The sequence below is a fragment of the Oncorhynchus mykiss genome, chromosome 8, assembly GCF_013265735.2.
Source record: "Oncorhynchus mykiss isolate Arlee chromosome 8, USDA_OmykA_1.1, whole genome shotgun sequence".
NCBI classification, from domain to species: Eukaryota; Metazoa; Chordata; class Actinopteri; order Salmoniformes; family Salmonidae; genus Oncorhynchus; species Oncorhynchus mykiss.
In genome coordinates this window covers 75,475,064-75,547,152 of record NC_048572.1, presented here as the reverse complement: position 1 = coordinate 75,547,152, position 72,089 = coordinate 75,475,064, and the positions used below count along the sequence as shown (strand labels likewise).

General features: G+C 42.7%; 3 protein-coding genes and 1 long non-coding RNA gene across 7 annotated transcripts in view; 2 read left to right on the top strand and 2 right to left on the bottom strand.

Annotated features, from left to right (window-relative positions):
• tgm1l1 (transglutaminase 1 like 1) overlaps positions 1 to 2,229 on the bottom strand; it is a 21,109-nt gene extending 18,880 nt beyond the window's left edge. The window contains exon 1 of one of the 2 annotated variants that reach the window (XM_021613837.2): positions 2,101 to 2,229. The gene's annotated coding sequence lies outside the window, so the exon portion shown is untranslated. Of the gene's footprint in view, positions 1 to 1,992 lie in introns of both variants that reach the window. The other variant, XM_021613836.2, reaches the window with a different exon arrangement.
• A 9,539-nt stretch (positions 2,230 to 11,768) lies between these two features.
• On the top strand, positions 11,769 to 14,391 carry LOC118965558 (nucleolar protein 9-like). 3 transcript variants are annotated; one of them, XM_036986263.1, is made up of 5 exons: positions 11,769 to 11,904; positions 12,031 to 12,267; positions 12,390 to 12,491; positions 12,668 to 12,755; positions 12,900 to 14,391. In XM_036986263.1, the coding sequence occupies exons 1-5, from the start codon at positions 11,832 to 11,834 to the stop codon at positions 13,039 to 13,041; spliced, it is 642 nt and encodes a 213-aa protein (XP_036842158.1). In that variant the 5' UTR covers positions 11,769 to 11,831; the 3' UTR covers positions 13,042 to 14,391. The 3 variants fall into 3 exon arrangements, with proteins under 3 accessions (XP_036842158.1, XP_036842160.1, XP_036842159.1); XM_036986265.1 differs by having other exon boundaries at positions 12,031 to 12,146; positions 12,385 to 12,491; positions 12,668 to 14,391; XM_036986264.1 differs by having other exon boundaries at positions 12,385 to 12,491; positions 12,668 to 14,391.
• Positions 14,392 to 24,500: 10,109 nt separating this feature from the next.
• On the bottom strand, positions 24,501 to 56,318 carry LOC110530623 (GTP-binding protein REM 2). The gene is made up of 5 exons (XM_021613835.2): positions 56,008 to 56,318; positions 54,163 to 54,478; positions 53,341 to 53,414; positions 43,742 to 43,919; positions 24,501 to 27,031 (listed from the first exon to the last, which is right to left on the bottom strand). The coding sequence occupies exons 1-5, from the start codon at positions 56,017 to 56,019 to the stop codon at positions 26,706 to 26,708; spliced, it is 906 nt and encodes a 301-aa protein (XP_021469510.2). The 5' UTR covers positions 56,020 to 56,318; the 3' UTR covers positions 24,501 to 26,705.
• On the top strand, positions 43,194 to 47,565 carry LOC118965557. Its single transcript, XR_005052956.1, has 3 exons — positions 43,194 to 43,533; positions 43,719 to 44,599; positions 47,515 to 47,565. It is a non-coding gene; the product is annotated as an uncharacterized LOC118965557 (long non-coding RNA).
• Positions 56,319 to 72,089: the final 15,771 nt, after the last annotated feature.

The following is a 72,089-nucleotide window of genomic DNA, read 5'->3' as shown; positions in this document are numbered from 1 at the left end:
CTTGCTAGCATGATTGGAATGCACACGGCCCACTGAGATAAGAGCTTCTAATTCAATGCACTTTTCCAACAATAACACCCAAATACAATGAGTTGAAGCCTGCTTCCCCAACACACAAAACATCCCTCAAAGTGATGCCTGATGTAGATAACACCCACGATCAGCATTAGTTTAAAAAATGAAATGGCATGCAACATATATTCTATCGCCACTTGTTTGAGAACAAAGGTCAATAGACCACATGAGAGGTGAAATGATGGCAGAGGTCATAGGATAAAGTGTAAAAATGGCACATGATATTTCATTAGTTATCGAAGCACACCAGCTAGCACATAATGTTCTGAGAACCATATGTTTCTTAGCGCTTGGTCAGAGTGTGGTTGTCCTATGGTTATTTTGAATACAACCTTCCCACAACTTTCTGGAAATGATGCAGGATAGTTGCTTGGCTTTGGAACATTCTCAGCACATTTAAGGAACTTTCTTTTCTTGGTACTTCATTACTTTAACAGCAGGTTAAAAATTCAAACATTTACATTTTGGTAATGTTCTAGGAACGTTCTCCAACTGGTTTGACATTGGGAATGTTCTCAAATTGTTCAGAGAATGTTAAGAAACAACGTTTTTCTGTGGGAATTTCAGTACTTTAGCATAACGTTTCCTATACATTTTCCCATGGTTCTATTGAAAGTAAAGTTCTCAAATTGTTCAGAGAATCTTAAGAGAAACTTTTTTTTTTTAAACACAAGAAAACTTTAGTAACGTTCAGAGAATGTTTTAATAATGTTATTTAAAAACATATACAATCCGTTCTCAGCATCAACAAAACTATCTTCTATCTTGTTAAGTGTGTTCAGGTGTGTTGGCCGCACCCACAAATTGGCCACACTTGAGTGCTTGTTTCCTTTGAAATGAGGTCTACTTGAATAGATAAAATGAACAGCTGTGTACGTGTAAAAAACATGGCATGCTAGCTCCATCCTGGTGGCACAGTGGAATAATTACATGGATAGAGAAGAGAAGATTATGTTTGAATCTGATGCCGTGTCACAATAAAAAAAATAACTGCGTTTGCATGATTAATGCCTAAGGAAGTGAATTTCCATGTATCCAATCTGCGCTTGGAGTTCTAAAAAGTTAACCCAAAATAATCTAGCAGTGTTATTAAAAGTCTTATTGAAACATTCAGTGAAAGTTTTAAGGAGTCATTGTTATAAGTATTTATTTTTCTTAATTGACTTGCTTAAATAAAATAAAATAAGAAACTCAAAATAATGTTTATATTCTCAGAGCGTTAATAAAACCTCCCAGGAAAACTTTCAGGGAACCATATTAAAATGTTCTCAGAACCTCCCTGCAACCTAAAAATTAACATTCCCAAAACAGCCAAATGTTCACTTCAGTTCTCAGAACGTTATAGCTTGGTTCCCAGGAAACCTAGAGCTTGGTTCCCAGAACCAATGGGAAATGAGAAACGTAGGTTCCCACAACTTCCAAGGAACCACATGCTAGCTAGGCAACATGATGTGAGGGAACAAGAAAAATGTGTTTTAATATCAGCATGGTATCTGAAATATTTCTGTGGACTTAAGTTTGCAATTGGGAATACTTCATCATTTTATGAGCAGAAGAGCCTTGTGACACTGGAGCCAATAGGCAGAACACCCATCAACCCATGTCAAGTGAAACGTAATATTTCTCAACTGAGCTAATAACTCTGTCTCTATCTACCATTTAATTACTTGGTATTTTGCTTAGGCTACATGATCAATAGGCTACATGAGCACTTTCCTCTGCCTGCCTTTTATGAGATTATCACTCACTGCAGTGAGTGTCTAACGGTTCGCAAATCAGCAAAACGCATCCCGACTGATAAAGTTGTGGAAAACCTCATCACATGAGTATCCTACCACAGTGTAACTATTTGTCAAGAGTTGTAAGCGCATTTTATAAATAGGTCATTTAAATACGAATTAATGAAAAAATCCTTACTTTGTCTTGGGTGATTGCTTCTTGATTCACCAAAAAAAGTTTGAGTGCGTTTGAAAGTTTTCAATGGCTCTCCGTTCTTGTATGATCAGGTTTAAAAGTTTTTCTTACCAGTTCCTATGTCTCTTACATACGCGTCTTAGATACTGGTTTATACACTCCTAAGGAATGCAAACGGCATTTGATTTGACACACCCTCTGCTTCAAACCTCCCCTCCCCCGCCCCTCCAGTCACCGTTAGCACAGTAGTAGACTATATCAAATGAACCAGTGTAGCCCAGGATGTCCCGTGTGGAGCATCGAGGCACAGCATAGCAAACCCGCAGGTTACGCAATAGCAGGCCGTTTGTTTCCAATGCAGAAAGGGAGGGGAAATACAGGGAAAGGCAGTGGAGGGAATAAAAGAAAGGCATGTGGTAAGAAAAAAACGCGACATAGGGAAGGAAGTGAGTAACAAAGGCTGGTCATCACCCTACCCTACCCTCATCTACAGTGGGTGGACTGTCATCATATCCATCACCTTTGGATACAGTGGCAGCTGAATATAAACTGTCCATTCTAAACTAAGTCAAAGGACATTTTAGCATCTCCAATGTACGAATTTACCTCTACCTGAGTGGCTGCTTGACATAATAGTAGTAGTAGCCCTTCTCATTCCCTCTCTAAATTTGGATACAACTCATCACTATATCCTAATGCATGTAAAGACAGTGAGTGAGCTAAACAGTAGGCCTACGCGCAACACACACACACATCCCTGAAAAGGTTAGTATAGTCTCATTCCTTGTCAACTTCCCTTAATGACTTTCGGTTCTGTTTTACTTTACACCCCCGCCTCACTTTTTCATAACTCATGACCTGCTAGAATCCTGGCTGCTAGAATCCTGACTAGAACCAAAAAATTTGATCATATTACTCCAGTGCTAGCCTCTCTACACTGGCTTCCTGTCAAAGCAAGGGCTGATTTCAAGGTTTTACTGCTAACCTACAAAGCATTACATGGGCTTGCTCCTACCTATCTCTCTGATTTGGTCCTGCCGTACATACCTACACGTACGCTAAGGTCACAAGACGCAGGCCTCCTAATTGTCCCTAGAATTTCTAAGCAAACAGCTGGAGGCAGGGCTTTCTCCTATAGAGCTCCATTTTTATGGAACGGTCTGCCTACCCATGTCAGAGACGCAAACTCGGTATCAACCTTTAAGTCTCTACTGAAGACTTATCTCTTCAGTGGGTCATATGATTGAGTGTAGTCTGGCCCAGGAGTGGGAGGGTGAACGGAAAGGCTCTGGAGCAACGAACCGCCCTTGCTGTCTCTGCCTGGCCGGTTCCCCTCTTTCCACTGGGATTCTCTGCCTCTAACCCTATTACAGGGGCTGAGTCACTGGCTTACTGGGGCTCTCTCATGCCGTCCCTGGAGGGGGTGTGTCACCTGAGTGGGTTGATTCACTGATGTGGTCATCCTGTCTGGGTTGGCGCCCCCCCCCCCCCCCCCCCCCCGGGTTGTGCCGTGGCGGAGGTCTTTGTGGGCTATACTCAGCCTTGTCTCAGGATGGTAAGTTGGTGGTTGAAGATATCCCTCTAGTGGTGTGGGGGCTGTGCTTTGGCAAAGTGGGTGGGGTTATATCCTGCCTGTTTGGCCCTGCCCGGGGGTGTCCTCGGATGGGGTCACAGTGTCTCCTGACCCCTCCTGTCTCAGCCTCCAGTATTTATGCTGCAGTAGTTTATGTGTCGGGGGGCTAAGGTCAGTTTGTTATATCTGGAGTACTTCTCCTGTCCTATTCGGTGTCCTGTGTGAATCTAAGTGTGCGTTCTCTAATTCTCTCCTTCTCTCTTTCTCTCTCTCGGAGGACCTGAGCCCTAGGACCATGCCCCAGGACTACCTGACATGATGACTCCTTGCTGTCCCCAGTCCACCTGGCCGTGCTGCTGCTCCAGTTTCAACTGTTCTGCCTTATTATTATTCGACCATGCTGGTCATTTATGAACATTTGAACATCTTGGCCATGTTCTGTTATAATCTCCACCCGGCACAGCCAGAAGAGGACTGGCCATCCCACATATGCTCTCTCTAATTCTCTCTTTCTTTCTCTCTCTCGGAGGACCTGAGCCCTAGGACCATGCCCCAGGAATACCTGACATGATGACTCCTTGCTGTCTCCAGTCCACCTGACTGTGCTGCTGCTCCAGTTTCAACTGCTCTGCCTTATTATTATTCGACCATGCTGGTCATTTATGAACATTTGAACATCTTGACCATGTTCTGTTATAATCTCCACCCGGCACAGCCAGAAGAGGACTGGCCACCCCACATAGCCTGGTTCCTCTCTAGGTTTCTTCCTAGGTTTTGGCCTTTCTAGGGAGTTTTTCCTAGCCATCGTGCTTCTACACCTGCATTGCTTGCTGTTTGGGGTTTTAGGCTGGGTTTCTGTACAGCACTTTGAGATATCAGCTGATGTACGAAGGGCTATATAAATACATTTGATTTGATTTGATTTTGATGACCTCACAAGCTGGACCCCATCTGTGGCAAGAGTTCCTCTGAGTTCCTATCGTAATCTTCTCAGAAAGTCATATCCTGGATCAATATCCTTTTTGGTCATGGGGCTGAAATGTCAAGCTGAGGCAGATCGAGAGTTTGAGCAGAATAAAAATAAAAATAAAAATGAATGTTGATCTTTCAGAATTACATTCAGTCAGAAACAATGACACATGATGACATGAGAACATCTAATTTATTAGTCTATACTGTAGGTTTTTGTCAAGACCTGTGTCCAATGTGTGCTCTCAGAAAACTCTTCCCACATTCAACTCATCAGGTAAATGAAAACACCTGTCACCAACACCTGAGTTCCAAGTCTCCCGGTGATGTTCCCACCCACTAGGCATACACTGGTTGAATCAACATAGCTTCCATGTCATTTAAATTAAATGAAGTTTAACCAACGTGGAATAGACGTTGAATTGACATTTGTGCCCAGTGTGTCCTCACAGAGACCTGTCATGTAGCAGTGGAGGGGAAAGTATGACTTCTCTGTGGTTTACTATATCATCACAAACTGCCCTGCCCTGTCCTGTCTAAACTTGCCCTTGCAGAGTGATAAATAATACCTTTAACATCATGTTGACGTGATTGAATGTGATGAAGAAGGTAATAATCAGGATGCACTGAATAGATTCTCTAACAAAACCTTTGTCCTACAAAATCTCACAAAACCACCCACTCTTTAAATCTCAGGTTTATACGTATATGTAAAAAAAATGTATGCTTGTCTTACTACAGTGCACCAAACACAGTCTAGAATTAGACTTCTTGTGTTTGAGGCTGAGGGTCAGGAGTCACGATTGGTATGTGCCATATTGACACTTTGTTAAATAATAACGGAGTCACCTCTCCCATTACTACTGCAGCGGACGGTGTAAGGAACGTTTTTTTTTAAATTCAGTGGCCAACGGCAGCTCAAACATCTTTGGAATCCGTTTGTGACTAAGACCTGAAAGATGAAAGCTGACTGCTACCTCAAGTCTACTGCATAGAATCTGAATAATCCCTGCAAATGTTGGCAAGTAGTGAAAGGTTTGGAGTGCAAAAAAAATGCACAACTTCCTAAACAACTGCTGGTAGACACATAAGCGGTAAGTGAGAAAACCTCTATTTTGAATCAGCATTTCCTTGACGCAGGTTAATTAATTGAAAGTGTTAAATGTCAAAATGAGCACCCTGTGTAATTACCTGATACCCCTGTCTATTCCTTCTCCAGGTTCTCCTTCTCACCCTTCTCAGTCTCAGAGGTGTCTAGAGACCTGATGGCAAATTGATGTCAAAATCATCCCCTGCCCCTGATGATCTAGACCCCCGCCTTCTACAATTGGCTGCTGACATCATTGCTATGCCTTTAACATGCATCTGCAACCTCACCTTAGAAAGTAATGAAATCCCTAAACTATGGAAATCAGCATATTTGTCCTACCTTTTTTGGAAGGAGGAGATCCCACTCAACTGAACAACTATCGGCCCTTATCTAAATAGTCTGTTTTGGCAAAAGTAGTCCCTAGTCAATATACAGTTTATGGTCTACCGTCAGGAAAACAACATTCTGAGTGGCATGCAATCAGGTTTCAGGTCAAGCCACAGCACTGCGACAGCAACCTTGAATGTTTTGAATGATATCCACTGTGCCCTGGATGACAAGTTGCATTGTGTATCTTGTGTTCATAGACTTTTCGAAAGATTTTGACATTGTCGACCATACTGTCTTTGTGCAGAGTTTAAAGTGTATCGGGATTACTGGTCATGCTATGGAGTGGTTTGTGAACTACCTGTCAAATCGAACCCAGCGTGTTAAGGCAGATGGTTGTACCATAGATCTGTGCTCAGGTGTGCCTGAAGGATGCATTTGAGGCCTCCTATTGTTTATTATCTATCCATTGTTAGTTTTTTTACCAGATAAGTTGAATAAGAACACATTCTCAACAACAACCTAGGGAATAGTTACATGGGAAAGGAATGAGTGAATTGGAAGCTGGGGATGATTGTTTGACCAATGGAAAGAGTGCCTCCTACTGGCCCTCCAGCCCCACTTACAGCAGCATCTGGTCTCCCATCCACAAAACAGCCAGACCAACACTTCTTTGCTTCAGAGGCAAGCCAGCAGTGAAATGCAGAGCGGTATGCTGCTGACATGTTGAGTCAGCTGTTGTACATTTTTAGCTGAAACCGTTATTCTCTACTCTAGTGGCAGCAGTTCGACTTTTGAAAAGGCTCAAACAGCTCCTACTCGTACATATTCTGTTGAATGGTTTTAAAAGATCTTTGAGCTTTTTAAGCAAAAGCTCAAACAGTTTTTAACACCATTTAACAGAATCTGTACGAGTTGGAGCTTGTTCTAAATTCCTCAAAATCAAAATGCATGGTATTTTTCCAATAGTAAACACTGATAACCATGTCATTACTACATTGGAAGGACATTCCATAGAGTTTGGAGAATATGACAAATTGAGCTTCACTAACCATGTAGAACCCTGTCAGGAAACTCAAGTTGCGTATTGAGTTTTATTAACGGCACAAGGCTTTATTTGTCTTTGCCAACAAAGGGGGTTGATTCTTTGTACTTTTCTTTCTGTGTTGGACTATGGTGATAATATTTATGTGCAAGCCTCAAGCTCTACACTGAAGGCTCTTGACTGTCTATCATGCATCCTTCGTTTTGTCACTAACCAGAGATGTCTAACTCACCGTTGTAAACTTTACAATGCCGGGTGGACATCGCAAGCAACACGTAGACTCAAACACGGGTACATTCTTATTTATAATGCCATTTTAGTAAAACTGCCATTTTATCTGTCATCTCTTCTAGCTTGAAACGAAAACACATACATGTACAAGCTCAGATCCTAATCTTGTTTTATGCTGACAGTTCCAAACATGAAAAAAAAAAGGGTCAGGGTCAGTTTGTTATATCTGGAGTACTTCTCCTGTCCTATTCGGTGTCCTGTGTGAATTTAAGTGTGCTCTCTCTAATTCTCTCTTTCTTTCTCTCTCTCGGAGGACCTGGGCCCTAGGACCATGCCTCAGGACTACCTGATATAATGACTCCTTGCTGTCCCCAGTCCACATGGCCGTGCTGCTGCTCCAGTTTCAACTGTTCTGCCTTATTATTATTGGACCATGCTGATCTTTTATGAACATTTGAACATCTTGGCCATGTTCTGTTATAATCTCCACCCGGCACAGCCAGAAGAGGACTGGCCACCCCACATAGCCTGGTTCCTCTCTAGGTTTCTTCCTAGGTTTTGGCCTTTCTAGGGAGTTTTTCCCAGCCACCGTGCTTCTACACCTGCATTGCTTGCTGTTTGGGGTTTTAGGCTGGGTTTCTGTACAGCACTTTGAGATATCAGCTGATGTACGAAGGGCTATATAAATAAATTTGATTTGATTTGGATTTGAAAGCCACAGGACCTGGTGTCCCTAGAGGAGTTCAAAGGTCAAATAGATGAACGGGTTGGTGAGTCATGTAGCTGTTTCTAGTTGTCACCCAATATCACTAGTCAGCATTGCCTTATGTAGACTTGTGTTGTCTACATGTTCTTCACTGGCGTGTTGCTTTTTATACTGATGTATCTTCGTCTGGTTGATGTTATGTGCCTGTTTGTCTGAAACGGTTGTGTTGATGCTGCTGCCTTGGTCCAGGTCTCTATTGAAAAATAGATTTGTATCTCAATGAGACTAACCTGTTTAAATAAAGGTTAAATAAAACAAGCATTGGGGAAAGGCCAAGCCAGGGTCAGAGCAGGTCTTTCAGGTATTGATTCTATATCATCACTGGACTATAATACTATCAATGTTTCTCTAACAGGATACAGGGCTGGTATTTACAGTGCCTTGCAAAAGTTTTTCCTGTTTTGTTGCATTACAACCTGTAATTTAAATTGATTTTTATTTGGATTTCATGCAATGGACATACACAAAATAGTCCAAATTGGTGAAATGACATGAAAAAATTACTTATTTAAAAACATTTTTTTAAATTAATAATTGAAAAGGGGTTGGTGCATACAGTTGAAGTCGGAAGTTTACATACACCTTAGCCAAATACATTTAAACTCAGTGTTTCACAATTCCTGACTTTTAATCCTAATAAAAATTATCTGTCTTAGGTCAGTTATGATCACCACTTTATTTTAAGAATATGAAATGTCATAATAATAGTAGAGAGAATGAATTATTTCAGCTTTTATTTCTTTCATCATATTCCCAGTGGGTCAGCAGTTTACATACACTCAATTAGTATTTGGTAGCATTGCCTTTAAATTGTTTAACTTGGGTCAAACGTTTCGGGTAGCCTTCCACAAGCTTCCCATAATAAGTTGAGTGAATTTTGGCCCATTCCTCCTGACAGAGCTGGTGTAACCGAGTCAGGTTTTGTAGGCCTCCTTGCTCGCACACGCTTTTTCAGTTCTGCCCCAAAATTTTCTAGAGGATTTTCTAGAGGTCAGGGCTTTGTGATGGCCACTCCAATACCTTAATTTTGTTGTCCTTAAGCCATTTTGCCACAACTTTGGAAGTGTGCTTGGGGTCATAGTCCATTTGGAAGACCCATTTGCAACCAAGCTTTAACTTCCTGGCTGATGTGTTGATATGTTGCTTCAATATATCCACGTTTCCTTATGCCATCTATTCTGTGAAGTGCACCAGTCCCTCCTGCAGCAAAGTACCCCCACAACATGATGCTGCCACCCCTCTGCTTCAAGGTTGGGATGGTGTTCTTCGACTTGCAGGCCTCCCCCTTTTTCCTCCAAACATGGATGGTCATTATGGCCAAACAGTTCTATTTTTGTTTCATCAGACCAGAGAACATTTCTCCAAAAAGTATGATCTTTGTCCCCATGTGCAGTTGCAAACCGTAGTCTGGATTTTTCAAGGTGCTTTTGGGGCAGTGGCTTCTTCCTTGCTGAACGGCCTTTCAGGTTACGTCGATTTAGGACTTGTTTTATCATGGATATAGATACTTTTGTACCTGTTTCCTCCAGCATCTTCACAAGGTCCTTTGCTGTTGTTCTGAGATTGATTTGCACTTTTCGCACCAAAGTACGTTCATCTCTAGGAGACTCCTTCCTGAGTGGTATGAGGACTGCGTGGTATAGTTATGCACGCTCAAGTGTTCTATTTTTTTGTCTTATTTCTTTTTTGTTTTACAATAAAATATATTTTGCATCTTCAAAGTGGTAGGCATGTTGTGTAAATCAAATGATTACAACCCCCCCCAAAATCAATTTTAATTCCAGGTTGTAAGGCAACAAAATAGGAAATATGCCAAGTGGGGTGAATACTTTTGCAAGCCACTGTACTGTAAAACATTGGCCATAGCCCATTACAGTCTTTAACGAGCTGAAACATTTGAATAGAGCATATTGAAGAGCATGGGTATTTACCTCGACTAACCTGTACCCCTGCACATTGACCCGGTACCGGTAACCCCTGTATATAGCCTCATGATTGTTATTTTATTGTGTTACCTTTTTAGCATATTTTTTCATGTTTTACTTTAGTTTATTTAGTAAATATGAACTCTACTTTCTTAAAACTGCACTGTTGGTTAAGGGCTTGAAGGGTAAAGCATTTCATGGTAAGGTATACACTTGTTGTATTCTGTACATGTGACCAATCAAATTTGATTGGATTTTGATTTGACTTTGTATCTTTGGAGCCCTGAAATTCATTAAACGGAAATAGGCAAACAATGAATTGTTTAATGTAGTGACTTATGTTTTGTTGGGCTGGGTTTTAAGAAGGCAAACCAACACAATGAAGAACATTCAACAGGTGATGGCTTTGGGGACAATTTTGACAGACAACCAAGAGGAGAGGGCCACATTGGAAATGTATGGAATATAAATATATTGTAGATTAAGGTAAACACATTTTGGACATTTAAATTAGGGAAATGTTTCATACGTTGTAGATTACACAGAGAGAGAGAGAGAACCTATAGATGAAGAGAACTCAGCAACATTATTAAGGTCAGGAAGGGAGTGAGGGAATTATTAAATAAATTAGTAAAACCGATGATCTATGTGCATGTTTTATCGTGCTTTATTGTGTCATGTCTTTGCTGTGTCTAAGGGTTTACGTCAGGGGAGTGGAGGGATTTTGCAATCAAGAGTTCTAGCTACTACCCTGGTGACATCATACGGGTGATGTCCACACTGTGAGTCTTACATTAATGTGATGAAATGTATGCATTTGTGTGTGAGTCAAGGGATGCCGAGACAATGTGATGACGATTATTATTTTTTATTTTTATCAACCCATTCATAAAACACACATACTGTATTTGCCAACCAGCAACCACTATTCATGATTCACTAAATTGCCCTGGGGATAAAACAATGACACAAAGCCAAGAGCACCCTGACAGTTTACTTTTGCAGTCTTTTGCATATTGACGTCATCATCACGCCCCAAAAACACAGCATTGCCAGACAAGTCACAGGAGCTACAATGTTGAAGCATGCGAATTAACGTTTTCTCACCACCAAATATGGTAGCGAGAGGCAGTCGCGGGTAGTGGAAGAGTGTGGAACTAGGGCCGATTTTCTGCAAATTTTCTTATCGACGAAACATATGGTCTCAATAAATGTTTATGTTCCCAAAACTACAATCTGTTATGGACACAGTTCACAAAGTTTTATAGACTTGACGCTTTGCCAAAGTTTAAAAAAATGGCTTTGTTTAGAAACAGAGCAAAGTCGAATTGAATTTGGCCACACGCGAACTTCAGAGGAGGCGTTCCCTACCGGAAATATGCAAATACACGCTACAACGCGCCAATAGGATCTCGCTAGCTCGTGCTTGGCTTTGCCCATCTCCTTGCTTGTTCTGTCCACTATGTTTCATTTGCTCCCACTGTAAACGACACAGATGAACTATCTTGGGTTGGTTATAAAAAGGTAGGTAGAGAGGGGTTGTAGCTGGCTTCCACGACCATGGTTTCTTGTTAGCTACTAAAACGTTAGCTAGCTTCAACAGAAGCAGATTCAGATCATACATATTCTTCATTTGTTGACCGCTCCTTAAACGAAATTGGTCAAAATGAGATGTTTCACTTGACAAAAAATGATCTTGGCTTGTCAGTTAATTCGTAGCTTCCTAGGGAGAGATGAAGGAGGAGGAGCTAAAGAGATGTGGTGGAAGAGGAGGAGCAGAAGGAAGAAGAAGGGATGACGAGAGAAGGATAGGAGAAGGAGAAGCTGGTGAATGAGGAGAAAGAGAGGAGTGGGTGGAATAGGAGGTAGGGGTGGAAGAGGAGGAGTTGAAGAAGGAGGTGTCAGGAAGCGTCTGGATGCCTCTCCCACTCTGGGCTACTTCAGAGTGGGAGAGAGACTCAGTGAAGGCTTCAGAGGATGAGGAGAGAGGTGAAATGAATGACCTTGGGCAGGGGGAGGAGATTGGGTTAGAAATTGTGTGTGTGTGTAAATGGACATTTCTGTGGTCTATACAACATGGCTTCATATCTTAATTTCTTCCTCCTTTCCTTGTAGTTCTCTTTGTGGACGAAGTGCTGACGGAGATCAAAGGGCAGGCCGCCCTGGTTGCCATGGATGTGACTGGAAGTGTCATCCGCCAGCAGCTGCTCCCGTTGACTAGCCCTGGCCTGGTGGGGGAGGTGCTGGCCGAGCTCGGCGGAGAATCCGGGTTGGAGTTCAAGACAATGTCATGTGAAAAATGTGGGGGTCACGTCGTGGAGAGGGCCCTCAGACAGATGCCCAGATGGAGAGGTGAATCTGATGGTTACCAATCTGAAAACAACATCTAGGCCCTGAAATGTCTTGTGTTAGGTAACTTCGTTAAGGTCATAACACATATAATGAATCTTACTTGTTTATTTCTCTTAGAAAAGAGCTCATCGGAGGAGAAGTCAGCCACCACAGAAGGAGATACAGCGACAGAAGGGGAGGATTAGGGAATACTGGAGGCCCAGGTTCTGTCACTGTGTCACGTGGTGAGGGAGCACTGTGCAGAGTTCATCAGACACACACATGGCTCCCACGTAGCTCGCACGCTCATACATGTACTGGCATGCTGCCTCGGTCCAGCCCACCCAGGTACACACACACACAAAATTATCCAAACACACTCATACACACTAACTTATCTTGTCTGTGTATTTTGTTTCAGGTGTAAAGGACAGGAATGTCACCACTCAGCTGACATATGTCATTTTGGTGGGAACTGAAAACCCTGTCTACCTCTTTGATGAACAATGGCAAGTATTCTGTCATCAAGCTACAATATATTGAACTAAGCTCCACATTGCACTTCATAGTACATCTTCATAGTAGATATTCATAGTACATACTATTGGAGACATTTTGTCACAGTGGCATTACATGACCTATCTCTCTGTCAGTGTGTGTGACCGATGCTGTGGCTTGTACAGTGCTCCTGCCCATGTTGACGGTGTGCAACAGAAACCGGCCCAAGCTCTGCAAACCTCTCACCAAAGGCATTGTGAAGTACCTGACATCAATCAGCTTTGCTCCTGGAGTTAGGTGATTAGAGGAAGTCTACATGCTGGACAAAGACCATTTCCCTGTTCGTTCAAAGTCTGGCAAGGACTTCACAAGAAAATATGAGCTTGTTGCACATTAAACAATATACATTGAAGACAGACCGTTTCAGTGCTGTAAATGAGAGAAAACTTTCTGTCGCATCTGACGTGATGACGAGAACTTGCCACGGAGAGAAGCCACACAAATGTACCCTATGTGAGAAGATGTTCAGCTGCCTCAATATTCTGAAAAACCACCACAGAGCTCATATAGGTGAGCAACCTTACCCTTGTGTCCAGTGTGAGAAGAGGTTAAGCTGCTCTGGCGAGCTGTCAAAACACCTCCGTATCCACACCGAGGAGAAGTGTTCCATATACGAGAAGAATTTACGACACTCGACCACTCTGAAAGGCCATCAGAAAACCCACTCCGAGGACAGATCCTTCTCTTGTGTACAGTGTAGAAAGACCTTCAGCAGGTTTGAAAGCCCCAAATGTCATGAGAAAATTCATACTAACGAGAGATTACAGCTTTGGTCACTGTAGGATGGGTGTTAAAACTCCTAGTAATCTGAAATCACATCATTCACCACGAGGGACCATTTCACTGTGGTGAGTGTCGCAAGACCTTCACTAGAAATGACACTTTCAAGAAATACCTCTACTCTGGTGCTGAAGAGTACAAATGCTCATATTGCGTGAAAACACTAAGCTCTTCCAGGAAATTCAAACTCCATGTCCGAAATCACCAGGGGGAAAGAAAGATATACAATTGCCCCGACTGTGAGAAGAGTTTCAGTTCAGTAGCTTATTTAAAGAAGAATCAACAGCTCCACACTGGTGAGAAGCCCTGAAGAGTCCTTCTTCTACCTAGGGCAGCTGGTGAGTCACCAGCTGGGCCACCCTGGAGAAGGGGCACACGTCTGTACCCAGTGTGGGAAGACCTTTGCCCAGCTTATTCACCTCAGAAGGCATGAGAAGATCCACTCTGGGGAGAAGCCACACCAGTGTGGTGTATGTGGTAAGGGTTTAGGCAGGAGAGATCATCTGAAAAGCCATCTGCAAACTCATGTAGAAAAAGAGGGATCGTTTGTCACAAGATGTGATTGAATACTGTTAAGTTTTTGTTTTTGTCAACCAGTGTTTCCCGAAAATATGATTGATTTGACTGCACTTTTGATTTAATCTATGGTAACATTTATTTTAAAGGAACTATTTATTTACAAAGAAATCTTGACTGATTCATGGGAATGCATTATACTTGTCAAATCTGCACTTATTCCAAAAGCCATGTAATGCTTATTTTTGTTTTTCATTGGGAATCAATAAATGTTTTGGTTAATCAATTTAACTTCCTCTATTGTCTCTAGTGATGTTCTATGTGCTCAGTCTTAATGGTATTTCAACTAGAAGCACGTGTCATAATGGTATTTCAGCTAGAAGCACTTGTCATAATGGTATTGCAACTAGAACCCCTTTTATAATGGTATTTCAGCTAGAAGTACTTGTCATAATGGTATTTCAGCTAGAAGCACTTGTCATAATGGTATTGCAACTAGAACCCCTTTTATAATGGTATTTCAGCTAGAAGTACTTGTTATAATGGTATTGCAACTAGAAGTACTTGTCATAATGGTATTTCAGCTAGAAGTACTTGTTATAATGGTATTGCAACTAGAAGTACTTGTTATAATGGTATTGCAACTAGAAGTACTTGTCATAATGGTATTGCAACTAGAAGCACGTGTCATAATGGTATTGCAACTAGAAGCATGTGTCATAATGGTATTGCAACTAGAAGTACGTGTCATAATGGTATTGCAACTAGAAGTACGTGTCATAATGGTATTGCAACTAGAAGCATGTGTCATAATGGTATTGCAACTAGAAGTACGTGTCATAATGGTATTGCAACTAGAAGCACGTGTCATAATGGTATTGCAACTAGAAGCACGTGTCATAATGGAATTGCAACTAGAAGTACTTGTTATAATGGTATTGCAACTAGAAGCACGTGTCATAATGGTATTGCAACTAGAAGCACGTGTCATAATGGTATTGCAACTAGAAGTACTTGTTATAATGGTATTGCAACTAGAAGCACGTGTCATAATGGTATTGCAACTAGAAGCACGTGTCATAATGGTATTGCAACTAGAAGTACTTGTTATAATGGTATTGCAACTAGAAGCACGTGTCATAATGGTATTGCAACTAGAAGCACGTGTCATAATGGTATTGCAACTAGAAGTACTTGTTATAATGGTATTGCAACTAGAAGCACTTATCATAATGGTATTGCAACTGGAAGCACTTATCATAATGGTATTGCAACTAGAAGCACGTGTCATAATGGTATTGCAACTAGAAGCATGTGTCATAATGGTATTGCAACTAGAAGCACGTGTCATAATGGTATTGCAACTAGAAGCACTTGTCATAATGGTATTGCAACTAGAAGCACGTGTCATAATGGTATTGCAACTAGAAGCACGTGTCATAATGGTATTGCAACTAGAAGCACTTGTCATAATGGTATTGCAACTAGAAGCACGTGTCATAATGGTATTGCAACTAGAAGCATGTGTCATAATGGTATTGCAACTAGAAGCACGTGTCATAATGGTATTGCAACTAGAAGCACGTGTCATAATGGTATTGCAACTAGAAGCATGTGTCATAATGGTATTGCAACTAGAAGCACGTGTCATAATGGTATTGCAACTAGAAGTACTTGTCATAATGGTATTGCAACTAGAAGCACGTGTCATAATGGTATTGCAACTAGAAGCATGTGTCATAATGGTATTGCAACTAGAAGCACGTGTCATAATGGTATTGCAACTAGAAGCACTTGTCATAATGGTATTGCAACTAGAAGCACGTGTCATAATGGTATTGCAACTAGAAGCATGTGTCATAATGGTATTGCAACTAGAAGCACGTGTCATAATGGTATTGCAACTAGAAGCACTTGTCATAATGGTATTGCAACTAGAAGCACTTGTCATAATGGTATTGCAACTAGAAGCACGTGTCATAATGGTATTGCAACTAGAAGCACTTGTCATAATGGTATTGCAACTAGAAGCATGTGTCATAATGGTATTGCAACTAGAAGCACGTGTCATAATGGTATTGCAACTAGAAGTACTTGTCATAATGGTATTGCAACTAGAAGCACTTGTCATAATGGTATTGCAACTAGAAGCACGTGTCATAATGGTATTGCAACTAGAAGCACTTGTCATAATGGTATTGCAACTAGAAGCATGTGTCATAATGGTATTGCAACTAGAAGCACGTGTCATAATGGTATTGCAACTAGAAGTACTTGTCATAATGGTATTGCAACTAGAAGCACTTGTCATAATGGTATTGCAACTGGAAGCACTTGTCATAATGGTATTGCAACTAGAAGCACTTGTCATAATGGTATTGCAACTAGAAGCACGTGTCATAATGGTATTGCAACTAGAAGTACTTGTCATAATGGTATTGCAACTAGAAGCACTTGTCATAATGGTATTGCAACTAGAAGCACTTGTCATAATGGTATTGCAACTAGAAGCACGTGTCATAATGGTATTGCAACTAGAAGAACGTGTCATAATGGTATTGCAACTAGAACCCCTTTTATAATGGTATTGCAACTAGAAGTACTTGTCATAATGGTATTGCAACTGGAAGCACTTGTCATAATGGTATTGCAACTAAAAGCACTTGTCATAATGGTATTGCAACTAGAAGTACTTGTTATAATGGTATTGCAACTAGAAGAACGTGTCATAATGGTATTGCAACTAGAACCCCTTTTATAATGGTATTGCAACTAGAAGTACTTGTCATAATGGTATTGCAACTAGAAGCACGTGTCATAATGGTATTGCAACTAGAAGCACGTGTCATAATGGTATTGCAACTAGAAGCACTTGTCATAATGTTATTGCAACTAGAAGCACTTGTCATAATGGTATTGCAACTAGAAGCACTTGTCATAATGGTATTGCAAGTAGAAGCACTTGTCATAATGGTATTGCAACTGGAAGCACTTGTCATAATGGTATTGCAAGTAGAAGCACTTGTCATAATGGTATTGCAAGTAGAAGCACTTGTCATAATGGTATTGCAACTAGAAGCACTTGTCATAATGGTATTGCAACTAGAAGCACTTGTCATAATGGTATTGCAAGTAGAAGCACTTGTCATAATGGTATTGCAACTAGAAGCACTTGTCATAATGGTATTGCAACTAGAAGCACGTGTCATAATGGTATTGCAACTAGAAGCACTTGTCATAATGGTATTGCAACTAGAAGCACGTGTCATAATGGTATTGCAAGTAGAAGCACTTGTCATAATGGTATTGCAAGTAGAAGCACTTGTCATAATGGTATTGCAACTAGAAGCACTTGTCATAATGGTATTGCAACTAGAAGCACGTGTCATAATGGTATTGCAACTAGAAGCACGTGTCATAATGGTATTGCAACTAGAAGCACGTGTCATAATGGTATTGCAACTAGAAGCACGTGTCATAATGGTATTGCAACTAGAAGTACTTGTCATAATGGTATTGCAACTAGAAGCACGTGTCATAATGGTATTGCAACTAGAAGTACTTGTCATAATGGTATTGCAACTAGAAGCACGTGTCATAATGGTATTGCAACTAGAAGCACGTGTCATAATGGTATTGCAACTAGAAGCACGTGTCATAATGGTATTGCAACTAGAAGTACTTGTCATAATGGTATTGCAACTAGAAGCACGTGTCATAATGGTATTGCAACTAGAAGTACTTGTTATAATGGTATTGCAACTAGAAGTACTTGTCATAATGGTATTGCAACTAGAAGCACGTGTCATAATGGTATTGCAACTAGAAGCACGTGTCATAATGGTATTGCAACTGGAACTGAAAGCACTTACCTGATTTGTTTAATGAAGGTCTGGTTAAAAAGGCCTCTTTCCAGCTCAGCATGAAGAATAAACCCATAGGGCCACACAATGCTCTACACTTCCCACTAGATGGCAGTGTGATTGCAAAGAATCACATGCAACTTCACCATTAATCAGCTCTTAAAGCACATGTCTGTATGGATACTACTGTATCTACTGGATACTTCTGTATCCATACAGAGAGAGCTTATAGGCTGATAGCATTGGAGGTAAAATAAATGATATGTTATTGAGTAAGTTCAGTTTATCCTCTTCACGTAATCTATTGTGTATAATTGTTTTCAACAATAGGCCTATGTCCAAACATTAAAATCGATACTAATGTCATAAACCCATTATGTCATCTCTAGCCAAGAAGAGCTTAAGAACCACATGTCATTTTCCTTCCCCACCTTGACTTGCTGTTAATCCACATTAGGGGGGTTTAGTGGGATTTCAGACCATATTGGTGTTGATTTGCCACTTTTCCTCTGACAATGCAATCGCTTAGCATGATGCGTTGTCTCTACTGTATTCTGTGGGGCAACAAAATCTTCATGAATAAGAAGCCACACTGTACTCCATTTAGTGGTGTGTTTCTCTCCTTGGAATCTCTGTGGTTGTTTATTAGTGTGCATGTATAATCTGATGTATATGCACAGGGGAAGCTGGCAGAACACTGACCTTTAGGGTACAATGAGGCAGTGCTCCATGAAAATAAATCAACCATTCCCCTGGGATTCAGAGCAGCTTCCCTCAATGCCATTCAACGTCTTAGTTACTTCAGTACATGGCAGCTATCAGTACATGAGCACAGCTGCCTTCATCTGCATTCTGCTCCATCCCCCTCCTGCTGAATTGCCTCTAACATAACATACCGCCACACGTATGCACTCACACACACATACACAGAAACAAAGATATGTATATTAATATCATTGTGTGTTTAGAGATGTAGTCTATACTCCAATTTACTAAGAAATAGTTTACTTATTTTTAGGTGATATTTTAAAGATTAGTCAGGATATAAATGCTATCTGGCATAGATATTAGTACACCTCTTTCACCTCTTTACCTCTCTCCCCATCCCTCTTCTTCATCTACCCAGCCTGTCTCTGTCTTTGCCCAGAAATTGAGTCAGCATAGGAGTGATAGAAGGCATCTGGCATCTGTCACGATTTGGGAGACTGATCAGGTTCCAGTGAAGAATCATGTCTCATTTTTTATAATTTTACACTTTGCTTTACCTCTGTACTCTCCAATTTGAGCTTCTCATTATGTGGTGCATGTTCAAATGTGATTTCAGTGTGACAGTGAGTCTACAGCTATTCTGAGTGTGTTACTGTGATTTTGATAATATGTTAATGCATATGTGATGTTCCTCAAGTGTACAGTATATTTGTCAGTTTGTGCAGGCCTGTGTTAGAGAGAGGTGTGTATTAAAATGCTCTGACTAGTCCTAGGCTGAATATAATATTATTTTCCTCTACTTTCTCTTCAACACAGACAGCACCTCACTGCTTATTTCTGTCCCTCTCTCTTCTGGGAAAAAAACAAAACAACCTACTCCAAAAGATTGAAAAAAAGAAAGATAAAAAGACAGATGCCAAAGGACTCTGGGACTCTTTGTCTCCTTGACAACAGTCTCCAAGCAACCATCACTCTTCAACCCCCATCTCCCCCTACTCCTCTGTCTGTCCTTTCCCCTATCTTCCCTCTCCATCTCAAGAGTTCACCTGGATTCACTTCAGCTAGCCCCCATGAACATCAGTAGTTCTGAGTCTGTAGCTTTGGCTGTGTATTCCCCTCTGAAGGGGAACAGAGTGTGTGATGTTATTTATGCCCACATACTAGGGGAAAGTAGAAAGAACTGTGCAATACTGGGACACAATACTTGAACGGTGGTAAATGCCAGAAGACTTGTCCTTGATGAAGATTTCTAATGTTTTCTTTCTGGAGGAGTACAATAACATGTTGACTTTGAAGTTATTTTTTTATCCCCCGAAGTGTTGCCGTTGTACTTTTACTTGAAGAACTGACACAGCAGAAAAAAATGTTTATCCCCAGAAGTGTTGAGGTTGTACTTTTACTTGAAGAACTGACACAACAGAAATTTAAACAATAGCACATATACCTGCCCTCAATAGCCTTTGTATAATTTTTTTGTAGTAAACCCTTTAGGATGACTTGTGTCTGTATGTGTCTTGCTCAAGGGCACAACAGGAGGCAATGACATCTAGGATTTGATGCCAGCTACCCTCCGGTTGCCAGCTCACTTCCCGCCAGATTTTTCCCGTCGGTCCCGGGACTCGACCTGCCAAACTTCTGGCTGCTGGCTTGCCTCTCTAACTGCTAGGCTTCCTTACAACGCTACTACGCTATTGTCAAGTTCACACAAATGAGACAAGAGCATAACACTCATCAAGGACGTCAAACAAAATTCATTTATTCTCTTTCGAAAGACAAGAGTGCAAAATAATAGACCGTGACAAATAAGTGAGCATGTGTAGCTAAATGTATATCAATGATGTTGCCACCCGCTGTCAACACATCCCAGCAACGTTTCCAGATCGCGTATTATTGTGTTTGCCTGTGTGGCCAGCCCCCACAGTGCTCTGTTCTATGGTAGTGAATGTTTATGTACATGTTCCGTATGTACTTACTGTATGTACACAATTTCAGCAGGTAAAAAAACGATCTAACATGAAACAACCACAGGTAGGCTAGTTGAGTCTTTCTCGTCATATCTTATACAGTGCCTTCAGAAAGTATTCAAACCCCTTGACTTTTTCCACATTTTGCTACGTTACAGCCTTGTTCTAAAATGGATTAAATAAAAACAATTCCTCAGCAATCTACACACAATGCCCCATAATGAAAAAGTGAAAACACGCTTTTAGAGATTTTTGCAAATGTATTAAAAATAATAAACATAAATACCTTATTCACATAAGTATTCAGACCGTTTGCTATGAGACTCGAAATTGAGCTCAGGTGCATCCTGTTTCCATTGATCCTCCTTGAGATATTAATACAACTTGATTGGAGTCCACCTGTGTTATATTCAATTGATTGGATATGATTTGGAAAGGCACACACCTGTCTATATAACGTCCCACAGTTGACAGTGCATGTCAGAGCAAAAACCAAGCCATGAGGTCAAAGGAATTGTCCGTAGAGCTCTGAGACAAGATTGTGTCGAGGCATAGATCTGGGGAAGGGTACCAAACAATGTCTGCAGCATTGAAGTTTCCAAAGAACACAGTGGCCTCCATCATTCTTAAATGGACTCTTCCTAGAGCTGGCCGCCCGGCCAAACTGAGCAATCAGGGGAGAAGGGCCTTGGTCAGGGAGGTGGCCAAGAACCCGATGGTCATTGACAGAGCTCTAGAGTTCCTCTGTGAAGATGGGAGAAACTTCCAGAAGACAACCATCTCTGCAGCACTCCACCAATCAGGCCTGTATGGTAGAGTGGCCAGACGGAAGCCACTCCTCAGTAAACGGCATATGACAGCCCACTTGTAGTTTGCCAAAAGGCACCTAAAGACACTCAGACCATTGAGAAACAAGATTCTCTGGTCTGATGAAACCAAGATTGAACTCTTTGGCCTGAATGCCAAGCTTCACGTCTGGAGGAAACGTGGCACCATCCCTATGGTGAAGCACGGTGGTGGCAGCATCATGCTTTGGGGATGCTTTTCAGTGGCAGGGACTGGGAGACTAGTCAGGATCGAGGAAAACATGAACGGAGCAAAGTACAGAGAGATCCTTGATGTAAACCTGCTCCAGAGCACTCAGTATCTCAGACTGGGGCGAAGATTCACCTTCCAACAGGACAACGACCCTAAGCACACAGCCAAGACAACGCAGGAGTGGCTTCGGGACAAGTCTCTGTCCTTTAGTGGCCCAGCCAGAGCCCAGACTTAAACCCGATCAAATCAAATCAAATTTGATTGGTTACATACACATGGTTAGCAGATGTTAATGTGAGTGTAGCGAAATGCTTGCGCTTCTAGTTCCGACCATGCAGTAATATCTAACAAGTAATCTAACTATTTCACAACAACTACCTTATGCACACAAGTGTAAAGGAATGAATAAGAATATGTACATATAAATATATGGAGGAGCGATGGCCGAAGGGCATAGGCATGCAGTAGATGGTATAGAGTAGAGTATACATATGAGATGAGTAATGTGGGGTATGAAAGCATTATATAAAGTGGCATTGTTTAAGTGGCATTGTTTAAAGTGGCCAGTGATACATTTATTACATCCAATGTTTTATTATTAAAGTGGCTAGAGATTTGAGTCAGTATGTTGGCAGCAGCCACTCAATGTTAGTGACAGCTGTTTAACAGTCTGATGGCCTTGAGATAAAAGCTGTTTTTCAGTCTCTCTGTCCCAGCTTTGATGCACCTGTACTGACCTCGTCTTCTGGATGGTAGCGGGGTGAACAGGCAGGGGCTCGGGTGGTTGTTGTCCTTGATTATCCTTTTGGCCTTCCTGTTACATTGGGTGGTGTAGGTGTCCTGGAGGGCAGGTAGTTTGCCCCCGGTGATGCGTTGTGCAGACCTCACAACCCTCTGGAGAGCCTTGCGGTTGTGGGCGATGCAGCCGGACAGGATGCTCTCGATTGTGCATCTGTAAAAGTTTGTGAGTGTTTTTGGTGACAAGCCAAATTTCTTCAGGCTCCTGAGGTTGAAGAGACGCTGTTGAGCCTTCTTCACTAAGCTGTCTGTGATGTGTACGCAGAGGAACTTAAAACTTTCCACCTTCTCCACTACTGTCCCGTCGATGTGGAAAGGGGGGTGCTCCCTCTGCTGTTTCCTGAAGTCCACGATCATCTCCTTTGTTTTGTTGACATTGAGAGTGAGGTTATTTTCCTGACACCACACTCCGAGGGCCCTCACCTCCTCCCTGTAGGCTGTCTCGTCATTGTTGGTAATCAAGCCTACCACTGTTGTGTCGTCTGCAAACTTGATGATTGAGTTGGAGGCGTGCATGGCCACGCAGTCATGGGTGAACAGCGAGTACAGGAGAGGGCTGAGAACTCACCCTTGTGGGGCCCCAGTGTTGAGGATAAGCTGGGTGGAGATATTGTTTCCTACCCTCACCACCTGGGTGCGGCCCATCAGAAAGTCCAGGACCCAGTTGCACAGGGCGGGTTCGAGACCCAGGATCTTGAGCTTAAAGAGGAGTTTGGAGGGTTCTATGGTGTTAAATGCTGAGCTGTAGTCGATGAACAGCATTCTTACATAGGTATTCCTCTTGTCCAGTATTCCTCTTATCGATCTAACTTCTCTGGAGAGACCTGAAAATGGCTGTGCAGCAACACTCCCCATCCAACCTGACAAAGCTTGAGAGGATCTACTGAGAAGAATGGGAGAAACTCCCCAAATACAGGTGTGCCAAGCTTGTAGCGTCATACAAAAGACTCAATGCTGTAATCGCTGCCAAAGGTGCTTCAACAAAGTACTGAGTAAATTATCTAAATACTTATGTAAATGTGATATTTCAGTTTTTTATTTTTAACACATTTGTAAAAAAAAATTACAAATGTTTTAGCTTCGTCATTATGGGGTATTGTGTGTAGATTTATGAGGGAAAAAAAACGATTTAATCAATTTTAGAATAAGACTGTAACGTAAGAAAATGTGAAAAATGTCAAGGGTTCTTAATACTTTCCGAAAGTCACTGTATAATCTATATTCCTGTGTTCCTCTAGCAAGCCAATGTGCTCTGACTCAGCCTCAGTCAGCAGTTATTGGAGTGGGTACTACCAGTCTGTGGATTCTGCCAGTCTGGGGTTCTTGCCAGTCTGTGGCTTCTCTCAGTCTGTGGGTTCTGTCAGTCTGTAGGTTCTGCCAGTCTGTGGGTTCTGCCAGTCTGTGGGTTCTGCCAGAGTTTTCCCTGTTAGGTCTGGGCCCTAGTTACAAGTATTCCTTACTTCTATTAATTTAGAGCGATTTACTTATCGCTAGGCTCTGCAGTAGCTGCATATATATAAGTAGAGCCTGTAGATTTCCTGGTGAGGAAAATCTCCTTGCCCAATTAAATAGGATCATGATTGAGTGCAGGGATGTTTAGCATTGAGTCAGTGTAAAGGAGTGTGTAGTGGGATAAGTGGCCAGATTCCATATAACCGCAAGACTTGAGTTTACATTCACTTTCAAAAAAGCTCCTGTAATATATGACCTGCTCCAACCAAGTTCTCTCATCTATGGGATTATTGAGCACTACCTGCTCTACAGAAAAAAATAATCTCCAAAAGCAATACCTGATATAAAGGGATTATGCAGCAGCGACATTAAATCTGATCGGTATAAAAAGTGCAAGATGAGGCTTTTGAAAAGGGCATTGCATTGGAGATCACAGGGGAGGGATAGTATACCATAGCTTCCGGCCAATAAGAAGTAAATCCAGGACGTTGTTATTATAATTACATGAGCCTACTGGGCAAGTCTTATCACTGCAAATCTATTCACTGTGTAACATCATGCTTTTAAACAGGGACTTGGGTCTACATTAGATCTCTATCAGTCTCTACATAATCATTAGATCTACATTAGATCTCTATCAGTCTCTACATAATCATTAGGTCTACATTAGATCTCTATCAGTCTCTACATAATCATTAGGTCTACATTAGATCTCTATCAGTCTCTACATAATCATTAGGTCTACATTAGATCTCTATCAGTCTCTACATAATCATTAGGTCTACATTAGATCTCTATCAGTCTCTACATAATCCTTAGGTCTACATTAGATCTCCATCAGTCTCTACATAATCATTAGGTCTACATTAGATCTTCATCAGTCTCTACATAATAATTAGATCTACATTAGATCTCCATCAGTCTCTACATAATCATTAGGTCTACATTAGATCTCCATCAGTCTCTACATAATCATTAGGTCTACATTAGATCTCCATCAGTCTACATAATCATTAGGTCTACATTAGATCTCCATCAGTCTCTACATAATCATTAGATCTACATTAGATCTCCATCAGTCTCTACATATAGTAATTAGGTCTACATTAGATCATCAGTCTCTACATAATCATTAGGTCTACATTAGATCTCTATCAGTCTCTACATAATCATTAGGTCTACATTAGATCTCTATCAGTCTCTACATAATCATTAGGTCTACATTAGATCTCCATCAGTTTCTACATCATCCTTAGGTCTACATTAGATCTCCAACAGTCTCTACATAATCATTAGGTCTACATTAGATCTCCATCAGTCTCTACATAATCATTAGGTGTACAATAGATCTCTATCAGTCTCTACATAATCATTAGGTCTATATTAGATCTCTATCAGTCTCCACATAATCATTAGGTCTACATTAGATCTCCATCAGTCTCTACATAATAATTAGATCTACATTAGATCTCCATCAGTCTCTACATAATCATTAGGTCTACATTAGATCTCCATCAGTCTCTACATAATCATTAGGTCTACATTAGATCTCCATCAGTCTACATAATCATTAGGTCTACATTAGATCTCCATCAGTCTCTACATAATCATTAGATCTACATTAGATCTCCATCAGTCTCTACATATAGTAATTAGGTCTACATTAGATCATCAGTCTCTACATAATCATTAGGTCTACATTAGATCTCTATCAGTCTCTACATAATCATTAGATCTCTATCAGTCTCTACATAATCATTAGGTCTACATTAGATCTCCATCAGTTTCTACATAATCCTTAGGTCTACATTAGATCTCCAACAGTCTCTACATAATCATTAGGTCTACATTAGATCTCCATCAGTCTCTACATAATCATTAGGTCTACATTAGATCTCCATCAGTCTACATAATCATTAGGTCTACATTAGATCTCCATCAGTCTCTACATAATCATTAGATCTACATTAGATCTCCATCAGTCTCTACATATAGTAATTAGGTCTACATTAGATCATCAGTCTCTACATAATCATTAGGTCTACATTAGATCTCTATCAGTCTCTACATAATCATTAGATCTCTATCAGTCTCTACATAATCATTAGGTCTACATTAGATCTCCATCAGTTTCTACATAATCCTTAGGTCTACATTAGATCTCCAACAGTCTCTACATAATCATTAGGTCTACATTAGATCTCCATCAGTCTCTACATAATCATTAGGTGTACAATAGATCTCTATCAGTCTCTACATAATCATTAGGTCTATATTAGATCTCTATCAGTCTCTACATAATCATTAGGTCTACATTAGATCTCTATCAATCTCTACATAATCATTAGGTCTATATTAGATCTATATCAGTCTCTACATAATCAGACACTACATGCCTCTTGGGTGTATTAATTTGTGAGCAATTCTTTTCCACCTTGCACATTTTCCAATCACCGTTTTTCCTTCTTGATTCATTAATCTTTCTCCAATATCACTCTTCATTGTTTTTTTTCTCTCTCATTGCGTAATGAATCGTCTCGTATCCATCTCATCTCGCAATTCTGATGACTTCACCTCTCTTTCATTCTCCTGCCCTCAGGTACTGCCTCATTTCTAACCAGGTTGGTTGGTTGGTTGTTTGCTCTCTCTCTCTCTCTCTCTCTCTCTCCTCCTATTCATTTTCCCCTTCCATAACTTATCTCCCATCCCCTGTTGTCCTCCTTCATTCTTTACCCGTTTCACACACCTCCCATCCCCTCTCTCTGTCTGTCTGTCTGATGTGTCACATTGCACTGAGGTCATGGCAGGAGCGTGATTTCTGTCGGAGGATCTTGCTCCCCCGGTGCCTGCTCATCTCCCTGTATTGGCCTCGATCTCTGTCTCCTCGGCCATAGGAGCGTGGCACCAGGCCAGTCAGGAAGCGCTTGGCCTTGCTGGTCAGGCTCTCCCTGCGCCCTGCCCCGGGGTCCCCCTCCGTCCAGCCTGGCCCCACGCAGTCACCCCTGGCAGCCTTCACTGCTCCCTCCAGCAACTCGGTGGTGCCGTGGTCCAGGGAGGCAGACAGCTCCAGATATTGGCAGTCATACATCATGGCACTGGAGTGGGCCTCTGGAACACAGAGAGAGGGGCGAGGGATGTAGCAATAGAGAGATACCATGACAGCCATGTTTAGTGGAAAGGTCAGTTGGGCTTATCCTAATATCTACTACATATAACAGCTGATTGAATGGAGTCTTAACCTGTTAAGAGCGGAATGAAAATTAATATTTTTTTTTATGGAGCTGAGCCGTTCTCAGCTGAGCCGAAGTAGGGAGGAGCCACAATAAGATGAGACCACCGTGAGATTATAGTGTTCTGGTGGCAGTGGCTGAGGTGGGAAGAGGATAGAGGAGGGGAGTAGAGAGGAGAGTGAGCGAGAGAGAGAGCAAGAGGGAGAGAGAGAGCAAGGACAAAGAAGGAGAGAGGGAGGAGGGGAGGAGAGAGGGAGGAGGGGGTGTCAGAGGGAGGAGGTGTAGGGAGAAGGCAGACTAAGCATTAGAGAGAGCAGTAGATATTAAACAACAGCATTGTGTTATTAACGATGGTTAGAGCTCAGTGAAAGCTGCTGTGGGGAGGATGGCTCATAATAATGGCTGGAACAAAGCGAAAGGAATGGCATCAAACTAAGTGTTGGATGTATTTGATACCATTCCACCTATTTCGCATTTGCCAAAAGGCACCTAAAGACTCTCAGACCATGAGAAACAAGATTATCTAGGTCTGAGATTGATCCGAGATTGATTAGTTGCTCAGCCCCCACCCTGTTTCTGCGCCCTCAACTTCCGGACCTGTCTCAGTGCTGTTGTGCTGTTTGTTGCTACTTGGCTATTTGTTTTTTGTTTTTTACTTTTAATACATTTACCAACATCTTAGTTTTTTCCTCACTCAAGTTTTTCACTCCGGACGCTTTATCTGCACATGGTTCTAGGACCTCCATCAGCCGAAGCTAAGTGGTAACATGAACACTATGCCATCTAATTGCAGTCGCTGCATTCATAATATACAGGAGAACCATCGCCTTATGGTGAGGATAGCCATGTTGCTAACACAGCTTCAGATGCAATCGTTAGGCAAGGGTAATTTATGTGTAGGAAAGGATGAAATAGCGTCTGTGCCACCAGTAAGTACAGATAGTATATAAATCCCCTAGCACAGTCCCCGCAGCCGGACAATTTTCTCAAAGCTTCTGGAATGAAATGGTGTCGGCATAACCGGTATCGTTCATTCAGCCGACAGAAACTTTCAACCGGTTCTCCCCATTAAGCAACAAGGCGGAGTCAGGAGCCTTCTCAGGTCTCTCAACCACCCGTTACTGAGTCTGAGCTGCCGAAGCCTCCCACCATTAGCTCTGACAAATTGAAAACCCTAGTCATTAGCGACTCTTTTACCCATAATATTAGACTTAAAAAGAATACACTATGTACCAGGGGGCAGGGCTACCGGCGTAAAGGCTAATCTAAAGATGGTGCTGGCTAAGGCTAAAACTGGCTAGTGTAGAAATGTAGGTTTGGCAAAACAAAACATTTTATGTTATTTAACTAGGCAAGTCAGTTAAGAACAAATTCTTATTTTCAATGACAGCCTAGGAACAAATCAAATCAAATTTATTTATATAGCCCTTCGTACATCAGCTGATATCTCAAAGTGCTGTACAGAAACCCAGCCTAAACCCCCAAACAGCAAGCAATGCAGGTGTAGAAGCACGGTGGCTAGGAAAAACTCCCTAGAAAGGCCAAAACCTAGGAAGAAACCTAGAGAGGAACCAGGCTATGTGGGGTGGCCAGTCCTCTTCTGGCTGTGCCGGGTGGAGATTATAACAGAACATGGCCAAGATGTTCAAATGTTCATAAATGACCAGCATGGTCGAATAATAATAAGGCAGAACAGTTGAAACTGGAGCAGCAGCACGGTCAGGTGGACTGGGGACAGCAAGGAGTCATCATGTCAGGTAGTCCTGGGGCATGGTCCTAGGGCTCAGGTCAGTTGAAAACTGGAGCAGCAGCACGGCCAGGTGGACTGGGGACAGCAAGGAGTCATCATGTCAGGTAGTCCTGGGGCATGGTCCTAGGGCTCAGGTCCTCCAAGAGAGAGAAAGAAAGAGAGAAGGAGAGAATTAGAGAACGCACACTTAGATTCACACAGGACACCGAATAGGACAGGAGAAGTACTCCAGATATAACAAACTGACCCTAGCCCCCCGACACATAAACTACTGCAGCATAAATACTGGAGGCTGAGACAGGAGGGGTCAGGAGACACTGTGGCACCATCCGAGGACACCCCCGGACAGGGCCAAACAGGAAGGATATAACCCCACCCACTTTGCCAAGGCACAGCCCCCACACCACTAGAGGGATATCTTCAACCACCAACTTACCATCCTGAGACAAGGCTGAGTATAGCCCACAAAGACCTCCGCCACGGCACAACCCAAGGGGGGGGGGGGGGGGGGGGGGGGGGGGGGGGGAGGGGGGCGCCAACCCAGACAGGATGACCACATCAGTGAATCAACCCACTCAGGTGACGCACCCCCTCCAGGGACGGCATGAGAGAGCCCCAGTAAGCCAGTGACTCAGCCCCTGTAATAGGGTTAGAGGCAGAGAATCCCAGTGGAAAGAGGGGAACCGGTCAGGCAGAGACAGCAAGGGCGGTTCGTTGCTCCAGAGCCTTTCCGTTCACCTTCCCACTCCTGGGCCAGACTACACTCAATCATATGACCCACTGAAGAGATAAGTCTTCAGTAAAGATTTAAAGGTTGAGACCGAGTTTGCGTCTCTGACATGGGTAGGCAGACCGTTCCATAAAAATGGAGCTCTATAGGAGAAAGCCCTGCCTCCAGCTGTTTGCTTAGAAATTCTAGGGACAATTAGGAGGCCTGCGTCTTGTGACAGTAGCGTACGTGTAGGTATGTACGGCAGGACCAAATCAGAGAGATAGGTAGGAGCAAGCCCATGTAATGCTTTGTAGGTTAGCAGTAAAACCTTGAAATGAGCCCTTGCTGAGACAGGAAGCCAGTGTAGAGAGGCTAGCACTGGAGTAATATGATCAAATGGGTTAACTGCCTGTTCAGGGGCAGAACGACAGATTTGGGATTTGAACTTGCAACCTTCCGGTTGCTAGTCCACCGCTCTAATCACTAGGCTACCCTGTCGCCCCACATGGTGGTGTTCGCCTTAGCAATCTCACTGGAATAAAGAATTCCATATTGAAAGAGATTGTGATAGCTCACATCTCAAAATAGGGTTGTTAGATCCCTCACTTCCAAGGCAGTCATAGTCAAAGAACTAATCACTGATCATAATCTTGATGTGATTGGCCTGACTGAAACATGGCTCAAACCTGATGAATTTATTGTGTTAAATGAGGACTCTCCTCTTGGTTACACTAGTGACCACATACCCCACACAGCCCGGTGTTGCTAACATTTATGACAGCAATTTCATTTTACAACCCAATTTACAGCCTACTCTGTCATTTTTATAGCTACTGTTTACAGGCCTCGTGGGCAGTATACAGCGTTCTTCACCGAGTTCCCTTAATTCATATCGGACCTTGTATTCATGACAGATAATATTCACAGTTTCGGTGACTTTAATATTCACATGGCTTTCGGTGCCATTATCGACTCAGTGGGTTTTGCCCAATATGTCTCTGGACCTACTCATTGCCACAGTCATACCCTGGATCTAGTTTTGTCCCGTGGAATACATATTGTGGATCTTAATGTTTTTTCTCATAATCCTGGACTATCGGACCACCATTTGATTATGTTTGCAATCACAACAAATAATCTGCTCAGACCCCAACCAAGGATCATCAAATGACGTGCTATAAATTCTCAAACAACCCAAAGATTCCTAGATGCCCTTCCAGACTCCCTCCACTTACCCATGGACGTTGGAGTACAAAAATGGGTTAACCTAACTGAGGAACTTAACCTTGCGTAATACCCTAGATGCGGTCGTACCCCTAAAAACAAGAAACATTTGTCACAAGAAATTTGCTCCCTGGTATACAGAAAATACCCAAGCCTTAAAACAAGCTGCCAATAAATTGGAACGGAAATGGTGCTCCACCAAACTGGAAGTGTTCCGACTAGCTTGGAAAGACGGTACTGTGCAGTATCGAAGAGCCCTCACTGCTGCTTGATCATCCTATTTTTCCAACCTAATTGAGGAGAATTATGATACTGTCGCAAAGCTAACTAAAAAGCAGCATTAAACAAGAGAGGATAGCTTTCATTTCAGCAGTGATAAATTCATGAACTTCTTTGATGAAAATATCATGATTATTAGAAAGCAAATTACAGACTCCAATTTGAATCTTTGTATTTCTCCAAAGCTCAGTATTCCTGAGTTTGCGCAGAACTGCCAGGACCTAGGATCAATGGAGACACTCAATTTAAAAAAATCCTGTATCTCTTGTCAAATTCATGAAAATAGTAATGGCCTCTAAACCGTCAAGCTGCATACTGGACGCTATTCCAACTAAACTACTGAAAGAGCTACTTCCTGTGCTTGGCCCTCCTATGTTGACCATAATAAATGATTCCCTATCCACTGGATGTGTACCAGTCATAAAGCCTCTCTTGAAAACCTTGACCAGGAAAATGTAAAAAACTATCGGACTATATTGAATCTCCCATTCCTCAATTTTTGTTGTTGTTGAAAAAGCTGTTTCGCAGCAACTCACTGCCTTCCTGGAGACAAATAATGTATACGAAATGCTTCAGTCTGGTTTTAGACCCCATCATAGCACCGAGACTGCACTTGTGAAGGTGGTAAATTACCTTTTAATGGTGTCAAACCAAGGCTCTGCATCTGTCCTTGTGCTCCTAGACCTTAGTGTTGCTTTTGACACCATCCATCACCACATTCTTTTGGAGAGATTAGAAACCCTAATTGGTCTACAAGGACAAGTTCTTGCCTGGTTTAGATCTTATCTGTCAGAAAGATATCAGTCTCTGTGGATGGTTTGTCCTCTGACAAATCAATTGTAAGTTCTCTCAAGGTTCCGTTTTAGGACCACTATTGTTTCCACTATATATATTCTACCTCTTCGTGATGTCGTTCGTATACGCAATGTCAACTTTCACTGCTATGCGGACAACACTTGGCTGTACAATTCGAAGCCCCAAAATTGCCTACCCTGGAAGCCTGTGTTCCAGACATAAGGAAGTGGATGTCGGCAAATGTTTTACTTTTAAACTCGGACAAAACAGAGATGCTAGTTCTAGGTCCCAAGAAACAAAGAGATCTGCTGTTGGATCTGACAATTATTTAGATTTTTTTTAACCTTTATTTAAATAGGCAAGTCATTTAATAACAAATTCTTATTTACAATGACGACCTACACCAGCCAAACCCGGACAATGCTGGGCCAAATGTGCACCGCCCTATGGGACTCCGAATTACGGCCAGTTGTGATACAGCCTGGATTCAAACCAGGGTGTCTGTAGTGACACCTCAAGCACTGAGATGCACTGCCTTAGACCGCCGCGCCACTTGATAGTTGTACAGTCGTCTCAAATAAAACTGAAGGACCTCGGCGTTACTCTGGACACTGATCTCTCTTTTGATGAACATATCAAGAATATCTCTAGGACAGCGTTTTCCATATTCGTAACATTGCAAAAATCTGAAACATTTTGTCCAAAAATTATGCAGAAAAGCTAATACATGCTTTTGTCACTTCTAGATTAGACTACTGCAATGCTCAACTCTCTGGCTACCCAGATAAAGCACTACATAAACGTCTGTTAGTGCTAAACATGGCTGCTAGAATCCTGACTAGAACCCACATTTTTTAAAATCATATTACTCCAATGTTAGCTTTTCTACATTGGCTTCCTGTTAAGGCTAGGGTTAATTTAAAACTTGTTAGGGCTAGGGTCCTTTTTTCTCAATTTCCGACTGACTGACGTGCCCAAAGAAAACTGCCTGTTGCTCAGGCCCTGAAGCCAGGATATGCATATAATTGGTACTATTGGAAAGAAGACACTTTAAGTTTGTAGAAATGTTAAAATAATGTAGGAGATTATAACACAATAGATATGGTAGGAGAAAATCCAAAGAAAAACCAACATATTTTATTTTTTGAGAGCCCATGCTCTTCCAATAGAATGTATAGGTAAAAGATGAAATCTAGCTCCCAGTATGCAATTCCTATGGCTTCCACTGGGTGTCAGTAGTCTTCATTCAAGGTTTCAGACTTGTTTCATTCAAAACGAGGAAGAATTATGAGTTTTACCACAGGGATACAGACTTGGAAACTCATGTATGCGCCGTGACGAGGAGGAGACGCACCTGCTAATATCATTTTTCCTATTAAACATACTTCTTTCCGTATGAAATATTATAGTTTAGTTACATTTTAGGGTATCTGAGGATTGCATAGAAACATATTTTGACTTGTTTTAACAAAGTTTAGCGTTAGATTTTTGGATTCCTTTCTCTGTATGTTGAACGGGTGGATTACTCAAATCGATGGCACCAACTAAACAGACTTTTTGGGATATAAATGATTTTATCTAACAAAACGACACTACATGTTGTAGCTGGGACCCTTTGGATGACAAATCAGAGGAAGATTTTCAAGATATTCAAGTTAATATTTAATTGCTATTTGTGAATTTATGAAACCTGTGCCGGTGGAAAAATATTTTGATGTAGGGCTCCGTCCTCAAACAATCTCATGGCATGCTTTCGCTGTAAAGCCTACTGTAAATCGGACAGTGCAGAATTTACATTTTTAACCGATATAAGACACTTGTATGTACCTAAATGTTTACTATCCATATTTTTTTTCACCGGAAGTTGTCCCGCTGGTGGGACACCTAGCCATATTAATTAAAGGTCTTACTGCTAACCTACAAATCATTACATGGGCCTTGCTACCTATATTTCCGATTTGGTCCTGCCGTACATGCCTAAACGTATGCTACGGTCACAAGATGCAGGCCTCCTTATTGTCCCTAGAATTTCTAAGCAAACGGCTGGAGGCAGGGCTTTCTCCTATAGACCTCAATTTCTATGGAATTATCTGATTATCCATGTGAGAGATGCAGACTCAGTCTTGACCTTTAAGTCTTTACTGAAGACTCTTCTCTTCAGTAGGTCCTATGATTGAGTGTAGTCTGGCCCAGAGGTGCGAAGGTGAACGGCAAGGCACTGGAGCGACGAACTGCCCTTGCTGTCACTGCCTGGTCGGCAGAGACAGCAAGGGCTTTCCACTGGGATTCTTCCATGCGCTCCCTAGGAGGGGTGCGTCACTTGAGTAGGTTGAGTCACAGACGTGATCTTCCTGCCCGGTTTTGCGCCCCCTCGGGCTTGTGCTGTGGGGGAGATCTTCGTGGGCTATACTCAGCCTTGTCTCAGGGATGTAAGTTGGTGATCTGTTGATATCCCTCTAGTGGTGAGGGGGCTGTGCTTTGACAAAGTGGGTGGGGTTATATCCTGCCTGGTTGGCCCTGTCCCAGGGTATCGTCGGACAGGGACACAGTGTCCCCGGACCCACCCGTCTCAGTATCAAGTATCTACAGTGGGGAGAACAAGTATTTGATACACTGCCAATTTTGCAGGTTTCCCTACTTACAAAGCATGTAGAGGTCTGTAATTTTTTATCATAGGTACACTTCAACTGTGAGAGACGGAATCTAAAACAAAAATCCAGAAAATCACATTGTATGATTTTTAAGTAATTCATTTGCATTTTATTGCATGACATAAGTATTTGATACATCAGAAAATCAGAACTTAATATTTGGTACAGAAACGTTTGTTTGCAATTACAGAGATCATACGTTTCCTGTAGTTCTTGACCAGGTTTACACACACTGCAGCAGGGATTTTGGCCCACTCCTCCATACAGACTTTCAACCAGATCCTTCAGGTTTCGGGGCTGTCGCTGGGCAATACGGACTTTCAGCTCCCTCCAAAGATTTTCTATTGGGTTCAGGCCACTCCAGGACCTTGAGATGCTTCTTACGGAGCCACTCCTTAGTTGCCCTGGCTGTGTGTTTCGGGTCATTGTCATGCTGGAAGACCCAGCCACGACCCATCTTCAATGCTCTTATTGTGGGAAGGAGGTTGTTGGGAAAGATCTCGCAATACATGGCCCCATCCATCCTCCCCTCAATACGGTGCAGTCGTCCTGTCCCCTTTGCAGAAAAGCATCCCCAAAGAATGATGTTACCACCTCCATGCTTCATGGTTGGGATGGTGTTCTTGGAGTTGTACTCATCCTTCTTCTTCCTCCAAACACAGCGAGTGGAGTTTAGACCAAAAAGCTCTATTTTTGTCTCATCAGACCACATGACCTTCTCCCATTCCTCCTCTGGATCATCCAGATGGTCATTGGCAAACTTCAGACGGGCCTGGACATGCGCTGGCTTGAGCAGGGGGACCTTACGAGCGCTGCAGGATTTTAATCCATGACGGCGTAGTGTGTTACTAATGGTTTTCTTTGAGACTGTGGTCCCAACTCTCTTCAGGTCATTGACCAGGTTCTGCCGTGTAGTTCTGGGCTGATCCCTCACCTTCTTCATGATCATTGATGCCCCATGAGGTGAGATCTTGCATGGAGCCCTAGACCGAGGGTGATTGACCGTCATCTTGAACTTCTTCCATTTTCTAATAATTGCTCCAACAGTTGTTGCCTTCTCACCAAGCTGCTTGCCTATTGTCATGTAGCCCATCCCAGCCTTGTGCAGGTCTACAATTTTATCCCTGATGTCCTAACACAGCTATATGGTCTTGGCCATTGTGGAGAGGTTGGAGTCTGTTTGATTGAGTGTGTGGACAGGTGTCTTTTATACAGGTAACAAGTTCAAACAGGTGCAGTTAATAGAGGTAATGAGTGGCGAACAGGAGGGCTTCTTAAAAAAAAAAAACAGGTCTGTGAGAACCAGAATTTTTACTGGTTGGTAGGTGATCAAATACTTATGTCATGCAATAAAATGCAAATTAATTACTTAAAAATCATACAATGTGATTTTCTGGATTTTTGTTTTAGATTCCGTCTCTCAAAGTTGAACCTATGATACAAATTACAGACCTCTACATGCTTTGTAAGTAGGAAACACTGCCGATTTTGCAGGTTATCAAATACTTGTTCTCCCCACTGTATGCTGCAATAGTCTATGTTCCGGGGGGCTAGAGTCAGTCTGTTATATCTGGTGAAATTTTCCTGTCTTATCTGGTGTCCTGTGAATTTAAGTATGCTCCCTCTAATTCTCCCTCTCTCCCTCCCGGAGGACTGGAGCTCTTGGATCATGCCTCAGGACTACCTTGCCTGATACAGTGCCTTGCGAAAGTATTCGGCCCCCTTGAACTTTGCGACCTTTTGCCACATTTCAGGCTTCAAACATAAAGATATAAAACTGTATTTTTTTGTGAAGAATCAACAACAAGTGGGACACAATCATGAAGTGGAACGACATTTATTGGATATTTCAAACTATTTTAACAAATCAAAAACTGAAAAATTGGGCGTGCAAAACTATTCAGCCCCTTTACTTTCAGTGCAGCAAACTCTCTCCAGAAGTTCAGTGAGGATCTCTGAATGATCCAATGTTGACCTAAATGACTAATGATGATAAATACAATCCACCTGTGTGTAATCAAGTCTCTGTATAAATGCACCTGCACTGTGATAGTCTCAGAGGTCTGTTAAAAGCGCAGAGAGCATCATGAAGAACAAGGAACACACCAGGCAGTTCCGAGATACTGTTGTGAAGAAGTTTAAAGCTGGATTTGGATACAAAAAGATTTCCCAAGCTTTAAACATCCCAAGGAGCACTGTGCAAGAGATAATATTGAAATGGAAGGAGTATCAGACCACTGCAAATCTACCAAAACCTGGCCGTCCCTCTAAACTTTCAGCTCATACAAGGAGAAGACTGATCAGAGATGCAGCCAAGAGGCAGGCCCATGATCACTCTGGATGAACTGCAGAGATCTACAGCTGAGGTGGGAGACTCTGTCCATAGGACAACAATCAGTCGTATATTGCACAAATCTGGCCTTTATGGAAGAGTGGCAAGAAGTAAGCCATTTCTTAAAGATATCCATAAAAAGTGTTGTTTAAGGTTTGCCACAAGCCACCTGGGAGACACACCAAACATGTGGAAGAAGGTGCTCTGGTCAGATGAAACCAAAATTGAACTTTTTGGCAACAATGCAAAACGTTATGTTTGGCGTAAAAGTAACACAGCTGAACACACCATCCCCACTGTCAAACATGGTGGTGGCAGCATCATGGTTTGGGCCTGCTTTTCTTCAGCAGGGACAGGGAAGATGGTTAAAATTGATGGGAAGATGGATCGAGCCAAATACAGGACCATTCTGGAAGAAAACTTGATGGAGTCTGCAAAAGACCTGAGACTGGGACGGAGATTTGTCTTCCAACAAGACAATGATCCAAAACATAAAGCAAAATCTACAATGGAATGGTTCAAAAATAAACATATCCAGGTGTTAGAATGGCCAAGTCAAAGTCCAGACCTGAATCCAATCGAGAATCTGTGGAAAGAACTGAAAACTGCTGTTCACAAATGCTCTCCATCCAACCTCACTGAGCTCGAGCTGTTTTGCAAGGAGGAATGGGAAAAAATTTCAGTCTCTCGATGTGCAAAACTGATAGAGACATACCCCAAGCGACTTACAGCTGTAATCGCAGCAAAAGGTGGCGCTACAAAGTATTAACTTAAGGGGGCTGAATAATTTTGCACGCCCAATTTTTCAGTTTTTGATTTGTTAAAAAAGTTTGAAATATCCAATAAATGTCGTTCCACTTCATGATTGTGTCCCACTTGTTGTTGATTCTTCACAAAAAAATACAGTTTTATATCTTTATGTTTGAAGCCTGAAATGTGGCAAAAGGTCGCAAAGTTCAAGGGGGCCGAATACTTTCGCAAGGCACTGTAACTCCCCAGTCCACCTGGTCATGCTGCTGCTCCAGTTTCAACTGTTCTGTCTGTGGCTAGGGAACCCTGACCTGTTTACCGGACATGCTACCTTGTCACGGACCTGCTGTTTTCGAATCTCTCTCTCTACCTCACCTGCTGTCTCGACCTCTGAATGCTCGGCTATGAAAAGCCAACTGACATTCACTCCTGAGGTATTGACCTGTTGCACCCTCTACAACCACTGGGATTATTATTTGACACTGCTGGTCATCTATGAACGTTTGAACATCTTTAAGAACAATCTAGCCTTAAATGACCATGTACTCTTATAATCTCCACCCGGCACAGCCAGAAGAAGACTGGCCACCCCTCAGAGCCTGGTTCCTCTCTAGGTTTCTTGCTAGGGTCCTGCCTTTCTATGAAGTTTTTCCTAGCCACCGTGCTTCTACATCTGCATTGCTTGCTGTTTGGAGTTTTAGGCTGGGTTTCTGTATAGACCTTTGTGACATCTATTGATGTAAAAAGGGCTTTACAAATACATTTGATTGATTGAACTCTTTGGCCTGAATGCCAAGGATTGCGTCTGGAGGAAACCTGGCACCATCCTTACAGTGAAACATGGTGGTGGCAGCATCATGCTGAGGGGATGTTTTTCTGCGGCAGGGACTGGCTTCGGAACAAGTCTCTGAATGTCCTTTAGTGGCCCAGCCAGAGCTCGGACTTGAACCCGATCGAACATCTCTGGAAAGATCTGAAAATAGCTGTGCAGTGACGCTTCCCATCCAACCTGACAGAGTTTGAGAGGATCTGCAGAGAAGAATGGGAGAAACTCCCCAAATACAGATGTGCCAAGCTTGTAGCGTCATACCCAAGAAGAATCGAGGCTGTAATCACTGCCGAAGGTGATTCAACAAAGTACTGAATACTTATGTAAATGTGATATTTCCGTTTACTGTTTTTTATACATTTGCAAAAATTTCTAAAAACCTATTTTTGCTTTGACATTATGGGGTATTGTGTGGAGATTGATGAGGGGAAAAAAACTATTTAATCGATTTTAGAATAAGGCTGTAACGTAACAAACTGTGCAAAAAGTCAAGGGGTCTGAATACTTTCCGAATGCACTGTTAATATATACATAGTAAGAGAAAGAGAAGGGTGAGAGAAATAAATGTGCCACAGCAATACCATAAATACATTTTATGACCTAAACCCATATCTCAACCACAGGCACCAAACAATACAGTCAATGTTAAATAGTCCTCCAGCCATGCAAGTTTTCTTCCTTATTCAGGCTCAAATATTGGACAGGGAGTCAGGCCTCAGAATACCATAGATCGATGGATACAAAAGACAGATGTAGCATTTCCAAATCGATGACCACATCATTACTGTGGTTCTCTCTGTCTCTCTCTCTCTCACACACACACACACTTCCATTATCTTCTGGACAACCTATACGAAACAATAAAATGTTTCATCCAAAACAAAAGGTCTCACACCCACACTGTACACAAATACCAACTCACAACTGTCCGATTTAATCACTTTTATTCACACACCCCTGCAGCAGCCCCTTGTAGCATAGACACCCCAGTCATTTCTCCTCTCTCTTCTCTGATGCTCCTTATCACAGCCTTCCACACATGGCACAGGCAGTGTCACCACCCCCCACCCACACTGAGAGGGGAGAGAGAGGTGTGAGAGTGTGTGCATGTGATTGCCGGCTGGTGTTTGTAAGTTTGTGTGGGTGCGTGTGTGTGTGCTTACATGAGTATAAAGATAGTGACACCAGTCCTCTGTGCTAGAGAGATACTCCAAATAACAACAGAATACATGAGGCATACAGCTGAATTCCCCCAGCAGGGGATGAGGAGGGAGGGAGAGCTACGTGTCCATAAACACCTCTACAAGTACGTAGAGGTCACTGCTTTCATTGATAGAACACTAATAGAAGGGTTTTCTGTTGCTTACTGTAGGCTATGTGACTGAGTTTTGCTATGAGTTTTGCATTGTAATCACGGAAATGTATACAGAGACAGTTTCCATAACAGTTGCCATACCAGGCGGTGATGCAACCGGTAAGGATGCTCTCGATGGTGCAGCTGTAGATCTTTTTGAGGATCTAGGGATCCATGACAAATCCTGTGGGGGAAATGGTGTTGCCGTGCCTTGTTCACGACTGTCTTGGTGTGTTTGGACCATGATAGTTTGTTGGTGATGTGGACACCAAGGAACTTGAAACTCTCGACCCACTCCATTACAGCCCCATTGATGTTAATGGGGGCCTGTTCGACACTCCTTTTCTTGTAGTCCACGATCAGCTCCTTTGTCTTGCTCACATTGAGGGAGACATTGTTGTCCTCGCACCACACTGCCAGGTCTCTGACCTCCTCCCTATAGAATGTCTCATTGTCTGTGATGAGGCCTACCACTGTTGTGTTGTCAGTAAATTTAATGATGGTGTTGGAGTCGTTCTTGGCCATGTAGTCATGGGTGAACAGGGAGTACAGGAGGGGACTAAGCACACACCTCTGAGGGACCCCAGTGTTAAGGATCAGCATGGCAGATGTGTTGTTGCTTATCCTTACCACCTGGGGGAAGCTAGTCAGGAAGTCCAGGATCTAGTTGCAGAGGGAAGTGTTTAGTCCCAGGGTCCTTAGCTTAGTGATGAGATTTGTAGGTACTATGGTGTTGAACGCTGAGCTGTAGTCAACGAACAGCATTCTCACATAGGTGTTCCTTTTTCCAGGTGGGAAAGGGCAGTGTGGAGTGCGAATGAGATTGTGTCATCTGTGGATCTTTTGGGGCAGTATGCAAATTGGAGTAGGTGTAGGGTTTCCAGGATGATGGTGTTGATGTGAGTCATGACCAGCCTCGATGTGAGTCATGACCAGCCTCGTAGACTTGTGTCACTGGGCAGCTCGAGGCTCCGTTTCCCTTTGAAGTCTGGAATAGTTTGCAAGCCCTGCCACATCCGACGAGCATCAGAGCCAGTGTAGTAGGATTCAATCTTAGTCCTGTACTGATGGTTTGTCTGAGGGCATTGAGCGAGTCACTGTTACTTTCCTGCTTTAGTTTTTGCTTGTAAGCAGGAATCAGGAAAATAGAATTATGGTCAGATTTGCCAAATGGAGGGCGAGGGAGAGCTTTGTATGCGTCTCCGTGTGTGGAATAAATTTGGTCTAGAGTTTTTTTCCCTCCTGTTGCACTGGTAAAAATGAGGTAAAACGTATGTAAGTTTTACTGCATTAAAGTCCCCGGCCACTAGGAGTGGCTTTTCTGGATGAGCATTTTCTTGTTTGCTTATGGCCTTATACAACTCGCTTAGTGCGGTCTTAGTGCCAGCATCGGTTTGTGGTGATAAATAGATGGCTACGAATAATATAGATGAAAACTCTCTTGGTAGATAGTGTGGTCTACAGCTTACCATGAGGTACTCTTCCTAAGGCGAGCAATACCTTCAGACTTCTTTAATAATAGACATTGCGCACCAGCCGTTATTGACAAATAGACACACACCCCCACCCCTCTTCTAACCAGACATAGCTGTTCTGTCCTTCCGATGCATGGAAAACCCAGCCAGCTCTATATTATCCACCTACGACTCGTGAAACATAAGATATTACAGTTTTGAATGTCCCGTTGGTAGGATAATCTCGAACGGAGTGATTGCATTTTGGCCAACGGATGGTAGAGGCGGGATACCCACTCTCCGACAAATTCTCACAATTCACCCCGATCTCCGTCCCCTGTATTTCCGTCTTTCCTTCACGCGAATGACAGGGATTAGGGCCTGGTCTCGGGGAAGCAGTATATCCTTCGTGTCGGACTCATTAAAGAAAATATCTTCATCCAGTTCGAGGTGAGTAGTCGCTGTTCTGATATCCAGAAGCTCTTTCCAGTCATAAGAGATGACAGCAACAACATTATGTACAAAATAAGTTACAAACAATGAGAAAAAATGAACAAAATAGCACAGTTGGTTAGGAGCCCGTAAAACGGCAGCTATCCCCTTCGGCACCATTATCCAAAGGTAGTCAACATAATTTCCCGGCCCTCGCGAATGTTTGCTCTTAAACCCACTGGAAGACATTTCACAGTAAGGGCTCTTTTCAATCGGTATCTGTTTCAGATTGTGCAATATACATTTAAAGGTCATTTAAGATTGAGCCAACATATTCAGCATTTACCGTGAATGTAGTCTCCACCAACGCAGGAACATTGCCTTTAAATTACTCTGAACTTCCATAATATGGATTGAATAGAGCTTAACATCACCAAGCCAAAATTATATTTATGGGTTCTTGAGGGAACAATAACACAGTTCAATTTTTTCTCCCAAACAGTTTATCTGTGAAATACAGATATGAGAGATAATTGGCGTAATACAGAGGCCCAGAATAGATTAACCACGACGATGGCCAGCATCCCGGAGTCACCTCTTCACTGTTGACGTTGAGACTGCTGTTTTGCTGGTACTATTTAATGAAGCTGCCAGTTGAGGCGTCTGTTTCTCAAACTAGACACTCTAATGTACTTGTTGTCTTTCTCAGTTCTGCACCGGGGCCTCTCACTCCTATTTCTATTCTGGTTAGAACCAGTTTGCGCTGTTCTGTGAAGGGAGTAGTACACAGCGTTGTACAAGATCTTCAGTTTCTTGGCAATTTCTCGCATGGAATATCCTTCATTTCTCAGAACAAGAATAGACTGAAAGTTTCTGTACATTTTGAGCCTGTAATCGAACCCACAAATGCTGATGCTCCAGATACTCAACTAGTCTAAAGAAGGCCAGTTTTATTGCTTCTTTAATCAGTACAACAGATTTCAGCTGTGCTAACATAATTGCAAAGAGCTTTCTAATGATCAATTAGTCTTTTAAAATAATAAACTTGGATTACCTAACACAACGTGCCATTGGAACACAGGAGTGATGGTTGCTGATAATGGGCCTCTGTACGCCAATGTAGATAGTCCATTAAAAATCTGCCGTTTCCAGCTACAATAGTCATTTACAACATTACAATGTCTACACTGTATTTCTGATCAAAGTGATGTTATTTTGAATGGACAATTTTTAAAATTTTCTTTCAAAAACAAGGATATTTCTAAGTGACCCCAAATGTTTGAACGGTAGTGTAGTTTACATAATCAAAAGCTATAAAAAATGTATTGTCATTTCGCTGCAGTTGTAGCCATGGCTACTACTTTACCTCAGATGCCAACGTTTGTCAGTGAATGATGAAGCCTTTAAGAGAGGAATTGAGTTATTCCGACTAAGTAGTGAGGCTGCCTTCATCGTAAAAATCTCATAATGTGGTTGTTATCGGCTGTGTGTGCAGGGCGTGAGCGCTAAGTGGCAGCCAAAATGGAGCAGTTGCTATGGCTACTCACATGCAGAGATGATATCTGCAGAGCCGATTTCTGCGTGTAAAATTGAGCACGGGATGGACTAGCAGTGATTTTTATTGGGCGGGACAGGGAAGTTCCTGCGTTATAAAACTGTTGCAGGATCAAGACAGTACGGTAAAAAAATTGACAGGACAAGAAGGGACAGGAATGGATTTTCACTCCTGTGCCAATCTCAACCATACTGTACTGAGACATTGCTGGTGTTATGATGAGAATGGTTGGGAAAAGTGGTGGGGGTTATATGGTATCGACTGTAAGTATGTATTTTATACATTTGCATGCAATACTGTATTATATCTGTACACTGCACTGTAGGTGATTACATGAGAATGGTGGCACAAGGTGGAAAGGAGAGACCCTTAGATTGATTGACAGGAGGCACGTTAAAAATATATGCCTTGGGCACTCATGTGATAACGGTGTGTATGTGTGTTACAGCATAGCGAGGATGTCCTCCCTACCCTCTGTGCTGATCTCTCGACAACGGACAAGGTCACTCTTGTTGCCCACGAGGATGATGGGAGTGTGGGGCAGTGACTCCCTGAGGATGAGGCGGAGCTGTGCAGTGCGCTGGAAACTCCTCCTGTCAGTCACCGAGAACACCAGGACAACCACCTCACACTGCAGCGTGGACAGGTCCTGCATCACACACACACACACACACACACACACACACACACACACACACATTAATGATACTGATACACACTTGTTCTCTTCTCAACAACCTATATTATGTTTATATAAATATATACACAATCAGTACTATTGTGCCAGTTCTTATCCCTCACCACCTGGCATAACCCTTATTTTAATCCTACTTTACGTTCTCTGCTGAGTGGACTCACAGGGGCTTTGTCCTAAATCCAACACTACACATTGTGCCCTTGTGAGCTTCCTGCTTCAGTTTGAGGCTTCTGACCCTTTTAGTGGTGGCCACTCCCCACTGAAGCACTGGGCTTAAATGATGTCTCCCTCCCTCTAGTCCTGGCCTGTATAGTAAACTGTGGCTCTGGAGGACAGGCCTCTCTGATTCACTCACTCACTCAGGCACACAGAAGGAGAAGAGCTGCCAGCACCCTTTCTTAACCCACCATAGCCAGCCCTGTGTGCCTGTGTCTGACTGTGTCTGTTTCGGTCTGTGTGCCCTACATCCACATGGATCTGAAGGTACATTTCAGCCCTCTGGAGAGCCTCCGCCTGAAAAATTCCCAGCTCCTACAAGCCAAAGAGGATTGTACCCCGCAGCAGGGAATCCATGGTCTCCGGAACCCACTCCATCTCCCTCTGGAGGAGGGAGGGGAGTTAGCGGCGCAGAAGTGAGCCTGGCCACCTGTCACCGTCTGGGCTTGGTGCAGGGGGAGGAGAGGGGAGGGATGAGAGATGGGAGGAGGATGTGAGGAGGGAGGAGATGGGGTAGTGGAGTGGGACTAGCAGGCTTTGTGGAGCAGGGAGAGACAGCCACTAATCTTTGTAAGCAGCCAAGAGAAACACGGCCACGCCGGAGAAGGATGGGCAGTGTCATGACAGAGAGCTCTCCAGGGTAACTGTGACAAAATAAAAGGGCTTTTCATCAGTGGGATGCTTGATAACTCAACACTGTGTTTGTCTTCTAGTCAGTCAGCTCCTCTCTGTTCTGTTCCACTCAGACCATCTGTCATGGTATACTGCCCTCCACACACACACACACAAAATTATTTACAGCTTGCATACGTGTACTACACTCTCACATGCCCACACTAATGCACACATACCGGACTCTCACAAGCTCACTTTGAGTGTAACTTGTCACTTAGCGTATGTCCCCATATAATCACCAAAGATTATTGATGCACCAGGGCCTCCTGAGTAAAAGCCATAAACAGAAACAACTGAAACCTGATGTTTTCACCATGTATCTCATTCAGGATAATGTGTAAATGCAATACAGGAAAACTGTGAATATACATGACATTAGACATCATTTTGTCAAATATGTTTTGAAGTTAAAAGTACAGTATATTTTATTTTACAAAGAAATCTGAATGATTTCCAATGCATTTCTAGACATCCAGTTGACTTGTATGCTTAGCCTCTCTGATGAAAGATTCCAAAATAAAATAAAATTCATTCTCTTAATGTATATTAGTCTCTCCAAGACAGTCTGCATTCTCCTCCTGTGGTCCATTGTTCTTATTTTAAATGTGTGTAGTTCTGTTCTTGTCCATTAGTGTTCTGTATGATGTAATGTTTCATGTTGACCCCAGGAAGAGTAGCTGCTTCTTCAGCAATAGCTGAATGAACTACTAAATACTGTGTCCCATGTTAAACTCTGAACTCTTTAAAAACCACTCAAATCTAATTGTTCTAGATACTGATCGCTCTATACAGACAGACACACACAACAATAGATACTGACCCCTCTATTCAGACACACACAATACTGCTCTACATATAAACTCAGCAAAAAAAGAAACGTCCCTTTTTCAGGACCCTGTCTTTCAAAGATAATTCGTAAAAATTGAAATAACTTCACAGATCTTCATTGTAAAGGGTTTAAATTGTTTCCCAACTGTTAATGAACATGCACCTGTGGAACGGTCGTTAACCTCTGCGCACCGAACCCGTTAGCGGGATTAAATTCCACAACATACGGTGATCGCTACATAAATAGTAATATTAAACATTCATAAAAATACAAGTGTCTCACGTGTTTCGAAAGCCTAGAATCTTGCTAATCCAACTGCGTTGTCAGATTTAAAAAATTATTTACTGCGAAAGAATACGATGCTATTATCTGAGGATGGAGCCCCATAAACAACAACTATTTCAACCAGCACAGGCGTAACAAAATCATAAACTGCAATAAAATAAATAGTTTACCTTTGAGGATCTTCCTCTGTTTGCAATCCCAATGCTCCTTGTTACTCAATGATTGGTCTTTTGTTTGATAAAATTCATTTTTACAGTCTAACACGAAACATTTTGTGAACCGCTTGCGTCGTGAATTCCGTCTCATTCCATTTGACGACACATTCGATGTAAATACACACACAAAACGTGACTTTTCCAGTCATGTTTGGTTTCATTGCAATCAACTGGTTGTTTGTAACAGAACCAAATGCGATGGGTCATTTCGCGGGACGTATTGACTGAAAGAAACCGATTTGAAGACAACAAGTAATGACATCATTGTGCACCAATGATATGACGGCTGTTTCGTTGATTGACTCTATTTTAACCCAATGAACACTGATCGTCTTGAAATCTAGCTGGGTAGATAGCCAATGAGCTGAGGTAAACAGCAATATGTAATGTTTATGTGTTGGAAGACCAACTCATGTAGTAAACTCCGGCGTAAAGAGGGTCATTCGCCATTGAAGTTTCATACCGGAAGGAGCAACGCATGTTACGTTGTGGTAAAGCGCATCTTCAGCTGTTTATATATCAATCAGTATGGCGACTAAGTCAGGGAAAGCTAAATCTAAGTCTAGATATACAGATGTACACACAATTTTAGAAGAAATTGATCGGGAAAGTGAGACAGAGATTGTTGGAGGACGATTAATTTAGCGATTCCCAAATGGAGGACTATTTTTTGAACGGAGAGGACATCGTTTTGCTAATGTCGTTGTTTGAAATTACCACCAGGGTAGCCTAGTGTTTAGTGGTTAGTGGTAGCCTAGGGTAGCCTAGTGGTTAGAGCCGGAAGGTTGCAAGTTCAAACCCCCGAGCTGACAAGGTACAAATCTGTCGTTCTGCCCCTGAACAGGCAGTTAACCCACTGTTCCTAGGCCGTCATTGAAAATAAGAATTTGTTCTTACTGACTTGCCTGGTTAAATAAAAAATAAAAAATGTGTTTTCTTAAAATTTTAGTAGCAATATATAAAAATGTAATGTAATGAAATGTGAGATGCGTGTGTCTGCCAACCCACCCCCACATGAAATAGCCTATTTGAGGCTGTTGAGCGGAGGGCAGGCCCACAACAATGGCCAAAGTGAAATGGAGACAGTAGATACAGCTGGTCTGTTATAATAAAGACAGTAGATCTAGCTGAAATGTCATAATATAAAATAGACAGTAGATCTAGCTGGTCTGTCATAATATAAATGAGACAGTAGATCTAGCAGGTCTATAATAATATATTCAACCTTATGTTCCCTGTACTCTATATATATATATATCTGTTTATTATACCTGTTGATACAGGGCTCATATGTGAAACTATTCTAACTGAACATTTTCTTTCACAGTGACACTGACTCCGAATGGGAGCCCCCAGTGGCAAGGTGTCCATCCCCCACTGAAGCTGGTTCATCCCAGCTCCTGCCACAAGTGGTGTTCATCTGCCCAAATGTATTTCTGCATGCATGGATGTGCCTCAGGGCCAAAAGGGGACAGCATGGAGGCGTCGCTGTGTTCTTTGCAAAATTAAGTTCCCCATCACCTGCACCACATGCTTGGTGACCCTCTGTTTTACAGCAGAAAGAGACTGCTATGGCACCTGGCATCAGCAGCACACTATTGTGTAGAGGACTGAGGGTCTTCCAAATATTGAAAGTGTTATTTTATAAATGTATTTTTTTTTCATGTTTTTTCTCCATTTTTTTTTTGGGGGGGGGGGGGTGTTAGAATACCATTTTGGTATTTTGTATATAGTTATTCCATTCAAAATGTATAACTTCACCAATTTGGCCACTTGGGTACATTTGGGCTACTTGTGTGGGACACCTGGGTGACTTCATGATAAATGTCATGTACACACTCATTTTGGAAGTTATCATTCTGAAACTTTGCGCAAGTACTGTTGCCCTCTTATGTTTTTCACTGAAATTGTCCACATCATCCTATCTGAACATTTGTTTTGGCTTGTTCATTTTAAAGATGACACAATAAAAATGAAAAACATATGTTTTTTTCATTGTATTATCTAAACCAGATCTATTGTGAAATATTCTCCTACAATCAATTCACATTTACACAAACGTCAGAGTGTTTTCTTTCAAATGAAATCCAGAATATGCATATCCTTGGTTCTGAGCCTGAGCTACAGGCAGTTAGATTTGGGTATGTCTTCAGGTGGAAATTTTAAAAAGTAGGGGGGTAGCTGTAAGAGGTTTAAGACACTAACAGCTTGCAGATGGTAGGCAATTGAGGTCACAGTTATGAAAACTTAAGACACTAATGAGGCCTTACTACTGACTCTGGAAAAACACCAAAAGAAAGATGCCCAGGGTCCCTGCAGATGTGGCAGATGTGGCCACGGCAATAAATTGCAATGTCCGTACTGTGAGATGCCTAAGACAGCGCTACAGGGAGACAGGATGGGCAGCTGATCGTCCTCGCAGTGGCAGACCACGTGTAACAACATCTGCACAGGATCGGTATATCCAAACATCACACCTGCAGGACAGGTACAGGATGGCAACAACAACTGCCCGAGTTACACCAGGAACGCACAATCCCTCCATCAGTGCTCAGACTGTCCGCAATAGGGTGAGAGAGGCTGGACTGAGGGCTTGTAGGCCTGTTGTAAGGCAGGTCCTCACAGACATTACCAGCAACAACATATCCTATGGGCAAAAACCCACCATCGCTGGACCAGACAGGACTGGCAAAAAGTGCTCTTCACTAACGAGTCGCGGTTTTGTCTCACCAGGGGTGAATGTCGGATTTGCGTTTATCGTCGAAGGAATGAGAGTTACACCGAGGCCTGTACTCTGGAGCGGGATGGAGTTACAGGGAAGACATTCTCATCCCTCATGTGGTACCCATCCTGACATGACCCTCCAGCATAACAATGCCACCAGCCATACTGCTCGTTCTGTGCGTGATTTCCTGCAAGACAGGAATGTCAGTGTTCTGCCATGGCCAGCGAAAAGCCCGGATCTCAATCCAAATTTTATACAAATTTTATTTGTATTGTTGTCGATCACTTGTTTTCTTTGGTGAAAATAAATTTAACTAAAATTAAACTAAACGAGCTCCAGCAGTAGAAAATATGAGGTACCGGTACTCGGCTCCCGTGAGCTCCTGCCCAAGTCAAGCAGTGAACACCACCAAATCACACACATCCTTGTCTCCTTTCAAGATAGCTACTGTGTACTGGCCTACTTCTATTGGCCTCGGAGTGCTTCCAAGGTTTTCTACCATAAATGTTGCACTTTACAGTTGTCAAATAATTATAGACACTTGCAGCAGACATAGTGTGTTTCGATAGGTTTGCCGGTGCAGTAATGAATGGCTCTACACTTAGATCCATTCGCTCACAGCTGGCTCAGACCTCCAGCATCGAAAAAGCCTGGTGGTGCAGAGTGTGGTCAGCCTGTTAATAGAAAGAGGAAGTGCTAGAGAACCAACTCACAACCATCAAAACACATCCCACTCTGCCCTGAAAGATGGTGGCTGATTGTCTGCATGAGTGATCTACACAGAAGATGGCAAATAGTACAGTAGAGGACATCCAGGTCCCGGCCATGCATGTGCCGGCTATTTTAGGAAGCTGGATGACTTATTTAAGCCTGACGTCAAGACTCCCAGTCCCAGGGCTAGCTGAAGAGAAGCTCAGAGCGCCACTGTGGGTGTGTAGACTCTCTGAGCGCTTTGTGTGTGTGAGTGTACTCTGTGAAATGTTCTGTGATGATGTGGCTGTATGGCTGCTGATAGTGTAGGACTCAGGTGCTTTGACATGGAAGAAGGTACAACTAGCAGCAGGTGTGAATCAGCTGGGAACCAAGGAACCACTCTAAAATCACAATCTAGTTATTATAAATGTTTTATTATCCTATAAAATACTCCAGATGATTGGTTGGGTTATGATGAGGCACATGCAGCTACAGTAAAACCAGTGGTTCCCACCGACTCTGGGAGCCAGAAGCTTTGTAGCCCACTGCTTCTACAACTACATGATGTAATCCATGTTGGAGATTTGTTCAGTCCACTGGTCACCATGGTAACCTGGGGAGGGTGGAGCACAGATGGAATAGGGGACCAGCTACAGTTAGGCAAAATCCTCTGGGGTCAGTGCACACTGCACGCATGCTACGCATACAAGTACGCACACGCACCCAGAATTCATTGCAGTGATGCTGCTATCAGGGTCAACGTGGCATCAGCAGTGAAAGAAGGGTGTTGGTGAGTGTGTTTGAATGACTGTATGTGTGTATGTGTGTGTGTGTGTGTTGGGGCGAGCGGGAGCTGGTCCAGTCTGCTCTCTCTCCTTACTGCTGCTGGGCTGGAGCCGCTCCAAACCCCACTGGCCTGCTCATGTTGCCATGGCGTAACACCTGCACTTGTATAAACATGCAGAGAATAACACATGTAACTGACTTTCAGAGAGATTTAACTACACTAAAAAAGGGTCAGTTCTGAGTAAGAAAGGGAGCACACGAACGAGAGGGGCAAGAGAGAAGGAGAGAGAGAGGAGATTAATTTTAAGATGAAAACGGCATTGTTGGTTAAGGGCTTGTAAATCAGCATTTCACTCTAAGGTCTACACATGTTGTATTTGGCGCATGTGACAAATACAATTTGATTAGATTTTTTCTGTAGAAAAGAGGTAAATCAGGGAAAAGATGGGAGGAGAAAGAGACATCTTTACTGAAAAAAGCAAGACCAGAGAGATAAAATGAGGTGAAAGCTTGAAAGTTTATTCCCTTTTAGAGAAATGCCTTAAAATGGAGTTCCCCTGAGCGAGACGACACTACAGATGTAAAAAAAAAAACATTTAATGTTACAGCCTTATTATAAAATGGATTATATTGTGTTTTTCCCCCATCATCAATCTACACACAATACCCCACAATGACAAAGCAAAAACAGGTTTAGATATTTCTGCAAATTGCTTGGCACACCTGTTTTTGGGGAGTTTCTCCCATTCTTCTCTGCAGATCCTCTCAAGCTCTGTCAGGTTGGATGGGGAGTGTCGCTGCACAGCTATTTTCAAGTCTCTCCAGAGACGTTCGATTGGGTTCAATTCCAGGCTCTAGCTGGGCCTCTCAAGGACATTCAGAGACAACTCCTGCGTTGTCTTGACTGTGACTTTGGGTTGTTGTTCTGTTGGAAGGTGAGGTCCTGAGCACTTTTTCATCAAGGATCTCTCTGTACTTTGCTCTGTTCATCTTTCCCTCAATCCTGAATAGACTCCCAGTTCCTGCCACTGAAAAACATCCCCACAGTATGATGCTGCCACCACCATGCTTCACCGTAGGGATGGTGACAGGTTTCCTCCAGACGTGATGCTTGGCATTTAGGCCAGAGTTCAATCTTGGTTTCATCAGACCAGATAATCTTGTTTCCCATGGACTGAGTCCTTTAGGTGCCTTTTAGCAACTCCAAGTGGGCTGTCATGTGCCTTTTACTGAGGAGTGGCTTCCGTCTGGCCACTCTACCATAAAGGCCTGATTGGTGGAGTGCTGCAGAGATGGTTGTCCTTCTGGAAGGTTCTCCTATCTTCACAGAGGAACTCTGGACCTCTGTCAGAGTGACCATCAAGTTCTTGATCACCTCCCTTAACCAAGGCCCTTTCCCCCTGATTTCTCAGTTTGGTCGGGCAGCCAGCTCTTGGTGCTTCCAAACTTCTTCCATTTAAGAATGATGAAGGCCACTTTGTTCTTGGGGACTTTCAATGTTGCAGACATTTTTTGGTACCCTTCTCCAGATCTGTGCCTCAACATAATCCTGTCTCGGAGCTCTACGGACAATTCCTTCGACCCCATGGCTCGGGTTTTGTGAAGAGTGAAGAGGCGACTCCGGGATGCTGGCCTTCTTAGGCAGAGTTCCTCTGTCCAGTGTCTGTGTTCTTTTGTCCATCTTAATCTTTTCATTTTATTGGCCAGTCTGAGATATGGCTTTTTTTCCCCAACTCTGCCTAGAAGGCCAGCATCCCGAAGTTGCCTCTTCACTGTTGATGTTGAGACTTGTATTTTGCGGGTACTATTTAATGAAGCTGCCAGTTGAGGACTTGTGAGGCATCTGTTTCTCAAACTAGACACTAATGTACTTGTCCTCTTGTTCAGTTGTGCACCGGGGCCTCCCACTCCTCTTTCTATTCTGGTTTGCGCTGTTCTGTGAAGGGAGTAGTACACAGCGTTGTACGAGATCTTCAGTTTCTTGGCAATTTCTCGCATGGAATAGCCTTAATTTCTCAGAACAAGAATAGACTGATGAGTTTCAGAAGAAAGTTCTTTGTTTCTGGACATTTTGAGCCTGTAATCTAACCCACAAATGCTGATGCTCCAGATACTCAACTAGTCTAAAGAAGGCCAGTTTTATTGCTTCTTTAAATCAGTACAACAGATTTCAGCTGTGCTAACATAATTGCAAAGAGCTTTCTAATGATCAATTAGCCTTTTAAAATAATAAACTTGGATTAGTTAACACAACGTGCCATTGGAACACAGGAGTGATGGTTGATGATAATGGGCCTCTGTACCCCTATGTAGATATTCTACTATAGCCCCCCCCCCCCCCCCCCCCCCCCCCCACACACACACAAAATCACCTTAGACCAGCTGTGCTCCTCTAGCCTCTTTATAACTCAAATATTTGAATAGAACAAAACAATCTCATTCTAAGACCATTCAAAATCCCTTCCAAATTCTGCCAGAAAAGAGAGGACTGTACACATTCAGGCTATTTATCAAAACATGTAATGAAGCAAATCATCTGCATTACCACCCACCACACATCTGTACTCAGACAGAAACTTGAGCAAATCATCTGCATTACGACCCACCACATATCTGTACTCAGACAGAAATTTGAGCAAATCACATGAATGTGAAAGTAATTAGTAAAAGCAATTAGTGGAATGACAGTGTAGAAAGCAAGTAGGAGAATGACAGTGTAGAGCAGTGGTGTCAAACTCATTCCATGAAGGGCTGAATGTCTGCTGGTTTTTGTTATTTCCATTCAATTTGGCTCCAGTTAAGGCCTAGACAACCAGGTGAGGGGAGTTTGTAACTAATTAGGGACCTTAGTTGATCAATCAAGTACAAGGGAGGAACGAAAACCCGCAGACACTTGTCCCTCCGTGGAATGAGTTTTGACACCTGTGCTGTAGAGAATGCCTTAAATACCTGTTTCCAGTTGTCATAAATGATGACTGAACTCTCCTCATCGTCAACTGACACTGTGCGCTCGTAGCCTTCTCCTGTAACCAAACATGACACATGAACATACACAACAATGCAACAATAAAGTGATACACAAACACATGATAACACACACTCACAAATGGTTTGAGGTGGATATGCAAGAAAACATTCAGCCTATTGATTAGGTCGCAGTTGTCAATGAGAACTTGTTCTCAACTAGCCTACCTGGTTAAATAAAGGTGAAATAAAAAAAAAGTTAACCGAGGCCCATGTTTGGTATTACACAATGATAGGCTGAGGAGTTGGAAGCACACACAGATATTGGACAAGGTTATGGTAGCCTACAGTACGGTGGCCCACATAGAGCATTAAGGTTCCAGAAATAGCTATGTTGCAAATACCTTGACTCTCCAGGATTCTAGGAACCATAATGAATACTTTGTGGTCTGACTCTTCATGACATGTCTCTTGCAGCACCTCTTACAGAGCAGTGTGCCCATCACTCTGCTGGAGCATTGATTGGTTGAGTGATTGGCCCAAGACTGCTGTTATTATCACCCTGACCTTTCAGACAGCCTAGTGACACAGAGTGCTTTTTTGGTTTATCTTGTAATTTCTCTGCCTTTAGAGTGCACTCAGAAAATGGGAAAAGTAACTCTCAACCTCACGAATCAGAATGATGTTGGTCTTTTGTGGTGGATGATGTAATGTGATTGACACAAAGTAGATACCACGTGCACACTGCACACACGCTACAATCCACACACGCACACACACAAATATAAACACATTGAAGAACTTTACCACAGGCTGTTTCAGAGTCCACCGAAAGAGATCTGTCTGACAGTCCAGCCAGGGACAGAGCCAGCGATGATTTTCCAACCCCATTCTGCCCAAGTAGTACGATCCTTATAGCACTCCCCTGATATCCCTCCGCCGCCTGACCAAATGATTCATCCTGGCAAAGAGTGTCACTGATTGGCAGTGTGGATGGTTTGTCAATCCCTGGTATCCAATCACGGTCCTCTGATACGGCCTCCTCCCGCTTCAGCTGGTGCTTGATTGGTAGAGGTGTGCTTCCTCTTCTCAGAGGGGGAGCGGTGGTAAGAAACATACTGTACTGAGAGAGACAAAAAATAGGTAGTGAGTACAAGCCCCAAAGGACATGACCCTTATGAGCATGGAACTGAGTGAATGTTAATGCAGGAGAAGAAGAGTTACATTTGACACAAATAGCTGACACAGTAGGCCTATTACTATGGAAGCAAAATGCTGCGTTTAAACACTAATCTGTCTTCTGACCAATCAGATCAGCTCCAAGGCTTTCGTGGAGTGAAATGTAATGATGCTTCGTGGGGGGCGGTTGTTGATGTGTTCAGAGGGTCCCTGGTTCAAGCTCAGGTTGGGGCGAGGACAGGGATGGAAGCAAGACTGTTACAATGGGACGCATTAGCAGAAAATAGGTCCAGAACATAAATGTTCATGAGCCCTCCTCCTGCATATCACACACAAAGGCAGATAAACATGTCTACAGTAAGCTATAGGCTCTATGCACGCAAAACGTAAACACATATACCTACGTATAGGCCTACATAAACCTGTGTGTGTGTGTGTGTGTGCATATGCAAACACGCACAACACACACACACACACAGACTTCAATGTTCTCAGAACAACAACCAAAGCCATCAGTTTTCAACAACAACCAAAGCCATCAGTTTGTGTTGCTGGGAGCATTCAGCGTGTGTACTGCAGCAGATCAGTCAGATGACCTCCATCAATATTAATACAGCAATTCATATAGCTGGAGCACTCACCCTGGGAGCCAGCAAACAGCCAGCACAGATCCAGGAGCAGGTGTGCCTGTGGCTGAGCTCCACTCAGTAACACACAGGGATAGAGTGTATTGCTGGACTCAGGCACAGTACCAATAAGAGTAATTGAAAGGGTGCAATTAATTAATCAAGGTCTTTGTTGTCAAGGAGATGCAGGAGAGCAATAAAGAAAGACACCGAGAAGGATCGACTGACAGGTGAGAAACTAGGGCAAACCGTAACACACAACATTGGGCAATAACAAAATACTACAGTACAATACTGTAGGCCTACAGGCAATGCTTTGTTTCTATACTTCTGTTTGCTCATTGTATTACCACTGTAGAACATAAATTGCTCTGGCTGCTAGGCTACTGTTGGTGGTGTTGCCACTATAGTGTAACTATTAGACCCGCTATTATTTCGCCCACTGATGATCACATTTTAGTTTCGAATTCAACATGTCGAGTAATTATACTGTAAAAATATAATAATGATCCTAATTTATTATAGAAGAGAGATGAGCCTGCTTATGAAACAAATACTAATTGATGTGTCCGCATCTTTCGGGAGATGACAGACAACGCTGATTGAGAGTGGGAGTTGTGCGCGTAAACATAGTGACAGCTTTGTCAGCGTGCACGTGCTACTAGAATTCCACATATCCCGAAACTCCCAAGCCAGCTCCGTAGTCTTTCTGCTAAAGACGTTATGTAGCATACAGCGCACCGGTATGTAGTTTAAAGATGCAATTTGTTATAGTCTACTGAACTCAAAGAAAACGTTTGGCACATAAAAACAGTGAGGTCAGAGCTGATTTTTTTTGTCACCTTACCTGGTCAGTCATCGTGTTAAATTCTTCCTCTATTTTTCACAAATAAAGTCCCTAACAGCGACCACAATCCATGTCAAGTCATTTGCGCTCGGGAAGTATGGATGAGAGAGAACAAAATAACCGCACCAAATATCAATTAACATTGCGAAACCATTCTCCGGCTGGTAATTCCTCCCGAAGTTCCTTGGTCTCGATGTGTAGGTATTGATCGAAGAAAAGTGCAGAGCATATGAATAGGTAGCCTGGTCTACACCTGCGTCTGGGAGTGTTATGAATAAGCGGCCCTTCTTGTGCACAGAAAAAAACGTTAGCACGCCCCCTTCTCAAAATCTCCTCTTGTCCCAACGCCAAAGAATGCCCTTAGTGTATACATGAGCTACACAGCTCATCTCTCTCTCCCACTCTTTCTCTCTCGCTCTCTTTCAATTCAATTACATTCAAGGACTTTATTGGCATGGGAAACATATGTTAACATTGCCAAACAGTGAAGTAGATAATAAACAAAAGTGAACTAAACAATAAAAATGAACAGTAAACATTACGGTCACGGAAGTTGAAAAATAATAAATACATTTTAAATGTCATATGCCTATATGCAGTGTTGTAATGATGAGCAAATAGTAAAAGTACAAAAGGGAAAATAAATAAACATAAATGTGTGTGGTATTTACAATGGTGTTCATTCTTCACTGGTTGCCCTTTTCTTGTGGCAACAGGTTACACATAATGCTGCTGTGATGGCACACTGTGGTATTTCACCCAGTAGATATGGGCGTTTATCAAAATTGGGTTTGTTTTCGAATTCTTTGTGGATCTGTATAATCTGAGGGAAATATGTGTCTCTAATATGGTCATACATTTGGCAGGAGGTTAGGAAGTGCAGCTCAGGTTCCACCTCATTTTGTGGGCAGTGTGCACATAGCCTGTCTTCTCTTGAGAGCCAGGTCTGCCTACGGTGGCCTTTCTCAATAGCAAGGCTATGCTCACTGAGCCTGTACATAGTCAAAGCTTTCCTTAAGTTTGGGTCAGTCACAGTGTTTGTGAACAGAGCACCAGGACCAGCTTGCTTAGTTGACTCTTCTCCAGGTTCATCTCTCTGTAGGTGATGGCTTTGTTATGGAAGGTTTGGGAATCGCTTCCTTTAAGTTGGTTGTAGAATTTAACGTCTCTTTTCTGTATTTGGATATCGGCCTAATTCTGCTCTGCATGCATTATTCGGTGTTTTACGTTGTACACACAGGATATTTTTGCATAATTCTGTATGCAGAGTCTCAATTTGGTGTTTGCCCCATTTTGTGAATTCTTGGTTGGTGAGCGGACCCCAGACCTCACAACCATAAAGGGCAATGGGTTCTATAACTGATTCAAGTATTTTTTAGCCAGATCCTAATTGGTATGTCAAATTTTGTGTTCCTTTTTATGGCATAGTAGGCCCTTCTTGCCTTGTCTTTCAGATCGTTGACAAATTTGTGGAAGTTACCTGTGGTGATGATGTTTAGGCCGAGGTATGTTTTGTGTGCTCTGGGGCTATGCTGTCTAAATGGAATTTGTATTTGTGGAGCTGACGACTGGACCTTTTTTGGACAGGCATTTCCTCTGGGAGCTAACATGAGTCTGCAGGTCTCAGCCAAGGTTAGTTTAATCATCACATGAACAACTGTTTACTGAACCACCTCCAACACACTCACTACACCCCAGGGATAATTAACAAGAGCCCCAGTTACTCCTTGTGGTCAATTGTTACACACTTATGGGCCTGATAAAGCAATGTCCTGTGTCTGTCTATCTCTTTGTCTGTCTGGGCCCAAGCCTCAGTAGCAGTGGCAGCTAGAGCGGGGCAGCATGTTATGACTGATGCAGACTGAATGGGGACTGAAATATAACAAAACCGTTTGAAATAGAAACATTGGATTTTCTGCAGTTTAAAATAAAAAATAACAAATACAATTCCACCCATGAGGCCACTAGAGGGTGATTTGGTCATTTGACTGCAGGAAGTACTGAAGTCTCAACAGTACATCAGAGCGAGCATCGTGTATGTGTGTGCGTGTGAATCACAGTGCAGGCAGATCACTGAGATAACTGCACTCATTAACAGCAAGCTCAGCCTGACAAAATGCTTCCTGCTCCTCATGTGAATAGGTTGATTGATTAACAATAGTGTGCAGGATCTTTCCGGCTGAAATAGGTTAGAGGGGTCAAGTGGCAAATAGGGCAGATTTCTGTTTTTCTCAGAGTGCGTTTTCAGACTAGTCATTGAACATTTGGAAGTAAGTGTTCCATGTCATTGCGTTGTTAGATTACACTGGGTTTTGAACGTGCTCTCTCAAACTAAATTTGAGTGCAACTGAAACACACACACACACAAACACCCGCACACACATACGCGCTCAGCCTGATGCAAAACAACTGATTATATAATCAATCTCAGGCTCAAGTAATTCCCACCATACCAATGAATTTTAAATACCACTTTTGCTGTCTCTAAATATGAATTACCTCGCATTCAAAACCAATTATCCTACTTTAGAGAGTCTGCTTGTCAAACCATGCCATTTTAAAAACATGGGATGCTCTTTACTATAATATTACAGAGTCAGACCCAAGTATAGAGATTTGATTGGTCATTCCTTGTTAAAATGACATCTCCCTCTATTCATCAATGTGCTCCTATTGTCCCTGTCCAAGTTATTTTGTCCAACCTCCAGATAAAAACAAGCAATTCTCTATTAACAGTATAAGTCAAGGAACGTCTTTCATCAACGTTACACGGCTGTTGAAGGAGATTATGTCGACTGAAGGCCTAACAAATAGCATATATGACCAGCCAGGTCACTCGAGATCCAAGGTGACATTTGACATTCTTCCACGTCCCTAGGATGTCGGGAGATGCCTTCAAAACCGGTCACTCGCGGTAACAGCGAACGCGGCTTGCTAGGGCGTTGTGGACAAGGATGGTGGATGGGGGTAAACCGCAAGCTTGTTCAATCCCAGCACTAGGCACTATTTTTTTTACCCTACCCCAAACATTAACCCTTACCTTAATCCGTGGTAGAAAAGGTACCCAATTGTCATAGTTGAGTAAAAGTATAGTATACCTTAATAGAAAGTTACTCAAGTAAAAGTGAAAGTCACACAGTAAAATACTAAAAGTGTAAAAGTATTTGGTTTTTATATACTTAAGTATCAAAAGTAAATGTAATTGATAAAATATTCTTAAGTATCAAAAGTAGAAGTAAAAGTATAAAGAATTTTATATTCCTTATATTAATCAAAGCAGACGGCACCATTTTCTTGTTTAAAAAATGTACACATAGCCAGGGGCACACTCCAACGCTCCAACACTCCAACGCTCCAACGCTCCAACAATATTTATAAAAGATGCATTTATGTTTTGTGAGTCCGCCAGATCAGAAGCAGTAGGGATGACCCTACTGTCCTGCTTAGCATTCAAAATGTAACTAAGTACTAAGTACTTTTGGTTGTCAGGAAAATTGTATGGAATAAAAAGTACAATATTTTCTATAGGAATGTAGTGAAGTAAAAGTAAAATTTGTCAAAAATATAAATAGTCAAGTAAAGTACAGATACCCCAAAAAACTACTTTAGTACTTTAAAGTATTTTTACTTAAAATACTTTTTTAAGTACTTTACACCACTGACCTTAATCATTCGAAATCTACATTTGATGTTTAAACCCCCCATGACAAACGTTGAATACAGAAGTCAAACTGTGTCAAACCATGAGATATTGTTGATATGACATGCTGTGCGATCTGAATGGGTGTGTGTTATCAAGTAATTTTCACTTGAAGGCTTTGACAAGGTTGTACATCTGATGTGCAAAAAGTCCCTTCCCTTGTAGTTTAGAATTCAGTTCATTCATGAAATGATTGCCTCGCCTGGTTCACCAACTACTTCTCTGATAGAGTTTAGTGTGTCAAATCGGAGGGCCTGTTGTCCGGTCCTCTGGCAGTCTATATGGGGGTGCCACAGGGTTCAATTCTCGGGCCGACTCTCTTCTCTGTGTACATTAATGATGTCGCTCTTGCTGCTGGTGATTCTTTAATCCACCTCTACACAGACGACACCATTCTGTATACCTTTGGCCCTTCTTTGGACACTGTGTTAACTAACCTCCAGACGAGCTTCAATGCCATACAACTCTCCTTCCGTGGCCTCCAACTGCTCTTAAATGCAAGTAAAACTAAATGCATGCTCTTCAACCGATCGCTGCCCGCACCTGCCAACCCATCCAGCATCACTACTCTGGGCGGTTCTGACTTAGAATATGTGGACAACTACAAATAACTAGGTGTCTAGTTAGAAGGTAAGGGTTCATGTTTGGGGTAGGGTAAAACTTTTTTTTAAAAACATGAGTGCCTAACGCTGGGATTGAACAAGCTTGCGGTTTACCCCCATCCGCCATCCTTGTCTGTAAACTCTCCTTCCAGACTCACATTAAACATCTCCAATACAAAATTAAATCTAGAATCTGCTTCCTATTTTACAACAAAGCATCCTTCACTCATGCTGCCAAACATACCCTCGTAAAACTGACCATCCTACCGATCCTCGACTTCGGCGATGTCATTTACAAAATACCCTCCAACCCTCTACTCAACAAATTGGATGCAGTCTATTACAGTGCCATCTGTTTTGTCACCAAAGCCCCATATACTACCCACCACTGCAACCTGTATGCTCTCGTTGGCTGGCTCTCGCTTCAAACTCGACGCCAAACCCACTGGTTACAGGTCATCTACAAGTCTCTGCTAGATAAAGCCCCACCTTATCTCAGCTCACTGGTCACCATAGCAGCACCCACCCATAGCATGCGCTCCAACAGGCATATCTCACTGGTCACACCCAAAGCCAATTCTTCCTTTGGCCTCCTTTCCTTCCAGTTCTCTGCTGCCAATGACTGGAACAAACTGCAAAAATCACTGAATCTGGAGACTCTTACCTCCCTCACTAGCTTTAAGCACCAGCTGTCAGAGCAGCTCACAGATCACTGCACCTGTACATAGCTCATCTGCAAATAGCCCATCCAATCTACCTCATTCCCATACTGTATTTATTTATTTATCTTGCTCCTTTGCACCCCAGTATCTCTACTTGCACATTCATCTTCTGCACATTCTACCATGCCAGTGTTTAATGGCTATATTGTAATTAATTCGCCACCATGGCCTATTTATTGACTTACCTCCCTTATCCTACCTCATTTGTGCATACTGTATATATACTTTTTCTACTGTATTATTGACTGTATGTTTGTTTATTTAATGTGTCACTCTGTGTTGTTGTATGTGTCGAACTGCTTTGCTTTATCTTGGCCAGGTCGCAGTTGTAAATGAGAACTTGTTCTCAACTGGCCTACCTGGTTAAATAAAGGTGAGATGAAAAATAAAAAAGGGCCATGATGTCCACGGGGGAAAGCAAAATCAGCCAACCATTCTTTATCTTGCAGTTCAGGGAAATCCACATATTTTCCTTTCATTTGCAAAAACGTAGCAATCTCTGACTTCAGGTCCCACACCCTTTTAAGCACCTTCCCCAAACAGCCATCTCACGTTTGTGTGGTATGCATGACCCAACTGTTTCTTCCAACAGTGAGACAAACTGCCTGTGGTTAACAGATTTTGCTCTTATGAAGTTTACCACTTTAGTGACTGTATCCACGTGGTTCATTTTCAGAACACATTAACAGAGCACCTCTTGATGAATGCAGGAACATACTTTTCTGATCTGGGTTCAGCTCAGCTACTTGATGTTGTATCCTTTTCAAAAGGCCAACATTTTGTCCTGTCAAGTTTGGTCACCCATCAGTGGTCACACTGGATAACTTTTCAAAACTCAGTCCCAGCTTTGCCACACACTTATTAACCTCCTATAATAAATATTTCCCTGTGGTTGTGCCCTTCATTGACTGCACTGAAGCAAGCTCCTATGTAATTTAAAAGTCTGGGGTTATGCCTCGTAAGAATATCAACAACTGTACTGTGTCACGTTCATCACTGCTCTCATCCAGGGCCAAGGAGAAATAGGTGAAATCCTTTACCTTGTCTTTCAACTGTTGTTCCATATTCTCTGTGATGTCCTCAACACGCTGTGTCACTGTTCGTCTTGACAGGGAAACATTTTCAAACAGCTCTTCCTTGTCGGGGCAAAGTATTGCTGCAGAGTCAATTAAACATTCTTTGATGAATTTGACCTCAGCGAATGGCTTGATATGTTTAGCAATTTTGTTTGACAGTACATAGCTAGCTCTCGCAATTCTGTTGTTCGCTGAATGCAGTTTTGTGAAAAGTCTCTGCTGGTTTTGCAACTGAGAACGAAACTCTTTCAATGCACTTGCCCTCTTGTCACGCGGGACCAGGTGTGTGAGGAGGAATCAGGCGCAGAGAGTTCCACAGGGAAAAGTGCACTTTAATGTGGCACAAAAAGCAAGGCCCACAACACAGTGCGCGGAAATAAACGGACCCCCCCAAAACACAGGGTACCAGGTCTAGAACACGAAAACACCTAAATAACGCACACACAAGAATAATCCCGCACAAAACAAGGGCGGGTAAACATACTTTAAATAAGGAAGCCCATCAAGCACACAAATAGACACAGGTGCAACTAATAAGACAAAACAAACAGACAACGAAAAAGGGATCGGTGGCGGCTAGTAGGCCGATGACGACGACCGCCGACCACCGCCCGAACAGGGAGCCAACTTCGGCGGAAGTCGTGACACCTCTGCTCAGAAGACATATTCCTATATTTCTCTGCATGCTTCATCTGGAAGTGTCGGGACAAGTTGTAGTCTTTCAATACAGCAATGCTCTCTTTGCACGTTAAGCACACAGCTTTCCCTGATACCTGAATAAAGACATATTTCGATGTCCACTCTATCTGGAACACCCTGCATTCATTGTCTATGTTGTGAGCTTAGAAAAACTTAGCTTTGACATTTTTTTTGCACAATTTCTAGCTAGCTACTATTTGTAACTGTGACGTGTGTCAGCCTGTCCAGTTACTGTCTGTCCTCATACAGTTGTTATTTATACGTGCCTTCAAAATAAATGTCCTACAAACGGTGGGAGTTAAATCATTACACAAAGGCGAGTATTCATTGGGCTTTTAATTTGAATAACAAATATGTTTCTTTATGTGATCTAAGCATGATTCCACAGGCCAAATTGAGTCAGGTCGCAGGCTGCATGCAGCCCCCAGGGCCGACCTTACGCTAAAAGGGCATTGTCATACTTTGCGCAATTTCACAGTATTTTTTCAATCTCAGTGTGTAAATATATATAAAACACAGAAAAAATATGTTTTTGGCTGCACTGGGCCTTTAAGATTATGCACAGCATGCAAGTTAGTTAGATGAAGGATCAATGGTATGTCCACTTATATCAGTATTCTTCATGATTGTTTGTATTATTGGTTTGGGAGGCTACTAACTGTGTTGTTCAATGATGGCATAAATGGTTCTCACCTGTCAATCATGTTGTTGTCTTCTCTGTGAGAGAAACACTAACAATATATTTCATGCCCTTCTACCTTCATTACTGTCATTTCATTCCACACACACACTTTACCACTTGATCAGCCCCCTGAATTACGCTCTCTTCATTTTTTTCATCCTCTCCCTCTCTCTGCCAGGCCCCCTACCTAGCCTCTCCTCCCTGTGTGAGGAGTCTGAGTTGCTAAGTGACAATTGCAACGTGATTGGAAATCTAAGATTCTAAGACTCTGCATTTATGACACATCACATTTATGATGCTTTAACTCTTCTGTTTAAAGTGTCTCAAACACACACACAGTGGCTAAAAGGTATCGCCTGTTAGAAGAAAAGTAATTGTGCCACAAACTGTGTAAGCATGTATGTAATCAAAATCGGTTGTGTAATTGCATTGTGTGTGTGTATGTGCTCATCTCACTGCATCAGCCTGAGAGGCAAGGTGTGCCGGGAGGAAAACGTGGTGGCATCGCTGGGGTGATACGTGGGTGCAGGCTTCCCAAGCATTTCCTCTGACGGTAGGAGGGCATGGAGCTGACGGGCATGGAGCAAGACAACAGGAAGGAGAGGGGTGGGTTTCAGCAGGGCGCTAAACACACCAACATGATGTCCGACAGAGACGCCACCTCCCAGAGTAGAGACTCCTATGTGTCGGGGAAGCAGACGAGTTGAGGTAGGAAAAGGGCAACGGGAGACCCCTTCACGCCTGAATGATTGTTGGCTGATAGGCGAGGCAGCAGAGCTGACGTTGACGAATTCCAGGCTGTATTAAGGCAGCCAGATGATGGCGAAGAAGAGCGTAGAGAGGATCAGGAGCGCTGTGGCCTTCTTGTTGCGGCGGTCTGCAGTCATCGTGCCCCGGCAGCAAATGAGGTTGTTGATGATGAGTCCAGAGTTGAGGGCAATGCAAAGGAGTGGAGCCACGTAGTAGACCAGGAAGGCTGGCACCAGGAAACCCAGCCACAGACTACATACACCCACCGTAAAAATGGATATAGGTGGGGAATAGCCATGGTGACAGAGACTAGCGAGATCACTGCCACGATGCCGGCACCAGAAGAGCAGGAGAGAGGAGAATATATAGCGGAGGTGGGTACAAATGAGTGTAGATGAGTAGTGTAATTCCATAATTCCTATACTTCCACTTCAGTGGGGCTGGTGGGTGTTCTAGCAGGTGGGGCCACTATGCGGTACCTGAACATCGACAAGGTTTCCAGACTAAATATAAAATATAAATACTGTATATGCACTCCGGCCGTCAGGGAGGTGATGAAGCGCGGCAGCACACAGATACGGTCCCCTAGCTCCTAGTCCTGGAAGCTGTCGCTTAGAGGGACGCAGGGCAGGGTAAGCAGGGTGCCCAGGTTGGCATGGCTCAGGTTGAGGAGCAGCACAGAGCTGGGCTTGGAGCGTCGCCGTGGGTTACACATCAGCACCAGCCACATAAGCAGATGACCCCCGACCCCCACCAGGAAGGAGAGCACTCTGACCAGGAGCAGCACCAGGGAGAAGGAGATGGTGGTGTTGGTGAACATGGTGTTGAAGAGCAGGTTCATTATGGCCGGCATGGTGGTGGGAGACACTGCAGTATAGAGGAGGGGTGATAGGAATGGTGGAAGGAAAGGTTATAGGAGGGGTGGAAAGAAGGGTGATAGGAGGGGTGGAAGGAAGGGTGATAGGAGGGGTGGAAGGAAGGGTGATAGGAGGGGTGGAAGGAAGGGTTACATCTCAAGGAGGATCAATGGAAACAGGATGCACCTGAGTCCAATTTCAAGTCTCATAGCAAAGGGTCTGGATAATGATGTAAGTAAGGTATTTCTGATTAGATTTTTTATCTAAAAACCTTGCTTTGTCATTATGGGGTATTGTGTGTAGATTGATGAGGAACATTTTTATAAAATCCATTTTAGAATAAGGCTGTAACGTAACAAAATATGGAAAAATGGAAGGTGTCTGAATACTTTCTGAATGCACTGTAGATACAGAATCTTGTTGAGAAATTTCATTTGGAATGGGAAATGTCCTGGAATTAGTCTCTCCGCCTTACAACATCCCAAAAGGTTTGGAGGGCTCTCTTTACCCTTTTTTAAACTATACTATTAGCCAATCCAGCTGAGGTCACTGGCTATTTGTCTTGACTCTTCATCTGATATGTCTTAGTGGAAAATAAAGGAAGTCAAGTCACATCCAATTAAAATGTAGGACCTTCCTTCTTCTGGGATAAAGCAAAAAAACGTCCTAATCTTTTATGGGATCTATTATAAAAAACTGTTTGGTACCAAATCAATAATTATCTGGGCACTTTAATGAGTCATCACCTTTTTGGAACAACAATTTTATTTTATCTGGCTTAATGCCCTTTACATTCCCTCATGATCTCAGCAAGGTAGTGAAGGTCATCTTCAACATGCAAGGGCTTCTTTCCTTTCAAGATCTGAAAGTCATATTCTCTCCCTGGTTCTTCCTGTTTTTTGTGTTATGTTTTTTTATTATCTCAGACTCCGTACAGCATTGAAAACCTACGGTGTGCCATGGGACACCAAACCAAACTCCCAATCTTTATTGAATTCACTTTCATGTCCAGTGGTGTCCTCATTGTATGATAGGTTAGTAACTCATAATATAAAACATCTATTTGTTATGGAGAAGGACCTACAAAGTGCAGGGTTTGAATGGGATTGGACCACGATATGGGGCAATATCTTTACCTCTTGTAAGAGACTTGCCTATCAACTTATTAATTTCAAATTTACTCAAAGGTTTTATTTTACCCAGAGCCAAGGCTCAAAACGAAGCTTGTGGATAATGATTTATGTAATACATGTGCCCAATCTGAAGTGGGCAATTAAATGCAAATGTTTTGGAGCTATGTACAGGTCAAGTCTCTTTGGGTTCATTTTGTTATTGTTTTAAATTATATTCTTGGCAGGATCCTACCGGTTTGCCCATCCCTCCTCCTGCTGGATTGTAGCCCTAGCATTTCCTTATCTTATCAAGAGAGGCAGATTGTTATGGCTGCATTAACAGCATGCAAATAAACTATTCTAAGGAGTTGGTTTGAACCGGGTATTGCCCTTTGCAGATGTTGGTTGCTTATGTACTTGGACATTGCGCAGCTGGAAAGATCCACTGCCAGACTGCGTGGGGCCAAGCCCAAAACTCTGGTCAATTTGTCACATGCTATCTCCCACTGGCAAGAGCTAATTTAACAACAATGTGAGATAGCATTACCCTGCTCTGTCTTTTTCTCAGTTTACCTATGCAGATTTGGGTTGGTTGGGAATTCAATTTAAATTGACTTTTTTAATTGGGAAATACTGAAAACTATTTGTTTTCAATCTATTTTGTTTAGTTGTTTTTCATTTGCATGTTGTTTTTACATTTGTTTGTTTGTTTTCCTTTATTGAACTGTACATTGTTCAAACATTAGAAAGGCACACAAATTGATTTGAGGGAAGAATCAGACATTTTTTAATAATTGATATTATTATCACATTTATTATTAATCTATTTATAGTTTTTGTTTGTCTGGTGCAGGTTGGCTGCAACCTATTATAGCATCTCTCAACTGAATCACATCACAACATAGGCCAGTACACATCATCACACAAGCACAAAAAGACATCACATCTGCTCTCAGGGAAAGCAGCAGTGCAGCAGCACAGCACAACACAGACTGTTTAGACTACCCCTCAGCCATAACAGCATTATGTGTCTGAATGAGATTCAGGCTGAGGAAGGGAACAGGAACAAGCTGACCACTGGGAACCGACTGTTACTGTGGTAAACAACCTCCAGTTTTACCTTGTCAGCTTTTGTTGAATGGCGATGTAGGTAATGGTTGCCGTTTTACGGTCTCCGAACAACTTGTGCTATTTTGTGTGTTTTTTTCGCATTATTTGTAACTTATTTTGTACATAATGTTGATGCTACCGTCTTTTATGACTGTAAAGAGATTCTGGATATCAGAACAGCGATTACTCACCTCAAACTGGACAAAGATTATTTCTTTAATGAGTCTGACACGAAGGATATAATCTTGCTCCCAGACACAGCCCAAATCCCTGTCCTTCACACGAAGAAAAGGAAATACAGGGGGCGCAGATTTTGCTGGTGAGTGGGTAACCCGACTCTACCAACCGTTCTATTAGCCAACGTGCAGCTGTATGTCAGCTAATATTTAGGTAATCTTGAGGTATTGCTCGCCTGAGGTAGAGTACCTCATGATAAGCTGTAGACAACACTATCTACCAAGACAGTTATCTATATTTTTCGTAGCCGTATATTTACCATCACAAACCGATGCTGACACTAAGACCGCTCTCAACGAGCTGTATAAGGCCATAAACAAACCAAAAAATGCTCAAGCCGCACTCTTAGTGGCCGGGGGCTTTATTGCAGATAAACTTAAATCGGTTTTACCTAATTTCTATCAGCATGTCACATGTGCAACCAGAGGAAAAAAACTCCAGACCACCTTTCAATGCCATGCAACACTCCTTCCGTGGCCTCCAACTGCTCTTAAACGCTATTAAAACCAAATGCATGCTTTTCAACCGTTCGCTGCCTGCACCCGCACGCCCGACTAGCATCACCACCCTGGATGGTTCTGACCTAGAACATGTGGACATCTATAAGTACCTAGGTGTCTGGCTAGACTGTAAACTCTCCTTCCAGACTCATATCAAACATCTCCAATCTAAAATCAAATCTAGAATCGGCTTTCTATTCCGCAACAAAGCCTCCTTCACTCACGCCGCCAAACTTACCCTAGTAAAACTGACTATCCTACCTATCCTCGACTTCGGCGATGTCATCTACAAAATAGCTTCCAATACTCTACTCAGCAAACTGGATGCAGTTTATCACAGTGCCATCCGTTTTGTTACTAAAGCACCTTATACCACCCACCACTGCGACCTGTATGCTCTAGTCGGCTGGCCCTCGCTACATATTCGTCGCCAGACCCACTGGCTCCAGGTCATCTACAAGTCCATGCTAGGTAAAGCTCCGCCTTATCTCAGTTCACTGGTCACGATGGCAACACCCATCCGTAGCACGCGCTCCAGCAGGTGTATCTCACTGATCATCCCTAAAACCAACACCTCATTTGGCCGCCTTTCGTTCCAGTTCTCTGCTGCCTGTGACTGGAATGAATTGCAAAAATCGCTGAAGTTGGAGACTTTTATCTCCCTTACCAACTTCAAACATCTGCTATCTGAGCAGCTAACCGATCGCTGCAGCTGTACATAGTCTATCGGTAAATAGCCCACCCAATTTTACCTACCTCATCCCCATACTGTTTATATTTATTTACTTTTCTGCTCTTTTGCACACCAATATACCAATACCTGTACATGACCATCTGATCAATTATTCGCCTACCTCCTCATGCCTTTTGCACACAATGTATATAGACTCTCTTTTTTTTCTACTGTGTTATTGACTTGTTAATTGTTTACTCCATGTGTAACTCTGTGTTGTCTGTTCACACTGCTATGCTTTATCTTGGCCAGGTCGCAGTTGCAAATGAGAACTTGTTCTCAACTAGCCTACCTGGTTAAATAAAGGTGAAATTTAAAAAAATTAAAATAAAAAAAAAATCCACACACAGAGACGTGTACAAAGCTCTCCCTTGCCCTCCATTTGGAAAATTGGACCATAATTCTATCCTCCTGATTCCTGCTTACAAGCAAAAGCTAAAGCAGGAAGCACCAGTGACTCACTCAATAGGGAAGTGGTTAGATGACGCGAATGCTACGCTACAGAACTGTTTTGCTAGCACAGACTGGAATATGTTCCAGGAATCATCCAATGGTATTGAGCAGTAGACCACCTCAGTCACCGGCTTCATCAATAAGTGCATCGATGATGTCATCTCCACAGTGACCGTACATACATATCCAAACCAGAAGCCATAGATTACAGGCAACAACCGCACCGTGCTAAAGGCGAGAGCTGCGGCTGTCAAGGAGAGGGACACTAATCCGGAAGCTTATAAGAAATCGCTATGCCCTCAGATGAACCATCAAACAGGCAAAGCGTCAACACAGGATAAAGATGGAATCCTACTACACCAGCTCTGACGTTCGTTGGATGTGGCAGGGCTTGCAAACTATTACGGACTACAAAGGGAAACCCAGCTGCGTGCTGCCCAGTGACGCGAGCCTACCAGATGAGCTAAATGCCTTTTATGCTCGCTTCTAGGCAAGCAAAACTGAAGCATGCATGAGAGCACCAGCTGTTCCGGACGACTGTGTGATCACGCTCTCCATAGCCGATGTGAGCAAGACCTTTAAACAGGTCAACATTCACAAGGTCGCGGGGCCAGACGGATTACAAGTATGTGTACTCAAAGCATGCGCGGACCAACTGGCAAGTGTCTTCACTGACATTTTCAACCTCTCCCTGACCGAGTCTGTAATACCTACATAATACCCCAAGCCATAAGACTGCTGAACAATTAATCAAATGGCCACCCAGACTATTTTCATTGACCCCCACCCCCTCCACCAACCTGTAACCCCACACATTGACTTGTATCGGTAGAGGGGGTAAATATTTTCTTAATTCCATTTTCTTAAAACTGCATTGCTGGTTAAGGGCTTGTAAGTAAGCATTTCACTGTAAGGTCTACACCTGTGTGACAAATAAAAGTTGATTTAATTTGATGAATGGAACATCAAACATATGGAAACCACGTTTGACTCCATTCCATTTACTCTATTCCAGCCATCCCATAGCTCCTCCTCACCAGCCTCCTCTGCTAGAAATACACTGGACAAAATTATGTGGATAACTGCTCTTCAAGCATCTCATTCCAAAATCATGGGCATTAATATGGAGTTGGTCCCCCCTTTGCTGCTATAACAGCCTCCACTCTTCTGGTAAGGCTTTCCACTAGATTTTGTAACATTGCTGTGGGGACTTGCTTCCATTCAGACACAAGCACATTAGTGAGGTCGGGCACTGATGTTGGGCGATTAGGCCTGGCTCATAGTCAGCATTCTAATTCATCCCAACGCTATTCGATGGGGTTGAGGTCAGGGCTCTGTGCAGGCCAGTCAAGTTCTTCCACACTGATCTCGACAAACCATTTCTGTATGGACCTCACTTTGTGCATGGGGCATTGTCATTCTTAAACAGGAAAGGGCCTTCCCCAAACTGTTTCAACAAAGTTGGAAGCACAGAATCATCTATAATGGCATTGTATGCTGTAGCATTAAGATTTCCCTTCACTGGAACTAAGGGGCCTAGCCCGTACCATGAAAAACAACCCCAGACCATTATTCCCCCTCCAACATACTTTACAGTTGGCACTATGCATTCGAGCAGGTAGCGTTCGCCTTTCATCCCCCAAACCCAGATTCGTCTGACGGACTGCCAGATGGTGAAGCGTGATTCTTCACTCCAAATGAACGTGTTTCCACTGCTCCAGAGTCCAATGGCGGAGCGCTTTACACCACTCCAGCTGATACTTTGCATTGTGCATGGTGACTTTAGGCTTGTGTGCAGCTACTCGGCCAAGAAAACCCATTTCATCAAGCTCCCAAAGAACAGTTCTTGTACGGAAGGACGTTGCTTCCAGAGGCAGTTTGGAAGTCAGTGTTGCAACCAAGGACAGACAATTTTTACGTGCTACGCTCTTCAGCACTCAGCGGTCCTGTTCTGTGAGCTTGTGTGGCCTTCCACTTCGTGGCTGAGCTGTTGTTGCTCATAGACGTTTCTACTTCACAATAACAGCACTTACAGTTGACTGGGACAGCTCTAGCAGGGCAGAAATGTTATGAACTCACTTGTTGGAAAGGTGGCGTCCTATGACAGTGCCACGTTGAAAGTCACTGAGCTCTTCAGTAAGGCCATTCTACAGCCAATGTTTGTCTATGGAGATTGCATGTCTGTGTGCTTTATTTTGTACACCTGTCAGTAATGGGTGTGCCTGAAATAGCTTAATCCACTTATTTGAACAGGTGTCCACATACTTTTGTATATATTCTGTACATTGGGCCTAAATTGATTTGTTCCACATATTGGTACATTGAAATAAAATCCATTCTCCATTATGTACATTTAATAATAATAGTAATAATAATATTACTAGGGTAGCCTAGTGGTTAGTGTTGGACTAATAACCGAAAGGTTGCAAGTTCAAATCCCCGAGCTGACAAGGTACAAATCTGTCGTTCTGCCCCTGAACAGGCAGTTAACCCACTGTTCCTAGGCCGTCATTGAAAATAAGAAATTGTTCTTAACTGACTTGCCTAGTTTAATAAAGGTAAAATAAAAATAAATAAAAATCCCGTAGGCAGACCAATGCATACAGATATGTTATATCTCTAGTTCCCCAGCAAAAAAATGTAAAAATTGTCACTAACAGAAAGGGGAACAAATAAAGAGTCACTGACCATAAACAAAACAAACAGGTGGGTTTATATGCTCCCGAGCGGCGCAGCAGTCTAAGCCACTGCATCTCAGTACAAGAGGCATCACTACAATCCCTGGTTTGAACCCAGGCTGTATCACATCAGGTCGTGATTGAGAGTCCTATAGGGCGGCGCACAATTGA

Excerpts from the sequence above, each read along its gene's own strand:
- LOC118965558 (XM_036986263.1), top strand. The coding sequence starts at position 11,832 with ATGCCTCTCCCACTCTGGGCTACTTCAGAGTGGGAGAGAGACTCAGTG. Across the intron at positions 12,492-12,667 it reads TTCTGTCACTGTGTCACGTG|GTGTAAAGGACAGGAATGTC; the intron begins GTGAGGGAGCAC and ends ATTTTGTTTCAG. Across the intron at positions 12,756-12,899 it reads TACCTCTTTGATGAACAATG|TGTGTGTGACCGATGCTGTG; the intron begins GCAAGTATTCTG and ends TCTCTCTGTCAG.
- LOC110530623 (XM_021613835.2), bottom strand. Across the intron at positions 43,920-53,340 it reads TTTATGACAACTGGAAACAG|GACCTGTCCACGCTGCAGTG; the intron begins GTATTTAAGGCA and ends TGTGTGATGCAG. Across the intron at positions 27,032-43,741 it reads TCGAGAGATCAGCACAGAGG|AGGCCCACTCCAGTGCCATG; the intron begins GTAGGGAGGACA and ends TCTGTGTTCCAG.